The following is a 71,529-nucleotide window of genomic DNA, read 5'->3' on the forward strand; positions in this document are numbered from 1 at the left end:
GCAGTAATAGGCTGGCGGGGTGTAGGGGTGGTGTGCTCAGCCTGGAGACGGCAAGCCCGCTTGGGTAGGTGGGCCCCTACAGCCCCCTCGCCCCCAGCCTGCCCCCTCTCCCGCACTTCCTGGACGCTGCTGCCCTTCCACGTTGAGTGAGGAGCTGGGATGGGGGACACATGTTGCTGAGGACCTTCCAGCCCACTCTGCGCCCTCACCCGCCTTCCACGCGTCTCATGAGTGGGAAGCTGTGGGTCTGGATTCCCACAGAGGCACACAGCAAAGGCCGTCCCGACGATGGCCGGTGGTGTGTGTCTCCTGGTCTATAGGTCGGTCTGTCTTCTCCCACGAAAAAAATTCTCCCTTTGAAACTCTCCGTGAACCCGAATGCTCCCAAGATATAGATCCGCCCTGGATTCTGTCCCCTCTAGAAATTCTGTTTTGCTTTTCCTTTGCTCTGGAGCGCTTTGCCCACATAACAATACCCAGATCTCCCGAAATCTGGGGAAGGCTGTTTGTTTCCTGGCTGATAGATTCCCTGATCCCAAGCTCACTGCAGCTCCGACGACAGTTTATAAACGCAAGGCCACTCTGCTCACTAGAGCAGCGCTTTAGTCTTGGGGCCAAACTAAATCTTTAAATGGTAGAGAGGCATTTAGATTTCTCTTCTGCCCAGCTGACAGTGGGTTTACAGTTTATAATCTGGCCTATGTAAAAGCATTTGTCAGCCTGGATATTTCATTCTAAGCCCGACCACCCATGCAGAGGGACAGGCAGGAAGTGGCCCTTCATTTGTACCAACAGTCAACTTGGAAGTTGGCTGCAGAATCACAGAATCCAGTCGCAAAGGGGGACTTTTTTGGCATTATCTACTTCGCATCTCGGCGGCTAAAGCGGCCCTTGTTTATACGAAGCGATTCCTGAATGCTAAATTTGGAAATTCTACGTATTTCTCTAATCCTCCAGGCCCCAGGCAGGACAGGGCCTCCTCTGAGATGCTTCTCCGCTTCCCCAGCGTCCCTGGGTCTCCAGCCGAACCTCCCAGCATGACAGGGAAGGCCTTGGGCGCGGAGGACGGGGCAGCCGGGGGCCACGCCAGCACCAACCTAAGCACTTCTCCCATCAGCCAAGGAGGCGCTCCGAGGCTGGCCGGCGGTTTTATTTTTAAGTGTCTGTGTACACATGTATATAATACGGCTCCCTCCGGGCCGGCCCAGCCTGAGCTTTGGCAGAATCTCAGGGCTCCGGTCCACGGGAGTGGACCAGGGACCAGGGGGAGGTCTGTGCAAAGAGAGCCTGAACTGATAAGGAATCTCAGTAGCCCAAGCTGGCATGATAGCGGGGAAGGAATGTAATATAATAAGGAACACTCACGTTTTATCTCTGTTGCTTGAAGACATTTTCAAGGGAGGAAATAACACCATTTCGGGCAGCAGATAAAGGAGATGGCATCCGCGATGGTTCATTTACAGAGCACACTTTTCTTCCCCCGTCCTCCGCACCCATCCCCCATCCCCCATCCCCCATCCCCCATCCCCTATCCACCTGAGGGGAAGCGTTGGAATTTTGCTTTGAGCCTTCTTGCTGCCGCTGCAACATCTTATCACATACCAGCCACCTCCCAGAGGCTCCAGCCTCTCTTTAAGCTGCCACCCCTCCTTACTGCTGCCAGACCTTCTCCCACATCATAGCTCACACCTCCTGCGGTCTGAACTCTACACCTTAGCACCTTCAGAGAATCAAGGACAAGCTGGTGACGGGGGCACAGATGCACAAAACCAAGGCAGAGCTCCAAGGAGCTTGCTGAGCTTCACATGATGCCTTGCCCTGGAGCTGGGGCTACTTTTCTGCCACCCAAAGCTGGGCACATCCCAGGCCCCGGGACCTGCCCAGGGACAGAAGGAAGAAATCACTCCTGTGTTTGGAGCGTGGGCTTTATGCCAGCAACTTACTTACGTCGGGTCACTTTATCCCGTCTCAGGGTGGGTGTCTCCCAGGCAGAGCCTGAGACAAGGATTCTCACTCAAGTGGATGAGCTGAGGGCAACCTCAGGAATACCAGCAGGGGAGGGAGGGAGGGAGGGAGGGAGGGAGACAAGGAAGGGAAGGCACCAGTGCAGTGTGCCTTGTCAAGCCAGTAACTCCGTGTCAGGCCACCGGAGCACAGCCCCTCTGGCGAGCTCCCTGGAAGAGTGTGGACACGCACGCCAGAGTTATCCCCCCCGCAGGGGACAGCAAGCTGGGGTGTCACCCACTAACTCACTCCCATCCATCGTTAGACGAGAGCTACTCCCACGTGGCATTATTCCCTAAGGCTGCTGGCCTCCAGTGAGCGTGGGCACAGCCCGTCCTTATAGCCAGGCAGAGGCCTCAGGCAAAGCAGCACAGGGGCAGGCAGTTAAAAGCCAGACTGGCATTTGCCAGAACAGCAAGAGTGAGGGATATGAATGGGCACAGAGAGCCTCAGCTCACTCACCTGGAGAGGAACAGAGATGTGGAGCCGGGCTTGTTCAGCATAGAGCCCTCTCCCCAAACCAGGCTTGGTTTCTGTTCATGCCTTATCAGTTCACATGACTGTCTGTGAAAGCTTCCTGGTTTCTCACCGGGAACATATATTTTATTTGGATGGATTTTTCACATGCTGCGTTGCAAATACTCCAAAGGTTAATGTTACCCTTTAAGTAGCCATAACCAAATTCTGTTGGGACTACTAAGCTATAACCAGATTCAACAGAAGTTTATGGCAAAACATATTTTCTCCTCTAATAAATAAAATTACAACTCTAATATATAGGAGAGCTGTGGAGACTAGTTTTTACTGAATGACTATGTAGATACTGGTTTGGGCCGAGCACTTACTCAGGTACACGTGTGTGGGATAGCTCCTGGTCTCCTAGAACACTGACGACCTAATGCAACTGCTTCTCTAAGAACAGACAACCCAAACTAGAATAGAGGTAAAATCTCCTAGTGTCACTAGTAACAATATTACAAACCTGGGGGCAAAGGTACTTGTAGAGGGGTGGATATAAAAGTGGTGCAGACTCATTTATCCAGTGGAATAGCATGGCGTTACACTACTATTTGTTTTTACAGATATTTACAGATTATTTTCCACTTTAAGAGGCATAACATTCCTCTTAATCTGAGAATCAGTTTAACTCACCGATCTTGCTGAATGTCACGTAGAGCTGGCATCTAATCTGGAGATAGCTATATAGTGGTTTCTCAAATTTTTCATGTAACGGCAATTATTCCTATGAAGTCTTATGTAGCACTTCAAGATGTGAAACAGAGAAACATGAAGCTGTTTTGCTAGAAATCGGGTGAAGGGTTCTAGCTGAAACCTCTGTTTCCCACCCGACCACCCATGGTGCTTGCTCATATACCTCTACGCACCCCAAGGACTGAAAAAAACAGCATGAAAAACACTAATTAAGGCCAGTCCTACAACTGGAGTATGAGAAAAGTAAAGATAAGCAATGTTAAGTCATTTGGGTAATATAACAGAGCAAGTCTGAAGGCAGACCCAAATCAGAATTCAGCTCTCTTAACTCTGGGCTGCCCTCTAGAGCCATAGATAAACCAGGATACTCAGTAGAGATTCCAGAAGGGTCCTGCCTTAGCAGTCAGGCTACAGGGACCCTAGAGTAAAGGCTAACAAAGATTAAAAACAAGCCTCAAAAGGATCAAGCTGGTTTTCAAGTAACTTAACCTCCTGCCAAAACAAATTTCAACCCTCTTTAGAGGAAGACAACCAAATCCAACAACTCAATAAATAACAAGTATTTGTAATGTTTGGCATCCAATCAAAAATGACTGGACACATGACAAGCAGTAAAATGTGACCTATAACCAGGATAAAAATCAGTCCAAATAAACAGAGCCAAAAGTGACAGTAATGTTAGAATTAGCATGGAAGAACTTGGAACAGCTTTTATAGACATGCTCAAGGATTTAAAGAAAAACATAAACATAATGGAAAGAGAATTGGAAGATATGAAAAAGAACCAAATGGGATGTTATGAGCTGAAAATACTACATCTAAAATGAAATTTTCACTGGGTGGACTTTACAGAAGATTAATCATTGCAGGAGAAGAGATCAGTGAACTTGTAGGCATACCAATGTAAGCCATAGAAACCAAAACACGGTTGCATGGGGCAACATCAAACAGTCTAACATGCATGTAATTGGAGTCCCAGAAGGAGGAGGTAAAGAAAGAGAAAGCAGTGGAAAACTAATGAAGAGATAATGGCCAAAAGTTTTCCAAATCGGATGAAAACTATAACCTATTGATCCAAGATCATTGAAACTCAAGCAGGATAAACACAAAGAAAACTACACCGAGGCTCATCATGATGCAACTGCTGGCGAACAGTGATAAAGAGTAAAATTTAAAGGCCAGAGGAAAAAAAACACATTGAGTTCGAGGAACAAACATAAGAATCCTCGTGGGACTTCCCCAGCGGTCCAGTGGTAAAGAATCCACCTTCCAATGCAGGGGACGATCCCTAGTTGGGGAACTAAGATTCCCACATGCCGTGAGGCAACTAAGCCCACGTGCACCACAACTACTGAGCTCGTGGACCTCAACGATAGAGCCCGGGTGCCGGAAACTACGGAGCCCACGCACCCCAGAGCCTGCGCGCCACAACTAGAGAGAGAAAACCCACATGCCACAACTAGAGAGAAGCCCACGCTGCAACGAAGAGCCCACACACCACAATGAAAAATATCCCGCATGCCTCAACACAGATTCCGCGTGCCGCCACTAAGACCCGACGCGGCCGAGAAAGAAAAAAAAAGAATCCTCGTAAGTGTCTCATCCGGAAAGGTGGCCATCGTGACTGAGGAAGCTGATGAAAAAGGAGCCAGCTGAGTTAGGAAACTTCCATCGAGCTTCCGGCTGGAAAGGCATTCATTCCACCCTGGGATGATCTATGCCGGCCCAGTGTGTGCCCGACATGCCACCTCTCTACTCACCAGAATCAGCCCCCGTGGCAGACAGAGTCGTAGCTCAACAAATATTCACTCCTTCCCCAACACAAACCTCCATGGAAAGAATGTATTTCTCCACTGCTTGACTTTAAGCTCCGCGCTGGGGCTTGCTTGGGCTGAGATATTAGCAGATATCACACTAGCAGAGTCTCGGCGTGAGTTTGCACAGTTGGGTTTCCCCCCTTGCACTCCCATCTTGGACCATGAGAAGAATGTACCCTGGGCCGGCTCTGAGCCTAGCACAGCAGAGCCTGCCCTAGCTCAGACAGACCTCAGCCAGTCTCAGCCAAACCTCTTGCATGCCATTGTATGGCCTCCTTTTCTTTATAACTCATTCTGAAATATGTCTGAGTACTCACTCTGTTGTCCAGGTATGTAACCTCAAGCAAACCACTTCCCCACTCTAAGTCTCAGTTTTCCTCTTCTGTAAAATTTTTCCACTCAAAGTACATTCGGCAAAGTTCTCTTTTACATGAAGAAACTTTGTTCAATTAAAATAGACTAATACAAATAAGAAAATCAAATAAAGGCATATGTAATTAAGAGTGAAATGGGTACAAAGATGTGAAATATTATCCCATTGGGGGATACTTCATTTGCACAGGCAAAAAAATCACAAGGAAGGGTACAGTGTCCATGGGTCTTGTAAAATAATGAAATGAGCCCCAGGACCCTTCAAGACCACCTCCCAGGGATCTGTGTTGGGGATTCTCTCAGACATTTACATCTACAACTTCCACTCCACTTAACGGTGTTTGCAGAGAGGCGCTCTTGGCAGGAAGATCTTTCTACGACCATGTGTCTTCATCACCTTTTTCTGGATCAGGGCTCCCCTGACATGTTCACCATTCTCCACACTCAGGACGATCTGCTAGTCTATGAATTTGTATCTTCTTTGTTGTCATTAGTTTGTTTTTCACATTTTGACTGCCAGCTTTTCCCTGTCCTTTACTCTCGGAGTTCTCCTGATTCTCATTTCTCTGCCCAATATTTGATCCACTGCCCCCATATCACAGCTGTCTCAGTGTGGGTCCCCCTGAAGGCAGACCCTGAGACTTGAGGGCCCCTAGTTTCTCTGGGAGGTGACCCTGGCAGCACAAGCGAGCAAGCAGGGAAGTGAGTCAGGGCAGGGCGACGTCAGTGGGAGGGCTACCGTTGGACGTAACAGGGGTTCAGTGCCTCGGGGTCTTCTCTGATGAACCACGTAGAATGCACTTCAAAGTTGTCCCACTGACGGATGGGGGCTCTGGATATTTATCCACCAAATCCCACCCTTCCTTGATTGAGGATTGCCCCGGAGGCATTAAATCTCGGCATCCCCAGGCTGCCCTGCACGTGACCTGATAAAGCTCCCACAGTGCTGGAGAAAGCTGTCAGGTAGAGGAGAGGGGAGACGCAGAGGCTCGGGGTGCCCGGGAACCGGCCAGCACAGCTGGAGGTGGACTTCACGGTGAGCTGCGGACGGTGCCTCAGCAACACCTGCCGCCAGGTGATAATCCCCACCAGGTATGGACACTGCTGGAGACTGAGCCACGCTCTTTATGGGCATCATGTTACTGGCCTTCTCGCTAATTCTATACGACAGGTTTTACTGTTGCTCCCATTTCACAGATGAAGAAGATAAGGCTTAGAGATGTTGTGTATCTTGCGCAGAGTCCCCGAGCTTGTGACTGACACAGCCAGGATTTGGACCCCGACCTGGTGGGCACTGGGCTACTCCTCCTTCCACGTGGCCATGACTCCAGGGGCTCCGGGAGACCTCTCACCTCCTGCACACCTCAGTCCCACGGTCCACCCTCGGCCCTCTTGGCTCATGAGGGGATGGACGCCCACCACCCTCATCTCGGAGCGCTGGAGAATTCCATAAGGCTGCCCCCACCGGGCCCTGCAGTGAAGGACGGATCCCGGACTGCCATGGCTCACCATGGCCTTGCAGATGCACGCGGTTAGAGGGCAGACGAGGGCAGCATCGGAAAGCACAGCTCTGCAAAGGATGCCACAAGGGCTTTGTTGAGAATACCAGCCTCATGTGACCAGTGCCTGGGCAGCGGGGAGTCAACCACCATGGCTCCTGGGACAAGGCTCACTCTTCCTCTGACCGCGTTTAGGAAGAGGCTTGCAGGAGGAACAAAGAGCTAGCGGGCTGGGCGACCAGCGTAATGCTGGCCCGGCTGGTTAGGGTAATTCCAGGACAGACAGTGATTAAACTGCTTATGGTTTTGGCTTTGAACCCACAGAGCTCAAGGCAAAAGAAGAATGATCTAAGAGCCAGGCCCATGCAGAACCTTCAAAAAGGGCTCCAGATGCTGTGGCGAAGGCTGCCCATCCCCCGGGCCTTCTGTCCTCGCTGCCCCGGGAGCAGCCTCGTGGCTGAGTGACGCCGTGGGTGACAGGAGGACGCAGGAGGCTGCAGGACCCGGTTCACAGCCGTGTCCCGTCATTAAGTAATTGATCTCCCGGGGCTTCCACGACAGAGCACCCCGAACTGCATGGCTTGAAAGCACAGAAAGCTATTCTGTCACGGTTCTGGAGTCCACAAGTCCAAAGTCAAGGTGTGGGCAGAGCCACGCCCCCCCGAAGGCTCTCGGGGACGATCCTTCCTGCGTCTTCCCCGCTTCCAGTGTTGCAGCCTTCCTTGGTGTCCTTGGCTTGAGCTGCATCACTCTAACCTCTGCCTCCGTCCTCACGTGCCATCTTGCCTCTGTGTCCAAATTTCCCTCCTCTTATAAGGACACCGGTCATTGGATTAGGGCCACCCTAGCCCAGTATGACCTCATCTTAACTGCATCTGCTAACACTCTATTTCCAAATAAAATCATATTTCAAAGGTACCGGGGTTAGGACTTGTACATGTCTTTTGGGGACATGGCTCAGCCCACAAGAGCCACTTAGCATAGGTCTCCTACCTTCCCTAGCAAAGGCTACTCAGAGTGCGTTCAGAGGACCAATGCTGGTCTGCTCAGAAACTTTCACAGCAATCTGACATGACTGTGACATCCAGTGTTCCCAAACTATCTTTGGTGAAGCACTAGATGTTTCTTATTTCCAATTTTTCATGGCTGGAACCATAGCCCTACTGGGCCGGCACTTGCTGTTCAAGGAGATGTGTCTGCTGAATGGGTTGGCATGGAGCTCTGTGTGTCACTCACTCACACACACACACACACACACACACACACACACAGTGTCTCCCCCATGAGACTGACCCTGGTGATCTTTACACCGAGCCCCCTCCCTTGGATAGGCAGACCTTTGCCTCCTCAACTGGCAATAACTCTTCAGAGCTCTGCATCCTAGGCACCATCCATCCTGTGGAAAATAATTCAATCTCGTCAGGGATCTTCACAGTCAAGAAACTTCGGTTTCAGAAACAGCTTAGAAAAATCTACAAATAGGGCTCTGTGACTAGGTCTTACGATAGATTTTCTGGCCCAAATTTGACATCAAGAAGCACCCCACTGGTAAATAGAAGTGAAACGGCTCTCCGAGGAGAATGCGGCTTCCCGAGACATCATCCCATTGCTAATTATGCAACAGCTCAGGCCTGCAAAAAAAGTGCAGATAATAATTTAACACATGTTCATGTGACGGTCGGGGAAGAACCCCAACCCCGTGGAAGGTGGTGAGGGCACCAGGCCTCCGGTGAAGATGACCCAGCGGGCGGAAGGCTGGCCGGCCACTGCCCCAGGTGCGGAAATAGGTGAGATTCAAGGGGCCAGCGCGAGACGGTGCATCGCTCACAGCACAGCAAACAGGAGTGTCAGCGTGGCCACGGGGCTCCCCTGAGCCCAAGTCCCTCGGGTGATGTGAGGAGCCCAGATGGTGGCCACGCGTGCAGTGTGTTGTACCCCAACTGAGGTTCCCAGAACCGAGGGCTCGGCACCCTTTACAACAAGCAGGAAACAGGTGCGGTCACCTTGACCTTCCTAACTGTGTACATGACCAGCCACAGAAACGGCTTGGCGTTGGAGGACGGCTGGGCCTGCCTTTTGGCCCAACACTCCACGGGGACGTGCAGTGAGACTGGGGGCCCGTGGTGGACAGGTTCTGCCAACAGAGCCCACCCTCAGCTTAAGAAATAAAATTGACAGACACAACTGCAGCTCCCCAGGTGGGCTTCTCTCTTGAATTGTCCTGAATAGGCTCACGCATGGCTTCCTACGTCTACTACACAGACTTGTTTCTAATAATAATGTATAGCTGAGTTTGACCTGTTTCTCAACTTCATATAAATAGAATCGTCCTGGCGTCTCCATCTTGTCTTACTCTCTTCAATGTCACCTTAAGGAAATTCACCCACGTTGATGTGTGTAGCTAAAATTCATTCACGTTTCACTGCTGTGCAATAGTCTATTACGTGAGCAGACGACAGTTTATTTTTTTTCTGTTGCGGGGCACTGAGGTTGTGACCATTTGTTTCCTAGGACCAACTGTCCTACTATCACCGTCCTTGAAGACCAGCTTCCTTGCACACATTTAGGGAATGTTCTCCAGGAAGTGGTCCTCAAAGTGAGGTCCTCAAACCAGCACCACCGCCACCTGGGAACTTATCAGAAATGCAGATTCCTGGGTCCCACCCCAGACCCGCGGAATCACTGCAGGTGTGGATGGCAGTGAGTGAAGGGTGGGTGAGTAGATGACCCACCAAAAATCCACCTCAGCCCCAAAAGATCTCCAAAGCTAGCAGGGGGAAAAGACATAAACAGAAGGTCACAAAGACGAACAACCCAATTAAAAATGGGCAAATGATCTGAATAGACGTTTCTCCAGAGAAGATATATGAATGCCAAAAAGCACGTGAAATGATGCTCAACATCGTTAGTCATTAGGGAAATGCAAATCAGAACCACGATGAAGTAACACTTGACACCCACTAGAATGGCTCGAATCAAAAAGATAATGTGTTGGAGAAGATGGGGGGATCTTGGAGCCCTCATACACTTCTGGTGGGAATGCAAAATGGTGCATTTGGAAAACAGTCCGGCACCTCCTCAAAAAGTTAAACATTGAGTTACCATATGCCCTGGCAATTCCACTCTTAAGTATGTATGCCCAAGAGAAACAAAAACATACGTTCACAAAAAAAATTGTCGACAGATGTTCGTAGCAGCATTATTTAGAACCGCCAAAAGTGGAAACAACCCAAATGTCCATCAGCTGATGAAATGGATAAGACAAACGTGAGATAGCCACACAATGGAATATTACTCAGTCATAAAAAGGAATGAAGTTCTGATTCATGATACAATGTAGATGAACCTTGGAATCATTATGTTGAGTGAAAGAATCCCAACACAAAAGACCACATACTGTATGATTCCATTTACATGAAATATCCAGAACAGTAAATCCATAGAGACAGAAAGTAGATCAGTGGTTACCCAGGAGTGGGAGGAGGGAGCAACGGGGCGTGACTGCTAATGAGTATGGAGTTTCTTTTTGAGGTGATGAAAATATCCTAAAACTAATAGGAGTGATGGTTGCAGAACTCTGTGAATATACTAAAAACCCTTGAATTATACACTTTAAATAAATGAATTATATGGTATGTGAATTATACCTTAATAAAGATGTTCACACACAACGATCACATCAGAAATGTCTGTGAACCGCTCTCTATTTTGGGGGCAGACCGGAGAACAGGAGAATTTTGAGACAAGTACAGGACACAGTCCCTGAGTTGGACACACTTGGATCCTAATCCTCTCCACCATGTAGGAGTCCCATCATCCCAGATGAGTGCCCTTGCTTCTCTACTCTTCACTTTGCCTCCTTTGCAAAATAGGTGCTAACAGGACCTAGCTCCAATGGCTGCTGTGAGAGTCAAATGTGATCATGCGTAGGCACTGGCCACAGGGCCTTGGCACGTGCTGGGGCTGCCTCAGTGTCACCATGCAACTTCTGCTGTTGCCAGCCACAGGCCGAGGACCACTCAGGACCCAGAGAGAGCCGTACCCCAGGGGTTACAGCCTGGAAAATCCCGAGTTGGAACGGAGTGGGTGGCAAACCCTGGCCATGAAGCATTTGGGATCAGTTGAAAGAAGCCCCGGACCCTATTAACATGTTTGTTCCTGACGCAGAGGTTGACCTCACACCCCAAATCAGAGAGGGTGAGAGAGATCCTTCTAAGCTTAGGGACAACCACGGAGAAAAATGACAAAAGACGGGCCATTTCCCTCCAACTTCAAAAAACCACATCTGAGCAGGGCCTGGTGCTACCAGGGTCTCCTATTCAACCCCTACCTCTGCTTGGAGAAAAAAAAAATCCCTGGACGGGATCCATCTTTAACTCACTTGCTGTGTCTGAGGCCCAGACACACACTGTTTAGACAGCCTGTTTCGGTGGGTGGTCAGGCCGGGAGACCCGCATGCAGAGTTTACAGAAGGTCCTGGCACAAATGAACTGTTGACGACCAATTGGAAGGGCTCAGTGAAATCACAACATGTAAAATATGAAAAGGGGGTGGGGGGCAGGGAGAAAAAAAGGAAAGAAAGGCCCATTTGGAAGGGATTCAAAGAGCCACAATAAGGCAAGGCACAGAAGTCTGGCCATCAGACACATGTGCCCTCTGCAAGAACCGGCCCCCCTTCCCTCCCCGCCAACACACACCACTTTTTTAAAAAAAAAATTCATAGATTTAAATAGTTTTTCTGCATCAGATACAAGAAACAGACCGACATTTTCTCATCCCCTGTTATGTGGCAGGCTAATATTTGGCCATTTACGCTCCATTGGAGACCATTTCTGGGAGAACGCAGCCCTTTCCAGGTTGGTGGCCGCCCACCCGGCCGCCCGTACCCACCTTGACGGCCGGCGCTGGGCCGAGGTCTGAGCAAGGGGGCCGCCCCTCCGGCTGGTTTGGGGCACAAAGAGCCGGAGGGGGGCTCGTCTTCCGGCCCGTCAAATGGGTACACACCCAGCGGCCCTGACATTGGCGGAAGATGTGGGAAGGTCCTCTTTGTGGACATGAGTGCCAAGCAGCAGTCAGGATGGAGGGTCGGTCCGAGTGTAAATTCTAGAATTTGCCCACAGTAGCTTCAGGCTCCTCTTAAGAGCTAGAACGTTGCAGGGGATCTGGAGACCACAGCGCTCCCTCCCCTGTGCCCTTCCTCCCCCGAAGTCTCGCTAACGCCATTGCCTGCAGTTCTGTGGGTGTTTGCTTTTTGCCCTTTACTCTTAGTTTCACACGGGTCCAAAAACAACCTGTAGCTTTGTTTTGCACTTTTAAAAAGCTTTTAAAAGCATCATTATTGACATTTCCTTCTGAAACTTTTCAATGTTGCACTACATCCGTTTTCAAAGTCTGTGGATGTGGATACAAAGTATCCCTCGGAGGTAGTGTTCTGTCTTCCCTGCTGGGAACAGGGCACAGGCAGCCGGTTCTGCTGTTACAAAGGTGGTTGCAGTTTTGACTGTCAGTGCTGCTGGGACTGTTCTCCCACCCACACCCATGCATATAGACAGGCGTCTGCAAGAATTTCTCCAGAAAATGGGATCCGTGCATCCAGGGGCTACTTATCTCCGATTTTACCGGTGATTGCCAAACGCCGTCCAGCGCGTGTGCTCTGAGCTGCGTTCTGACCACAGCAGAGGCTCTTTCCGCTGCTCTGCTCTGATGAGGTCTGGGGTTGACACCCCTCTGAGTTTTGTCAACGCAACCAGACTGAAAAGTTATCTCGTTGTTGTTTACGTTAGCATTTTCCCAGCTGCTGGTGAGAATACGCACCTTTACAGTGATACATGAATGTTTTGTTTCATCTTCTGTGAATCACCTGTTCCCATCCTTACACACTTTTCTCTTAGGTTGTCTTTTACTATTTATAGATTTGTTTTAAAATAGTTTACAAATTGGATAATTACAACACTGACAAACCCTGGTGCCCACCATGCATGAAGTGCTGTTCTAAGCAGACTAGAGATGTCATCTTTTATAACCCGTAACGATTTATAGATGAGGAAGCGGGGCGGGGTGGGGGGGGGGGGGAGGGAAGACTGGTGACAGGGAGACTTACATGCAAGCTGGGAGGTAACGAGGCCGGAGTGGCCCGTGCAGTGGGAAATATCTGCTTCCAGTCTGTGGCTTTCCCCCTATTTCATTCATGGTGTATTTGTCAAGGACAAGAGAATCCGTGTTTTATTTTTAATATAAGCAGATTTACCAAACTCCTTTAAGGTCTGTGATATTTGTGTGTTGTTTATGAAAGGTGTCCTGTCTCCAAGGCCACAGAGATATTCTCCAATAGTTTCTGCTTCGCGTTTGAACACTTGCCTTCCACGTTTAGCTGTCTTCATAGACAGCTAATCTTATTTATTTTATATTTATTTATTTATATTTAATTAAAAATTTATTTTTAATTTATTTCATTTTTATTTATTACTATTCTACTTTTAATTTTATTTATTTATTTCATATTTTCTTTGTTTTATTTTTATTTTCTTTATTTGATATTATTTTATTTATTTTATATTTTATTTTTAAAATTTTATTTAATTTTTAAATTTTATTTTATTTCATTTCATTTCATTTCATTTTCTTATTTCTTAGATAAACATCTACCCTGACTTTGGGGACCCATTAATCAACTATGGCTTGATAAGCCAGCTGCCTGATAGACTAAGGCTCCACCTAAGGGCTCGGAGGTGGTGTGGGAACGGGGCATACAGTCATTAGAGGGTGTTCTGGTCATAAAAACATTGAGAACCCTTGATCTGCAACCAAAGTTTATTGCCTTTGGGACTATCTGGAGGAGAGAAGGTTACAATCGCGCAAAATTCTTTTAGGCGTCCTTTGGCCCTATTTACAGGCTAATCCTGCACCCACTTGGTGACTGCCGGGCTCTGCAGGACTCCCAGGCTGCAGGCCCACGAGGTCTCCAGCTTAGGACTCGGGCTCCGCGGGCAGGCAGCCCGTGTCGAGAGCTGCTGCGTTACTCCCACTTACCCCTCATCCCCACCTCTGCCGAGACCCTGGGGCTCGGGGCGTGATGAGCCTCTGCCCAGGTCCCCCAGCTGGAATTCAGAGGTGAAGTGGATTCCAAAGCAGGTGCTCCCCCTCTGCCCCAGAACTTCTCAGAGTGAGATGCCCACTCCCGGCGACATGCCAAATGATTCAAGTGGCGCAGAGAGAGCCCCTGATCGTTTCCGTAGTTACGTGTTTATCTTAGCGTGAATTGGGGAAGGTATAACCTGCACGTGAGCTCCTCACGCTGCATAGTTGAAGCTTGCGGGCCGGATGTGGTCGGTCCCATGCACGTGCCTGGAGCTGCCCCCCTGGGTCAAAGCCCAGCGCTGTCCTGGCCGGCTGTGTGGCCTCGGGCTGTGTGCCCTCTCCTTGCCTCCGGGTCCCTGTGTAAAACGGGACCAGTCCTGGCTCTACCTCAGCTGGTTGCTGCAAAGTTTAAATGCCAATATATAAAGAATGTCGGGAACAGCGCCTGGGTACCAAGGAGGCATGCAGTGAGTGTGAAGTATCAGTTAAGATGTTTAAAGTGACTCTACTTAAAGAAAGATATTACTGTTTAAAACACTTTAAATATGACTATTTTAAATATTTTCCATTTAAAGAAAAATGGTACCAACATTTTGTGGATGCGGAAACGGCATCCCCTGCATCCTCCATCACACTCAGTGTTTTCAGGGCGGGATTCTCTGCCTGGCTGTGCTTGAATCGCGGGGGGAGATTTCAAGATGCCCAGCGCCTGGGCCCCTCCTCAGACCACTTGAAGCAGAACCCCCGGGGTGCAGCCTGGGTGCCAGGAAGCTGCAGATGCCCCCTCGACTGCAACACACAGCAAGTTCGAGAACCGCTCTTTCTGAGCATCTGCTCTCCCCCGGGTCAGGAGGACCTGGGGGCCCAGGTAGTCAGGCACAGCGGGTCTCCTAGTGCAGGTGCGGAGGAAGGACTCTGCGTGTGGCGGGAAGAATGTGGACATCTTGTCGGGAGGTGAATATCACTGCAGAATAAGACAGCGGGCTGTCCAGAGCAGCGGGGGCAGAGGGCTGGCACCTCGGGCAGCGGCTGGGGGGCTCTGGGAGCCCAGAGGCCATGGGGGACACTGCACCAGCCTGAGGGATGACCATGAGCCATATTTTTAAATTAAGGTAAAGTTCATATAACCTAAAATTAACCATTTTAAAGTGAACGAGTCAGTGGCCTTTAGTACATTCGTAATGCTGTGTGACCATCCCCTCTGTCTCATTCCAGAGCCTTTTCATCACTCCAAAAGGAAACCTGTACCCATTAGCAACCCACCCCCATTCCTGCCTCCCCCCAGCCCCTGGCAGCCACGAATCTAGTCTCCATGGGTTTATCTACTCTGGATATTTCATATAAATGAAATCATATGATACCTAGCCTTGCGCATCTGGCTTTGTTCACTCAGCATAATGTTTTCAAGGTTCCCACGTAGTAGCGTGTGTCAGTGCTTCATTCCTTTTCATGGCTGAGTCATATTCCACTATGTGGATGGACCACATTTTATCTATCCATTCATCAGTTGATAGACATTTTGGTGGGTTCCACCTTTCGGCTGTTGTGAATGGTGCTTCTGTGAACATTTGTGTACAGGCTTTGTGTGGACCTGTGTTTTCCTTTCTCTTGGGCAGATACTAGGAGTGGAATTGCCAGGTCATGTGGTCACTCTACATTTAACATTTTGAGCCCTGCACACCTCTCCCCAGCTGTCTGGAAGGACGGTGGGTGGACAGTCATGCCCTTGCTTCCTTCTGCTGGGGGTTTCTGGGCAGGAAAGTGGGACCTAGAGGGGGCAGCATCGGAAACTTTTCTCCCAGGAGCATCTTTGGGGAGGAGGGCTGAGCCTCGAGCCTCCAACCCCCTGTGACTAAGAGAACTGGGGAAGCTTCCCCTCCCGCTAGCCGTGCCCCCCCCCCCACCATGGGTTCATTCAGCGGACCTTGGTGAGGCTGCTCCTTTGTACAGATGCAGCACCAGGTACAGGGTGGGACACACACCCTGAGAAGAAGATCCTACCAGTGTATGCAGGGTGTGCAGAACATGAGGGAGTGGGCAGGCACAGCTAGGGTGGCCCCAGGAAGGCTGGAGTACTGGTGGTTGGAGGAGCATCCAGGAAGACTTCCTGGAGGAAGGGGCTTTCCTCTGCCCTCTCCCCTCCCCACTCCCAGCACTAGCCTGGCATCTAGTCTTCCAAACCCCCCTCCCACTCATTTAATTACACACACACGCCAAGGCCTTCCTGTCTGTTTTGCACGGATGGGGTTGGATCACATATGAGTCTCAGCATCTTGCTTCTCTCACTGAAGAGTGCGTGGAAACCCCTCCAGCCAGATACACACCTCACTCGCTCTTTTACAGCAATAATCACAGCTGATGTTTATTTCTGAGGCTATACGACATACCAGGCACTTTTCTAGATGTTTCCTTGCACCATCTCATTTAACCCGCAAGCCGCCCTATGAGGCAGAGAGTATTAGTATTCCCACTTAAGGCCAGAGAGCTTGTGACTTGCCTACAGTCACAGGGCTCGTGAGGGGCAGGGCAGGGAGGGACGCAGCCAGCCTGGGGAGCCCCTCACCTCACCCTTGGCCCTCACTCTGACTTCCTGCTGAGCCCCCATCCACAGAACCAGGGGAGCCATTGACGCGGTGGGAAGAGGTGAGCTTCCGAGGGCCCAGAGCGGACAGGAGAGGGTGGTGAGCAGAGCTGGAGGGAGACAGGAGATGCGGCGCTGGGGATGGAGTTGGAGAGCCACGGGGCTGGAAGACCACCTGGAAACCTGGCACTGGTTATGCTCAGGCAGGGCCTGCAACATGGGGTGGTCGTGAGAATGGAGAAGAGGGGAAGGGGGTGGGCAGCACGCGGACATCCGAGGCGCAGGAGACCAAGGATCAACAGCGTGACGTACCCAGATGGCTCCCAGCGCCTCCACTCCTCCCATCCAAACCCTCTGCGGGGTGGTGACTCTGGGCTCCCGGGAGAATCCACCGCCATCGACGGGAAGCTCCTCCTCCCAGGCCCTCCGGCCAGCCCGGGGGATGGTCACCAGCCGTCCTGTCTACCCTGACCTTGTACGTGAGGAATCAGAGACCAGGAATCCACGGTGGGCATGGGCCTGGGGGACGGCGATGGCGAGAGGCCCGGTAGGGGTGCTGCAGGGGCCTGCCCTGGGGCTCCAGCACAAGCCTGTCCTCTCCAGCGGCCCTGACTGTCACCCTGGGAGACCTGGAGAGAGAAGAGGAGAGAATGCATGAGAGAAGGCACAGCCAGAGCCTGGGAGGGTGGCCACGGAGCATGGCCCGCGAGCAAGGATGCGGACGGGGTCAAGGCACCCGGCGTGGGCACCCTCGGCTGCCTGCCAGGCCCAGGCAAGCCCTCTCAGACCCCAATCTCGTCACCTGTCGTGGGGAGGCTCTCTAAGGACACTGCCAGCTCAGGAGGACGCTGCATGGAAGAGTGCTCAAGTCACCTCCCCCTTGGGCCCTACGGGCGCCGGTTCTGGGGTCCAAGGTCACATCCCGGCTGCACAACTTCCTTCCCCCATGAGTCTCATTTTCCTCATTTGCAAAACGAGGATAAGAAGGCACCCAGCTCCTTCGGTCGGGGTGAGGCTTTTGTGGGTCAGGCACTCACGTGTTCAATTAATGCTGGCTTTTCCCATCGCCATTTGGTCACCAAAGGAACTCTTCGCATCAGCTTGGCCAGGCCTAACCAAATCAAAGTGGAGGAGGAGGAGGAGGAGATGGAGAGGAAGAGGGAGGAGGGGGTGGGGAGGGGCAGGGAGCAGGGGGAGGAGAAGGCGGAGGGGGAGGAAGAAGCTGGTTTGAGCGCAGAGAAGGCCGCCCTAGAATCTCCAGGCTTCATCTCAAATACCGGCTTTAATTACACATAGGGGCCGGCAAAGAAAAATATGAACTCCAAGGGGGTCATGACCTCAGAATATGTCTTTAAATATACAGAGGAAATTCCCCATTTGATTCTGCTGGATGGGCAATGTTTTTATGCTCTCCCCTCACTAAAATCTGGTGCATGACCTTCAGCCAAAAATCAATGCTACCTTGACACTTAGCTTTGAACGTTAAAACGGGTTCCTGGCTGATGTCTGTGGTTGTGGATGAGATGTTCGCCCCTATGAGTGGTCCTGCGGCCCGAAACCCAGGCCCCCGCCTCCCCCCGTCACACCGGCTGCACCTTCTGTTCAGGAGAAGAACTGAAGAGGCGCCTTAGGAAGGAGAGAGGTGGAGCTAAGCACAGCGGCAATCTCCAACTTTAAAATGAGGGTGTCGTGTATTTTTCTTATCAAAAAACACGTGCCAGGTTACGGGTCTAACTCCTTACTCAGTGGAACCTGGGCCGCTAGGCCTGGTGGTTGGTTTCCTTGGCAACAAACCTGTCCGTGACCACACTGCAGCCAAGTGACTTAATCAGGTCCCCACATTGTTTGTGCCGCTTTAATCAACCAAACTTTTTTTTTTTTAATTTCAACCATTTTTATGGAATTTTTTTTTCCAAAACGACTTGCACATTTCTCAGACAGTTTAGTCATATTTTGAATTTCTTCAGATGCCGCAGGGCTGCTGCTGTGAGTCTGGACCACTGGGCTGGCCTTCATTCATTTCACCCATTATGCGCCAGAGCTGCTGCGGGCACTGGGGATTCGCCGGGAGACAAAACAGACGAGCTCCCTGCCCACCGGGAGGGCCAGCAAGAAGCCCAAGTCACATGGTGCTGGTGTTAGGAGGTGCTGAGTGCTGTGGAGACCAGACAGGAGGCGCAGGTGCTGAAAGATGGGCCACATTCCTCAGAGATCCAGGGTATTTGCCTCTGTGCTAAACTGTCCCCGCCCGCTACTCCTTGCATGATCATATTGATTATTTTCTATAATATTTTTCTTTCTCCTACTGTGGTCATCCTTGAATGGGAATTTCTGAGCAACCAGAAGAAATGGCAGGAAGTCCAGTCCATTAAAGCCCTTACACTCCCCCCAGGCCCTCAGCGGTTACAGGCTGTGGACCTACTTTGCTTATCTGGTTGTCACGTCAGTGCCCATTAGAGCTGAAAGGTAAAAGGACTGCCCGAGGTGGGAAAGCAGCCAGCGTTAAAAGGCAGCAGCTGGGCTCTTAACCCATCGTGATGGCTCAGAAGCTTTTAAATTTACTTTCAGATACGTGCCTAAATTCTGAAGAAAAGTTCCTGGCTATGAAGGCTGTTTCTGCTGTGTTCTGACTTAGATGGGTTTTCCTGGATTAACCGGGAACCTTAAAAACTAAATGAACGGTGGTGAGAGAGGAATGCTTTCATGGCAAAAACAACATGGTCCCTGGGAATGTGTTCCGCCCCCAATGAACCGCTGGCTGTCCAGGCCTTGGTCCCACGGGGACAGGGCAGCACTGTGACAACGGGTCCTGAGGCCACACTGTGTGCTGGGCACCGGAGCTGACCATCCTGCTACAACAAGGGGGACCCTCACCCATGCCTAGAGCAGGGTAGCCTGGGTGGGGAGGCCAACAGGTCTGCAGATCTCAGTGTGGACGAGCTACTTAACCTGGCTTTCAACCTCAGTGTTTCCGTCTCTAAAGTGGGGATAAAAGTGCTTCGTCGGAACGCTGAGAGAAGCAAATGGGTTAACCCATGTGAAATACTTAAAACAGTGCCGGAGGGCTTCCCTGGTGGCGCAGTGGTTCAGAATCTTCCTGCCAATGCAGGGGACACGGGTTCGAGCACTGGTCCGGGAAGATCCCACATGCCGCGGAGCAACTAAGCCTGTGCGCAACAACTACTGAGCCCACGTGCTGCAACTGCTGAAGCCCACGCGCCTAGAGCCCGTGCTCCGCAACAAGAGAAGCCACCGCAATGAGAAGCCCACGCAATGCAACAAAGAGTAGCCCCGCTCACCACAACTAGAGAAAGCCCACGAGCAGCAACAAAGACCCAACGCAGCCAAAAATAAATAAATAAAAATTTTTTTTAATTGTAAAAAAAACCAAAACAAAACAAAACAGTGCCGTGATGTAGTAAGTGCCCGATAATTGTTACTTTCATTGCTACTGTTAATACTTAGCTTGGGAGATTTGTGAATTAGGCACTGATGTCAGTTCTGGGGACCTACAGCTGATGACCCCGCACAGTGCCGGGCATATCAAGAAATATCCACAATGAATGAATCTCCAACGGGTGTCACTCTGCCACCCCTCAGGATCACCCGGTGACCTTGAAAACTCCCGATGCCCCAGACAAATAGATACCAGTTCACCGAATCTCAGGGGTGGGATCCGGGCAGCAGGAGACGGCACAGCTCCCAGATTATCTCGACGTGCGGCCCAGCTGGGACCCGCGCTGATCGAAAGCGCAGGTTCTCGGAGCGGGTCCTCAGACCAGCAGCGGCAGCGTCACCTGGGTGCTTGCTAGAAATGCAGGTTCTCGGGCCCCCCCCCAGCCCTCCTGAAGCAGAAATGCTGGGGGTCTTTCACAACATGGGTTACTGATGAGAAGCCAGTGATTCCTTATACCTGGAAGCACCTGAGTCACGGGAATGGCCGAGGGAGCTTCCCGCAGGGCTGTGGGCCTTGCCGGCCCCCGCGGCGGCCGGATCACCGAGGGACAGTGGGCTGTTTGTCCCTCCCCCGCCCAGCTATCTCTTGTTCCTCAGCCCCCAGCTCCCACACACCCTCCCAGCCGACACAACCGCCACTCCCGACCCTGCCGCCTCCTTCACGGCTCACCAGGAAGCAGCCTATCATGGCCATTTTTCTCCTGTCTCGGCTCTGCTGTGTGGGTGATAAAGGCGGCCCTTCCTTGTGGAGGCTCCACGGCTAATTAGATCCAGATGCGGCCTCATTAGGCCGTCGGCAGCAGGGCCTGGGCTGGCGTTGGGGGCGCTTGAGCCCCCGACTGCCCGGGGGCAGGTCTGCACGGGGACAGCGGCCCAGGCGTGGGTGTGCCCCAAGGCCTCCCGGTCCCCCAGGCTGGATGATGGCTGTCGTGTGTGTGTGTGTGTGTGTGTGTGTGTGTGTGTGTGCGCGCGCGCGGAGCCCCAAGGCGAGGAGACAGGAGCACCTGCTGAGGAGGGCACAGGTGTGCCAGGGCCGTCTCAGGGCCGCTGGGGACACCTCCACGGGGAGGGCCCTCTCCCATCAGCCCTTCCTCCGAGCCCGTCAACCCCGCTGTCCCTGCAGCCTCCTCTGGGGGACTGTCCCACAGTTCTCCCAGCCCAGCTGGGTCCCCTGGAAGCCACTAGGCAGCGAGGGTCCTCCACTGGACGTTATGGCCAGGCTCAGTCCTGCGGGGCGTGTTCACATACACACTGCCGGACCCCACCCCAGCATTTCTGATTCAGGAGGTCTGGGCTGGAACCCAAGAGTCTACATTTCTAGCAAGTTCCCCGGTGACGCAGATGCTGAGACTCTCTGACCTGCATTAACACAGGGTCTCCAACTTGGCTGCACACAGAAATCACCTGGGAAGGCTCCGGTGTTTCATGACCTTCCGCTCTCTATCCTGGAAAGTGAGAAAGGGTGGCCTCACCAGTCATTTCTTCCCCTAAGAGGGGAAACAGACAGGCAACACTGAGGACAGAGGGAAACCAGTCGGGACGCTCCTGAGATGCCCCCGGGACCTGCTGGGTGGGCCTTATCAATCCCAGTTCGCAGATGAGGAGACAGGCTCAGAAAGCTCCGGGACTCACTTGGGGTCGCTCCTGGTCAGGCACCGCCTGATGCCACATTGATGCTGTTTCCATGAGGTCCTGTGGCCTCTCTAGGGGCTCTGTGGCCTCGGCTTTGTCCCCACCTTGGTCTTGGGAGAGTGCCTTCCAAGGGAGAGTGCCTGGAGAAGCAAAGCAGTGCTGAGGCTGTAACTGGACAGCCCACATGTGGGCAGGGTCGCTTCCTGTTCTCCGAGTCCAGGGTGAGTGGTCCCACCTGGCCCAGTGGCCGTCGTCCTAACTGTGATCAGAGACCCACGTTCCTTCTGGCTCCTGGCTCTTCGACCACTGGTTTCTGAGGTGGACACATGCATCTGAGCCAGGCTGGCAGGAGGGCACAGAGCGTGGAGGATGCAGGGAGGTTTGGGACCAGGCCGGGGAGTGGTGTCCGTCGCTTCTGCTCAGTCCCATGGATACAGCCTGGCCCACGCAAGGGCCGCTGGGAACGTGGTCCAGCTGGGAGCCCAAGAAGAAGAGGAAACCAGGTGCGAACTGAGAGCAGGTCTCCACCACATCTGAAGACTGAACTTAAAATAACACCAGGTGGATTCCACGCCTAGATATGTTTACCCCAAAGAAATGAAAATCTTTCCACAAAAGACTTGGTCACAAAATGTTCATAACAGCCTTAATCGTAAGAGCCCCAAACTGGACACAGCCCAGTGTCCCTCTGCAGGTGGGAGGGTGACCGCCTGGTGGCTCTCCATGGCGTGGGCACCGCTCAGCAGTCAGTGGACCAAGTGCCGACACACGCACACGTGGGCAAATCCCCGAAACACCACCAAGCGCAAGAAACCAGAAAGGAAGGGGTGCGTTCATGATCCCGCGTGTGAAATTCCACAGCAGGCAAAGCCACTTTCGAGTGACAGAAAGCAGATCATGGCTGCCTGAGGCCAGGATGGGGAGAGGGGTGGATGGCAGAGGGCTGGGGGCCCTTTCTAGGAAGGCAACGCTCTATGTCTTCACAGGGGTGGTTACAGGGGCGTGCAAAATTCATCAGACTGCACGCTTGTTCAGGTTGACCCTCGAACAGCACAGGGGTTGGGGCAATGGCCCTACACACAGTTGGAAATCCAAGTCTAACTTATAGCTATCCCTCCCTATCCATGGTCCCTCTGTATCCAAGGCACCGCATCTGCAGATTCAACCCGCCCGGATGGTACAGGACTGCAGTGTTCACTGCTGAAACAATCCACGTACGGTGGACCCGTGCAGTTTAACATACGCATGTGCAGGCAGCTACCCGGCTTCACGGATGCCATGTCCGTGTTTTCTGCCCCGCACCCTGGGAAGCTCCCTGGGAAACATTTCATCCCTCGTGGCCAATGCCGCACCTCACGTATTGCAGCCTTTGAGTAAGTACCAGCAGTACCCAGATTTTACTGATCAGAAAATGGGGTCCCAAAGAGGCTAAAATTTCCTGGAGGTCAGCAAACCAGTAAATGGCAGGGATGGGATTTGAATCCAGGCAGTCTGGCATCAATGACCCTGATCTTCACAGTCACATGATTCTGCGTCCGGTTAGCCTTCCATCCAGCCGTCTGTCCATCGAGAGTCCTCCCAGCCATCCTCCCAGCCCCCCATCCACCCACCCACCCACCCAACCGTCCAGCCATCTGTCTGCTCAACCGTCCTTCCATCCAAACATCCTTCCACCCAGCTGTCCACCCACTGAGCCATTCAACCAGCTCAACCAACCACCCATCATCCATCAAAACAAACCACACTTATTGGGCGCCAGCTGTGTGCCAGGCCCTGGAGACGTGACAGTGAACAAACCACAGACACTCCTTACACTCCAGGAAGCTGTCGTCCCCAAGAGGAGACTGACGTGACAGTGGACCTCGGCGGGTGAGCGGGCGTGAGCCAGAGTGTACACAGGGACACAGCTGTTGGCCAGGGGAACTGGCCCCACCTGGAGTGAACTGTCCTTGCACATGGAAGCCAGAGCTTGGCCTGGAGGGCCTGAGAATTTGCTGAAAGTCCTGCCCTGCTGGGGCTGACCCAGGAGCGAAATTGTGAAATCATGCAGCTTGTCCACAAACCTCTCTCTCTGTTTGGAAAGTTCCAGCACCCACACCAGGGGCTGTCACGCCATCCTCTCAACGTCAGAGCCTCCCACTGAGACTTCCTGACCTCCAGAAGGCTCTGCCTCTCATAGCTTACTTGTCCCCTGCTCCAGACCTCAAGTCCTTGCCTGTGCTGATGACAGTGGGTGTTGGTGACTTACTCAGATAACCCCCATCCCTGTTAATATGCTAATGAGGGTCACCCCGTTAGACTGGCAGAAGGTTACCACCCAGGAAAAAGGCCCTGTTCCTCAGAAGGTCTTGAAGGGGGTGTGTCACGTGGTGGTGTTTCAGGCACCAGACTGGACAGTCTGCTTCAGGGAGTGGCCTCTCAGTTTCCTTCCGGGAACTATCCCTTCCCCACTCTCACTCCACGAGGAGTGTGAACATGAGGTCTTCTTGCTAAACCTGTAAAGAAAGTGGGCTGCTAAACCCCAGTGCGGCCTGGGCGACAGAAATGGACAAGCCGCCTCTGCCCTGCCTCGCTCCCCAACAAAGATGATCAGAGTTTTCCGATGATAAACTCTTCTGGTATGGAAGGAAGAGTTTTACCTAAATCTACGCTGCAGACGCTGAGCCAGGAGCTCCAAAGCTCTCCACACCCACTCCCATGCAGACATGACTAATTGACCACCACACTCCTCCTGCTGAGCCCAGGCAGAGCTTTGTGGTGCTTCTCAGGAAGCCACCCCGGTGGATCGAGTTGGCATAGGGTGTGAGACCTGTGTCCCTCCCCAGGCCTCAGGGAGAGTGTCAGACTTGGGGAGTAAGTGCTCAGCCAGGGTGAGGCTGGGAGCCCCAGAGCCGAGAGCAAGCAGACCTGTTTTGTGGCTTAGGGCAGAGCCTGCTGCAGAATCGCCTGGAGAGCTTGTGCACAGATGCATACAGTTACTGACTCAACAGGTCTGGGGTGGGGCCTAAGAACCTGCATTTCCTGCAGGTTCCCAGGGGATGTGGACGCTGTTGGTCCAGGACTCCATTTTAAGAATCACTGGATTAGAGCAAGAAGAACCGAGAATTTGTTGCTTAGTGAAGGAGATTGACTAGGGGCCAGTGGTTCTCAACATTAACTGCATTCAGACCAGCTGGGAAGCGACAAAACAATCCGACCTGATTCCTCACCCCACCCTCGAGACTTTGACTTGGTTGATTTTAGGTGGGACCAATGTGGATCTCTTCTTTTTTTTTTTTTTTAATTAATTAATTTATTTATTTTTGGCTGTGGTGGGTCTTCGTTTCTGTGCGAGGGCTTTCTCTAGTTGCAGCAAGCGGGGGCCGCTCTTCATCATGGTGCACGGGCCTCTCACTATCGCAGCCTCTCTTGTTGCGGAGCACAGGCTCCAGACGCACAGGCTCAGTAGTTGTGGCTCACGGGCCTAGTTGCTCCGCGGCATGTGGGATCTTCCCAGACCAGGGTTCGAACCCGTGTCCCCTGCATTGGCAGGCAGATTCTCAACCACTGCGCCACCAGGGAAGCCCTGGATCTCTTTTTAAAACCTCCTCAAGTGATTCAAAAATGCAGCTAGATTTGGAAAACACCACTGTAGACCTTTCTAAAGTATTAGATTTCTATTTCCTTTACCTCTTTCGCCTTATAAGGTCTTTTCCTTTTTACTTGTTTCTCTTTTTGGGGGGGGGGGCGGGTATAAATTATTTATAAGTGTTCATGGCTATAACATCAGCTCCTAAGATGGAGTTTGGTGGTGGACACTTAACAATTACTTGTTGAATGATTCATTCTCTGATGAGTGACACAGAGGTCCTAATATGGATCTAATAGGAACTACTGCATCTAATGGGGACTACTGAGATGACAGCCCTATAAAGTCTGAAGAAGGGATACACAGTCTTGTAAATCCAGAACATGCTGTCTGGTCCACGAACAAGGTGGTTAAATCGGCCATATTGAAAAGCTTGTTATAATGAATGTAATGGAAGGAAGGAAGGAAAGGATGAAGAAAAGAAAGAAGGAAGGGGAAAAGATGGCAGGGAGGAAGGGAGAGGGCAGGAAGGAGGGAGGCATGGTTCTGGACCTCCCGAGTTGTGTTCTAAAGTTGCTGTCCTGCAGCTACCAGCTGACCCCTCAGCTGAAGCGCGCTCCCACTGCCCCACCCCAGTCACTCCAGATCCCATGGCTCGGACCCCAGTCCCATGATAACCACACTCTGCATCTCCCCTGTGTGACCCTCCCCGCTCACTCAGTCTCAGCTTTCAACCACACAGATGAGGAAAACGAAGCTCCTGCAGGTGACACTGGACAAAGCTAGGGTTGGAACCTATTATGGTTTGATTCCAAAGCCCAGTTCTTTCCATGAAACCAAGCCAAAGGGAGCCCAGCCTCCACGTGGAGCCGGAGTCCAGACTCCAGAGCCCAGGTCTGAGGGTGGAGCCTTCCAGAAGGGCCCTGGCCTGGAAGTGTCCACGAGGGAGGGGCAGACTGCACAGGGGCCTGGGCAGCACAGGTGGGGACCTGCCGCTGCTGCGGGCACAGGCAGGCCAGAGGGCACAGGCCAGAGGGCATGGGCTCCACGAGCACCGGGCTTCTCTGTGGGGCTGAGGGGCCGCATGCGGGACCCTGGGCCAGGAGAGATGTCGCCTGTGTCACTCCCCCATTATCCTCGCCCTGCGGGCTACCTGCATTCCAGGATGGCTGGAACGCCATCCAAGGGGGCAGAGGACAGGCCGAGATCCTTCTGGTAGGAGTGTGCCCCGAGGAGGAAGCAGGAGGAGGGGCTGGCAGGTCCCAGAGCCCAGCCCGAGGCCACACGCCATCGCGGGGCTATTTTTAAACCAATACCAATCTCTGCGTTAGGGCCAGGGCCTGGCGGGTCCCTCCTCCCAGGGGCACTGCTGCAGGCAGGGGAGGGGGAGACCGCTCCAGCCCAGTCACAGTTTTGGGGATTGAGTCGTCTTTCTCTAAATAAGTAAATTAGCTCTAATACCCTTATTTGCTATCAACCTTATAAACCTAATGCAAACCAGATGGGCCTCACTTCCCGAGCCCCCCATGCCGTGTGGCCCAGCCTCCTCGGGTCTGCCCATGGCTAACTGGCTTCCTTGGCCCCCGTGCCCCTCCCTCCTCGTTCCCACGTTAACAGCCCCTTGGAAAGGAAAAGGCTTTTGGGTTACTGCCCGCGCAAGAGGCTTCCTGGGGTCCTCCCAGACCCTCCTGGGAAGCAGCCTCAGGAGCCAAACAGAGATGACTCATTTTCAGGGTCAGCCCAGTGGCACCTTCCGTTGCCCTATCTCATACTTTATTATTTTGTAGTAAAAAAGCATTGACGATTTTTCTTCCTTATTGCCAAAGTAATGTTTTCATTTCTGACACTGAAGAAAAATTTGAAAGAGACATAAAAAGAAGAAAAATGCAAAATCGCCTATAATCTCTCTGTAGAGATAGTTAACATTCTGGGAACCAGCCATCCAGACTTTCATCTAGAGCAGAGGTCGGCAAATTTTTTCTGTAAGAGGCCAGATAGTGAATATTCGGGCCTTTGTGGCTCATACCATCTCTGCTGCAACTGCTGAACTGTGCTTGTAGAGTACGAAAACAGCCAAAGGCACTATGCCAAGGAATGGCTGGGCTGTGTACCAATAAAACTTTATTTACAAAAAAATCCCACAGACAAACAAACAAACAGGCTTTGGGCCACATTGAGCCCAGGAGCCATAACTTACTGACCCCTGCTCTAGGTCAGTGCCGTACAACAGAGACAAAGTCTGAGCCACACTGTAACTAATGTTTCCCACGATCCCGTTAGAAAAAGTAAAAAGCAGGTGAAATTAGTACTCATAATAGATTTTACTTAACCCAGTATAGACAAAATACTATTTCAGCATGAAACACAATTTTAAAAACTTATCAATGAGATGTTTTACATTTTTCGGTACCAAGTCTTCAAAATCCAGACCTAGTTTTATGCTTCCAGCACATTTCAATTCAGAATAGTCACATTTCAGATGTTCAGTAGCCACGTGTGGCCAGTGGCCACTGTGATGGGGGGTGTGAGTCTGCACCCCACTTCACCTCCCACTTTGTTTTTTGTTTTTTAATTTTTATTTATTTATTTATTTATTTATGGCTGTGTTGGGTCTTTATTTCTGTGCGAGGGCTTTTTCTAGTTGCAGCAAGTGGGGGCCACTCCTCATCGCGGTGCGCGGGCCTCTCACTATCACGGCCTCTCTTGTTGCGGAGCACAGGCTCCAGACGCGCAGGCTCAGTAGTTGTGGCTCACGGGCCCAGTCGCTCCGCGGCATGTGGGATCCTCCCAGACCAGGGCTCGAACCCGTGTCCCCTGCATTGGCAGGCAGATTCTCAACCACTGCGCCACCAGGGAAGCCCCCTCCAACTTTGTTTTACAAGGCGGCATCCTCCACTCATTACATACCTGGTCACAATCAGCTACTTAACCTGTCTCGGTTCTAGTTCCCTCATCTATCAAGTGAAGGTCGTAAATGCACATATCATAATGTTGGTGTAAGGACTGAAAGAGAAAATGCTTAAAAGGCTAGCCTCGGGTCTGGCGAACGACAGATGTTCGGTAAGTGTAAACTCTTAGGTTAGCTGTTGGCGTGAAAGCAGAGGCAGAGAAAAGCTGGTTCTCGTCGACATTCTCATCATCGCCATCACCAAGACTGCAAGAGCCTATAGCAATCAGCCATCCAGCCCCACTCGCAATGTAGGGAGGGGCCAGCCTGACGTTAAATGACTTATCCGAAGTCGCTCAGCCAGAAAAACCTGGAAGCCATTAGTAATCATGGGTACATAAAGCACTTAAAAATGTAATTTTTTGTTCATCAAAAATTCAATGAACTTGAAAACCAATGAGTATTATTTACTACATTAATAGATTAAACAAGAGAAAGCATATGATAATTTTAGTAGATGCTGAAAAAGCATTTGACAAAATTCAATATCCATTCATGACCAAAAAGCAAACTAGGAGTACAAGGGTACTTTCTTAACCTAATAAAGGGACATAAAACCTACAGAAAACCCACAGTTAACGTCGGACTTAGCAGTGAGAGGCTAAGGTTGGGGACAGGGCAAGGGTGACTTCCCCCACCAGTCCTATTCCCATCATACTGGAGTCCTGGCCAGTGCAGTAAGATCAGAAAAAGAAATAGCATGCAGACTAGAAAGGAAGAAATAAAACTGTCTTTATTTGCAGTTGACATGATTATCTATTCAGAAAATCCCAAAAAATCTTTAAAAATATATATATTTTAGAATAAGTAAATGAGCTTTAGCAAGGTCACAGGATACAAGGTCAAGATATATAAAGAACTCTTAGAACTCAACAATTTGACACGTACCTCACACTTTACCCAAAAAGTAACTCAAAATGGATCACTAACCTAAATGTAGGATGTAAAGCCATAAAGTTCCCGGGAAAAAAAAAACACATAATAAAATCTACATCACCTTGTGTTTGGCACCAAAAGCACAATCTATAAAAGAACAAAATGAACACACTGTCCTGTATCAAAGTTAAAAGCATTTACTTTGTGAAAGACAATGTTAAGAGAACGAAAAGACAAGCAACAGACTTGGAGAAAATATTTGAAATCATATATCTGATAAAAAGGGCTGGTATCCAGAATGTATAAAGAACTCTTAAAACTCAACAATAAGAAAACAAACAAACCGAATAAAAATGGGCAAAAGATCTAAACAGACACAACTTCACCAAAGAAGATATATGGATGGCAAATAAACATGAAAAAAATGTTCAGCATCATGTGTCATTAAGGAAATGCAAATTAAAACCTAAAGAGGCATCATGACCTGCCTCTCAGAATGGCTAAAATCCAAAAACCTGCCGCGAATTCCCATTCCCTGCTGGTGCTGCAAAATGACACAGTCACCTTTGAAGACAGTTTGGCAGTTTCTTACACAGTTAAACATACACTCATTACACAACCTAGCAACTCTACTCCTAGGATTCATGTCATTGCCATGAGGGTCTGTCAATTAAATGCCCGGGCCACGAGGTGGGGATCCCACTGGCAGGTGGTTGGGCGCAGAGAGCCGGAGTTTGAGTTTCCGGAGCCCCCAGCCCACCCGCATGGACGCCGCACACCTCACCCCTGCAGCTCAGTCCTGGTTCTCTTCGTAGAGTCCTCTTTTGTTATCTGTACAGTTTCTCCCGAATTTATAACTTGTAACCAACTCAGCCTATTTCTCCTGACTCTTCTTGTAACTTCCAACCCCAGACACCCCTCTGACGATTGTTATCAGTGCCACACACGGGTTTCAAAGTTTTCTTGACGCTGGGCTTCTCAGAACCTTGCTGCTCTGGACAGCACGTGACCGGCCGGCAGGGAGATGAGGATAAAGCATGCAATTTGTTCAGACTTATCTGACCAGAAACCGGTTTTTTCCCACCGAGCCTTTCATGGGATTTGAAGGTGGTAGTTGAGGGTGCGGGATCCTCACCGAGCCCCCCAGCAGTCCTCCAGATGGGACTTGTTATCAGTCCCATTTTGCAGATAAGAAAGTCGAGACCTGGAGAAGTTAAGAGACTTTGTTTGTTCAAGGCCACAAGTGCGTAAACGGGCCGGATTCTGACCCATGTGGCCAGGCTCCACAGCCCACCCGGGGCCTAGCCCACCTGCCTTCTGGGGTCCCGTCCCAGCCTGCAGGGAGCTTTCGGCCACCCAGGCCCTCTCCCACCTTCAGCTGCCCAGTCACCCCATCGCCGATGCTCTCAGACCCACCGCTGTACGGGGCTCATAGGTGCACCCTCCCGTCCAAGATGCCAGCACCCTGGAGCCTGGAGCTTGGCCTTCTGCCCAGCAGGAGCTGCAACTACCAAGACTTGTCTGGGAGTTCTGAGGGTCCAGATGCTCCAGGAAGCTGACCTGGTGTCAAACTTGGTGGAGGCCTTTTTGGGAAAATGAGTCAGAGCCGTGTCCTCCAGAAGGGCCAGAGGTCCCAAGCCTGGCAGCATTCCTGGGGCTCCAGTCTCCCTGGGTCTGGAGAAAGGCCAAGGGCCGTGGGCAGGCTTGGTGCGGGAGGCCGGCTTCCAGGCTGCAGCCGGGTTTGCGCTTATCGCGTCTGTAGGCACACTGGCCCTCTGTGTTTGCTCCAAGACCTCAGGAAAGCACAAGAGCTGTCCTGTGCTCCTGGCAGCCTCTTGTGTCCTGGTAAGTTGGGCCACCCAAGGCCATGGCCTTATCTGGGACCCAGCACTCCTCCTGGCCCTCGAGCTCCCGGGGAGCCCCTTTGCCCAAACTCGCCAGAACCCTCAACAGTTTCCCTCTCAGAGGCCTCACTTCCCTCCGGGTAAAAAAGACCCCCATCAAATTTATTCTGGAAGCACACCATCCTGTAGGGGAGCCGAGAGAGGGAGTGGGAACTGAGTTCATGACGGAGATGGAATTCTCCAGACAGAGAAAAGGTGGAAGTGAGTAAGTAGTTATCAGTTTCCTTAACTGTAGAACGGGGCTAAGGTGGTTCTTATCTGGGAGGGTAAATCGTGAAGACAGACGAGGCCATAAATACACAGCTCTTAGAGGAAAACAGGGCACAGAGTTACCCTACGCTTGATCATCATAGGAACTGTGACTGCTTTAATAATGACCATTGTAACGATAGCAACACGGTAACCACAACACGCCCACATCACGCATGTGCCACACACGGTGCTGGATCCTCTCCCGCTTCATCCCGCCCCTGCTCTGTGAGGATGAACGTTGCTGGCCGCCCACCCACCCATGCTCCCCCCGCCCCGGCCTTCTGCCTCTCAGACTCTTGCACAATTTTGCCGTGTGGGGGGAGGAAGAGTTCAGGAGAAATCCAGACCTCCCCACGCGGACATCTGTCCACATCCCATGAGAGGCAAGGAGGACGTCTGGTGAACTGACTCAGCTTCCCCGGACTCAGCTCCTGCCCTCGGTGCCGCCCGGCCTTGGGCAGCGGCTCAGATGGCCCCAGACTCAGTTGCCTCCATCGAGATGAGGGCTGTTGTGAGGATTAAGAGTTTGGATAAAGAGCACTGAGCCCATGAAGTGGGCTGATAACCTCTAAAAAGCTATGTCCAACCCCCGGAATCCGTGGATGGGACCTTTTTTGGAAAAAGGTCTTTGAGGGGGTGATTAAGTTAAGGATCGCGAGGTGAGATCATCCTGGAATATCTGCGTGGAGCCTGGATCCAATGACCGGTGTCTTAATAAGAGGAGAGGGAGTTTTGTGACAGGCACACGGGGGAGGCCACGTGAGGACGGAGGCAGAGACTAGAGCTGTGTGGCCACAAGCCAAGGGACACCCGGAGCCCCCAAGAGCTGGAAGACACAGGAAGGACCCTTCCCTAGAGCCTCTGAGGGAGCCGACCCCTTTATTTTCCACCTCTTCCTTCCAGACCTGGGAGAACACATTTGTGGTGTCATAAGCACCCCCGGCCTGGGCCCCGCAGTTCTGTTACAGCAGCTCAGGCCGCTCCCGGCACGTGGCTCACAGTCAGTAAGGGGCAGCTGTTCTTCCATCAGCAGGTGTATCTCCGGTACCCGCGTGCCCCCACCCCCAGCCTGGCACCCGGGACGCAGCGGCCATCACTGTCGGCATCACCATTAGTTAACACCGTACCGTGCATTCTTCTTAGCCATCTCAGTGAACACCCTCACGGCCGAGTCCAAAACACAGCAGTCTTACCCGCACGCCAGCACAGTGGGACCCAAAGCCCAAACCTCCCCGTTCCCTCCATCCAGTTGCCTCAATCCTCAGGGCTCTGCACACTTTGCAGGCTCCTCCAGCCTGGAATTTGAGATGGGCCTTCAGCTCCCAGCGCAAGGGCCCAGGAAGCACGAGACCCGGTTACACACGGCCGCGTAGTCAGAGAATGTGTCAGATCTTGGGTAAGCTGGGGTCCCCCAGGTCCACAGAGAATTCTGGAGTTTCCCACTCCCAGTTAGGGTTCAAGCTGCCCCTTTGGACTGGAGAGCTCAGGAAACCAGAGACCTCCGAGATCACAAGACCTTGAGATCCTTGTCAGCAAGGAGGAAACCACAGAGGTGCCTGGGCTCCCGTCACCCATCTCACTAAAGGCCTGCAGCGCTCACACCCCCAGAAGCCAATTAGAGCCAGGCTGCTGGGGCCAGTGACACTGCCTCCCGGGCCTCAGTTTCCTCGCCTGTAAAATGGGCTTATTAGGAGCGCTTCACCTGCAAAGCACCTGCACATTGGATATTATTATATCATCTGCATTAAATTGTGGAGGTAAACACCAAAGTCTGTTCAAGTCAAGGACACCCTGATTCTAAGAGAAGCATCCACTGGCTTTTTCCTCCCAGAGAAAAACCAAATCAGTCCTCCTGGATGTGAGTCCTGAGATCCCGGGGAAGTGACTTGAGCGGGGGCTGGCCCAGGAGTGACTGAGTCCTCCCGCAGCCGCCCTCCACCAAGCCCGGCGGTGACTTAATCCATCCCACATGGAGCCCTGGTAGGCGCTGACCTTTGCCCATTAACCCCGAGCCCCAGCTGCCCTGGCGGAGAACTACCGTCTGTCCCCGATAACCTCCCCAACATAATTCAACCGGCCTCGCACAGGCTGCAGAGATGGGCCGATAACGCCGCCCCTTCTGGGGTCAAGGTAGCAGGGCACGGCTGCCAGCCCTCTCTGCCTGTAAAAAAAAAAAAAAAAAAAAAAGCCCATGTCGCAGGGCCCCTCGGAACAGATCCTGCCACACTTTTAAACGCCTTCTCTCTGGAAACCTGGAGGAAACAACAGAAGGCGTGCGGGACTGGGAGGAGACGCCATCCTTGCAGCCAGCGGCCAAGAAGTTTCTCGCACACTCCTGAGCCCTGTGATTTGGCCAGGGAGGCACACCGTGGTGCTGGCCTTGCTTGGTTTTTTCAAATGTAAGTTGTAAAAATGGACCCAGGGTAGTAAGGGAGAGGCCCAGAGACTGAGGCCATAGCTGTCTTCCCCAGGGAGCGGTGCAGGGACCTGAAGCTCTCGGCATGAAGACGGGCGCTCGCCACATCGCAGGGGCTCTAGGAACTCAGCTGGGAGGTGGCCTCCTAGGTGGGGAGCAGAGCCCACCCTGGGGCGTCTGGAGCCACCAGGCCTGGGTCCAAGCCCAGCTCCCCACCCCCACCTGAGCAACCTTGGGGAAGTCACATGGCTTCTCTCGGCCTCAGTTTTCTCATCTGTAAAATGGGGATAATGGGTGGGGGTTGGGGATTGACACTCCTAGAAGCTCCTAGCTCAGAAGCTAATGGGGTAATGGTTCAATCAATAGCATCTCCCGCTCCTCCCGGCCTAACGTTGAGTCACCCCGAAGGCAGGAGAGCCAGGACATGACACCGCAAGTCCGGCCAACCCCCTCAGGCCTGGATCCCTGCAGGCGACACTGCAGGAACAAGGTCTTCCCCCAGCCCTGCCTGACTCCCCCATCTGGGCCCCGCTTCTCACCTGTGAATGCGGAGTCATGCCACATGTCCTCTGAGTCTCCTCCACCATGAGCCCCGTCCCCATATGTCCTTTCTGGGGAAACCCAGATCCAGGGAGAAAAGAGCACGTCCACCAGGCGTGATTCAAAGCCCCAAAGCGGCGGTGGATGTGGAGGGGGGCGCCGTCTCAGGGTGAGGGCCGTGCCTGCCCCTGGGAGTCCCGGTGTCCTCACCGCTACCCCAGGCTGGCCACCGGGACTGGTGCCAACACAGCGAGGCTTCACCCGAGACAGTGCACGCTGCCCTTTCCCGCGGGTGGAGGCCGCTCACCCCATGGCCGGGCCCTCAAGGAGCAGAGTCAGGTCTTGGATACCTGGACATGGGAAGCAGGTAAAATAGACCTGAAAATGTGGGCGTGGCTGTGGAACTGGCTAGTGGGTAGAGGCTGGGAGAGCTTTGAGGAGCTTGATGGGAAAAGCAAGATGGCCTTGAACTGACTGTTGACGGAAATGTGAACATTGGGGGCGGCCGACGAGGACTCAGGAGGGAGGGGGGGTATGGGGGAGGCAGCCTGTCTTGTCTGAGAGAAGACCTGCACCCATGAGCAGGTTGTGTGTGCCTTTGGAGCCCAAGCCTGCCCTGCGTCTCGTTCCTCTGGGCCTGAAAAAGCACGAGATGAAGGAAGGAAGGAGGAATGAGGTTGCAGGAGTCCAAACGCCGTGAAGAACCACACCCAGGGCGGTCTTGGCTGCGGAACTGCAGCGACAGGAGCTTCCGGAGGACGCCGTGTTGGGCTCGTTCTGGTTCCAGAATAGAGGGAAGGGGGCCACTTTCTGTGAACCCACTTTGCCAGTCTGGACTGAGCAGTTTAAATTTATTTATTTATTTTTGGCTGTGTTGGGTCCCCGTTTCTGTGCGAGGGCTTTCTCTAGTTGTGGCGAGTGGGGGCCACTCTTCAACGCGGTGCGCAGGCCTTTCACTGTCGCGGCCTCTCTTGTTGCGGAGCACAGGCTCCAGATGCGCAGGCTCAGTAGTTGTGGCTCACGGGCTCAGCTGCTCCGCGGCACGCGGGATCCTCCCAGACCAGGACCCGAACCCGCCTCCCCTGCATTGGCAGGCAGACTCCCAACCACTGCGCCACCAGGGAAGCCCCTGGACTGAGCAGTTTAGAGACTTGCTACTCAGAATGGGGTCCAGCAGCTGCAGCATCACCGGGAAGCTCGCTAGAAATGCAGAGTCTCGGGCCCCACCCCAGACCCTCTGAATCAGAGACTCTGAGAGGGGGCCTGCGACCTGTGTTCTGACAGCCCTCCTTGGGGCGCGGATGCCATAAACCGCTGAGAAGCTGTGCTATAGCGATCGGAACCCCGGGGAAGTTGAGGGGGCCTCGTCCCAGACCTGCTATTGCCGTTGTAACATGTGGGGTTTTCTGTTTCTATGTATGTCTTGAACTTGTTTAGCAACAGCAAAATATACTTGTACTTAGGCGTACGTATATATGAATACATATATAAAATATAAACATATATAGGAATATATATATTTACAAATCCAGTATTCATAAGATTTCTTGATAGAAAGATTCTCTTTTATAGGAATTTAACTCGTGAGTGGTCTTTTCAAAAATGCTGAGCAGCAATGTTATTGTTCAGCAGCTCCATGTTCATTTAGCTTTGATTTTTAGGATGCTTTTTTGAGGTATAAAGTATGTGCAGAAAAGTTCGTTAACCACAAGTGCATGGATGGGTGAATCCTTGTAAAGTGAGCCCATCGTGTACCCAGCCCCCAGGCCAGGAGACAGAAGGTGACCCGTCGACCCCCAAACCCCGCTCGTGGCCCCTCCCAGTCACTGCTGCCCACTGGGACCCGTGATCCTGACTTTAACAGCCTTGTTTTGGCCTCCCACCATTTCTCATCCAAACAAGAAAAGTGTAAGTGAGTACGTCAACGTTCTGATTTCTCCCATATAACTTTTTAGACACTGCTACAACAACATCTATTTAAATTTATTGCAAAAGACAATGTCAGCCCCCGCTTCCCTGGGCACCCCTTCTGTCATTGGAACCTGGGATCCCTGCTCTGGACAGCCGCTCCCTCCCTCCCTCCCTCTGGCCTGTGCTCTGTGTGCCCAGAGCCTCTTCCGTTTGTTCAGGGACCGACATCCTGATGCAGGAGGACACGGGTCGGAGTTCAAATCCCATCTCCACCATTCGGCACGTCACAACTTCTCTGACCCTCAGTCTCCTCGCCTGCAAAAGAGGCATCATAACAGGACCTCCCTCCCAGGTGGCTGTGAAGGTTAACTACATGCGCTGGTGTGGAAGAGCGGGCAGCCCAGCCCCCGCGGAGGGGACGCAGGCACCGGCAGCTGGCCCTGGGAGCAGGGGCATAGTTGCCTGCTTGAACCCCAGCTCCCTCAGCTGCACCGTGGGCCTAATGACAACCACCCACACGGGGTTACAGGGAAGAACGATGTCTGTAAAGCGTCTGGCACGTAGGGAGTGAGTGTTGCTGCCACAATTTGTTATTTATTTATTTTATTTTTGTTATCGTCATCTACCTGGCTGAGGAGGGCCACCTCCTTGAGGCAGGTGGAGGTCACCCACAGGGCAGCTGGGGAGGTCTGGCCCCCGGCCACCCCCCTCCTTCCGGGAGATAAAGTCCATCACGGACCATCTGGGCTGGGACGTGTCAGTCGTAACCTCTAGGAGAGCAGATGTGTCATCAGCCAGAGGCCAGCTCCCTGGGCTGCAGATAACCCAGAGACCCCTCATGGATGGCTCTCACCCACGGAGGGGCCGGGAGGCACCCCCCCGCCTCAGGTATCCCCATGCAGATCCCATCAGCCCTGCCCTCCCCCATTCCCGCCTCCCCGCCTTCAGCTGGCCACCGCCCAGCACCAGGAGATGCTGAAAGACACTTGTTTAATGAGTGAGCCAGAGGGATGCTGGGTCCCCTCGGCCACTTGGCCCATTATAAATCACCACCTTCCCAGTAACCCCATCTTTCCTCTGGCTAGGACGCCAGCCCCAGGGAATTCCACCTGCCTTTTGAGATCAGCTGAGTGTGTGGCCCAGCTACCCAAAGTCTAGCTATGTGTTCTCAGAAACTCTCCAACCAGGAAGCAAAGGTGTATCTGTTGCCCACCTCAAGTTATTTAAGAGACAAAAAAAACCGTCTGGCACAACAGAAGTCTTACAATAATGGCGATGGTGATGATTATCATCTTGCCCATTGTCTCAAGGGGCCAATCTGCCAACAATTGGTTTAAAAATGATACTGATTAGTTGTAAGCCGTCCATTGGAAGCCGTGCAGCAGGGACGTTTGTGTGGCCTGGCCTGCCACACTGCAGACGAGCACCGTTGCTGTTTTGGATGACAAAGCCTCTCCAAAAGCCAGAGGTGACCAGGCGGGTACAGGACGGAGGGCCAGAGAGAGGAGCTGAGGGCAGTCACTGCTGGTATGACTAATGGACCGGCTCACAGGCTCCAGGCCAGATAAACGCATCCCCTGTCCAGGCCATTTTTCCTCCGCTATCTCTTGTTGAGGCCACGCCAACACCCCGCCAGCCCGCCGAGTGATGGATGGCCTCGGGAAGGCCCCAGCACACCCCTCATGCCGACCCTTGCAGGGGCTTTGCAGAGCCTGCCTGCTAATCTTCAAGACTGGTTCTCTTTGGGGTGAAAAGTGAGCACCCCAGACCGGAGCTTCTCACACTCCACAGACACCTATGCGCACGCACACACGTGTGCACACACACATGCACGCACCACTGCGTCCGGTCAGCCAAATTTTAAAGCTTGGAACTCAGCAAGCTCAGCTCCCAGGAACCTGCCTGAGATCACAACACCAGACACTTAGCTTCTTACTGACCCTTTGTGGGTCTTTATAGGGGTCATGCTCAAGTTCCCAAGGGGTCAGGGTGCCAACAGAACGATTTTGGACGAGGAGGCAAGCTGACCACCACCTCCCGGGAAAGGCCCACACCAGCCCACCTTGGTCTGTCCAAATGCCAGATGACTCAGACCCCACTATTTCCTGGGGAAAGCTGGCCAACGGTCCGTGTGCCCCCAAATCCTCAAAGGCGGTCAGAAACAGGAGAGCGATTACAAAGCCTCACGCCAAACACTCCACCTTCAAGCCGTAAACTTCCTGTCGAGCAAAATAGAATGAGCTGCATGGGCTCCAGTTACAAAATGAATGTGGAAGCGTCACGCGGCCACACTGGATAAACAGCGGGCTCCCCATCTGTCCTGACCTCTCCCCGTCTCATCCATGCCCGTCTCAAATCCCACCCCTCGCCCCGGCCGTCTCCGGGGAAATGACAAACACCGGATGGAACCGATGGGACCCCGGAGGCCGGATGCCCACCACCCAGGACTGTTTATGCCTGAGGCCGTCCTGGAAGAAAAATGTGAGAACGCCTTTTCAGAACATGGTGGCCAAGCGAGGTCCGTCCGGGTGCCAGGGAAGCCACACAATAGGGGCAAATGCGTAGCGGAAGGATAGGGCTGGGCACGGCCGCCGCGGGGACGGAGTGGGGCAGACGGGGCCCTTCCCTCCTCTTTCTGTCCAGATGCTGCAAAAGGCTCCCAGGTTCTGTTCCCCAACCTGGTACCCAGGGTTTGACCTCCCTCGACCCAGCAAGTCATGGGAGCCAAATCCAGCTTCCCGCTGACTGGCCGTAAAAACACCGAGGTTTGGGCAATGGACATTCAAGATGGACACACAGTTTCCTTGCTAGAGTTATTGGTACCAGTCCTTTCTAGAAGCAGGCTTTTTATTTTATTTCAGCTCAAACGCTATTGTTCATTCAGAGGTAGGCGAGTTTCTCCAAAAAGAGAGGTTATTTCTGAACTCTGCGGCCATGTCAGCAGCTCAGATAATGCTCCTTGCAGAAGCCTCAACCTTTTAGCTAGGAGGAATCACGAGGCGTGTGGTTTCCCAAGAATCTGCAAGAGAACCAGGCTCCTTGGCAGCCGCCATTACTAGTCTCATATCTTAATAAGAACCAAATTTCTGGGGTTATCAACCCAGAAAAAAAAGCCAGTCAATCAATGAAAGCCCCACCACGTACAAAGTGCTACACGTTAAGACTCATCAATGCCCGAGGGAAAAGTTGGTTTCTTCTGTGAACCAGGAAAACTCATATTGGATTTCCAGAAGACTAGTTTTGGGGGCTCTTCAGATATTGTGTTTCAAGTAAGGGCTCTGCCTTTTTAGTAGCTACGTGACTGCGGCCACGTGATTTTGCCTCTCTGCCTGGATCTTCTCGTCTGGAAAATGGAGAGAGTGATCGTGCCTTCCCCTCTTCAAGGGTCGGTTATGAAAACTGAATGAGAAGATGTGCATAAAACTCATAGCCTTGCTCTCGGCCTCATAAATCTGCACTGGGGAGGGGGGGTCTGGGGGCAAGCTGTGTCTAACAGACCCGAACTAACAAGTCCATTTCTCTCCTTCATAGAAGTCCAAGCTCTGCTCCACAAAGCCCACAGGGGGCAAGGGTCCCTCCATCCTGCTGTTCCCACACCTCGTGTGTCCTCACCCGCTGGGTCCACAGTGGCTCATCCACAGTACAGCCCGAGGGGAGGGATACAGGGACCCTGGGCAGATCCAGAATCACATCGTCACGACCCACTGGCCAGCGCCCATTCACATGACCACACCCAGCTGCAAGAGAGGCTGGGAAGTGAAGTCTTTATTTTGGGCCGTCATTTCCCTTGCTCAAAATTGGGGGGTGTTATTATATAGAGGAAGGGAAGATGGATATTGGGGGCCTACAGGCAGTCTAGTTACTCTATGAGATAAGTATTGTTATCTCCATTTTACAGATGAAAAGGCCAAGGCTCAGAGAGGTGAAGTACATTTCTCTGAAGCACACAGCTTCTTAAAACTTCCAGCCTTACCCACTGGGCTACACCGCCACCTCAGCAATGGCCAGAAGGGGGCATGTTTTCTCCACACGAACTCATGGAATCTCACTGAACAAACAGTGTGGTCGTCTGGGGGCAGAGTGGGCTGCAGGCCGACATCCGCATGTCATCCGGGCCTTCCAGGAAGAGACCACAACGCCCCAGGCCAGGCAGGGCGTCTTCAGGAATGCAGCTGCTCCAAGGTGGGAGCCGCCCAAGGAGGCCCTTTCCACACTGGCCATTTTTTTCCAGCATCTCAAGGGATTAAGATAGCAGAGAGGGGCCTCTCCCGGAGAGCCGAGTCTCCTCCACCCCCCTCGGGCGCTCCAGCTCTCCTCCCCCGGCCTCGCTCGGCAGTGTCCAGTGGGGCGGCGAGGCCCGGCAGGGGCGGACGCTCGAGCCCTGCCCTTCTCCAACGCGCTGACCTGGGCCGGGGGCGGGTCACACGCTGCACACGGTGCCCGACACTCCCCACGCATCATCAGCCCACAAGGAACCGGCAACAGCTCCACGAAGCAGGCACTGCCACCACCCCATCCCCAGCGAGAAAACAAGGCCCAGGTGACTGAGGGGGCCTGGGAGGGGCTTGGAATCCGGGTCGCCGGGCACCTTTACACCAGCGTCGTCCCACTGTCTTCTTCCTCGAGGTAAAGTTCAGTGGAACTGCGGCTCAAGGCGACCTCCCAGTAAAGGCTTTTACACAGGAATTCTGCAGCCACCTCGCGGACAGGTCTCAGAATCCAAGAGATTTAGGTTCAAATGAACACCGTTGCCACGCCGGGTGTTAGGCCTGGACCGCCTGTGTGCAAACCTTGGCTCTGCCCTTCCTGGCTGCACTTCGTCTGCTAGGACACGTCACCCTCTGGACCTCAATCTCCTCATCTGTGACATGGGGAGGAGACCGACTACTGCTTAGGGCTGCTGGGAGAAAGTTGTCTCTTCAGTAGTGGCAGCGGTGGGCATTGGTATCTTTTTTTCTTGACTTTTTCTTTACATTTGAAATGAGATCAAAACTTAAAATAAGTAAATGCATGAAAAAAGAGATGGAGGTCAATCTACAGATTAAAGGCTACCTAGACGAGATCGTAGCCCATCAGAGCGGAAACACGGCATCACCCTTCTGTCTACCTGGTGATCGCAGAGCCCTACAAGTGCGTGGCTGGTGGAAAAGAAATACAGCTAAAGTTTTAAAACTTCTTGAAATTTAAAGCACGGTTCTAGCCCTCAGAGAAGCTGGTCTGGGACACACATAACCCCAACCCAGCGAGAAGGGGCAGGAGGGCGACGCTGAGACCAGCCCTCGAGCCTGGATGGCCCTCGTGTGAGGCCACAGAGGAGGCCTGGTTCCCACACTGTTACCTCCTCAAAACAAAACAGTGCCTGTTGCAGGCGCCTCAGTTCCCCCGTGAGGAGACTGAACCTCAGGGGTGCCAGGGGTACGGGTCGCCCCCTCGTCAGTGGCGGCTGGGATCACACCCCCAGTGCGCTCGGTCCAGAGCCCCCTGTTCCCAGGAGGATCGAGGTGCCAGACGGAGTGCCTGAGGTGCCCGACGACACGTACAGAGACTCACATGGGGGAAGGGGGACTTGCGTCCATCCCAGCGGCCAGGGAGCAGCTCCACCTGTCCCGGGCTCAGGGTAGGAAGCCAGCCGTCCCTCAGGAGGCTTGAGGGCCGAGGGGGAGTAGGCGGGGCTGCCACGCGTGAGCCCACACACCTGCACCTGCATCTGCACCTGCGCTCTCGCTCTTTCCATCCCTCTCCCCTAGCTACAGTTTCCTAAGTCGTAATATCCTTGATAACAAGAGAAGAGCAACAAAAGTCATTGTGAATTTTTTTAAAAACACAAGGAATGTTTGCCCAGAATTTCTCCCCAGAAGAGCTGGCTCACAGTGGGGCGCCTGGACGCAGCTTCCTTCCAACCAGGTCCCGCCCCTGGCCACACTCCCCCACCCTGCTTCCCTGGACACCTGTGGCCCATCGGGTGACACGTCATTATATACTTGAACAACAGTGGTGTCCATCAGCAGCCTGAGGCCACCGCTGCCTGGCTGTGGTGACGCGGTCCTGACAAGGCCCCTTTTAGACAGAAATTCCTCACTCTTGGTGATCAGGGTTGCACTGACCCTCAGGTGGGAGTTTGCCTTTTTCATTTTGGGACATTGAAATTATTATTAAACATCACCCGGGGCAGGGAGTGAGGGGAGAACCCACGATGCAGTGAGTGTCTGGGCTGTGGGGGCGCCTGCAGTCCCACGAGTTCCTTCTCTTCCTGGGCCCCGACTAACCTTGCAATGCCCCACGGCAGTGAGAGTGAGGTGTCAGGCCAACCCAGAGAATTCCAAACCAGCTCCTGGCAGGTCTGGGGAACCATTTGTGTGTTTGCCCCTGACACAGAACCGGAGTCATCCCCTGAGCAGAATAAATAGAGAGCCACTTCCTGGAACTCTGTGCCTCAGGGGACAGAGGCTGAACCTGAAACCCGGCAGGGACTAGCCATGCTGTGTGACCTTGGGCAAGTGACTTAAAGTCTCTGTGCCTTTGGTTCCTCCTCTGAAAAAAAAAATGGCTATAATGATACTTGCTACTAATATAAATAACACCTTATCTTGTAAATGTAATAAAATAATAGGGCAAGGGTAATAACTGGGAGCTGTGGTGGTTGTGGTGGGCACTGGATGAATTTCTATATTTAGAGAACTCAGAACTTTGCTGGGCACAGAGCTAGGGTCTCAAGGTGATTATTATTATCAGTGTCATTGTCATTATGAGGCAGAGTGTTGTGTAGGAGAAAGACTGTAGAGGCTTTGGAGACTGAGAAATCCGTGGGCTCAGCCACTTACTGTGTGTCTTTAGGAGAATCACCTAACCTCTCTGAGCTTAGTTCCCCATCCATAAAATGGATTGTTGTTGGGGCAAATAAGATAATGCAGCGTTTTCAAAAATGTACAGCATAGGTCCTTGGGTGGTAACAGGAGATGATTTTAGGTGATCAATGGGCCGATTTTTATTTTAATGGTAAATGTATTTCTTTTCATGTTTACCAAGGAAAAGAATGCACAATTGTATCCAACCCGTCATTTTTCAGGAATTATTACTCGGACCAAGATTCCTTTTACATATACTTGAATGTCTTCTGTAGTGAATCTATTTATAGAAAAATATTAGTAAAAAGTACAGGGGAAGGACTTCCCTGGTGGCTCAGTGGTTAAGAACCCGCCTGCCAACGCAGGGGACACAGGTTCGAGCCCTGGTCCGGGAGGATCCCGCATGCTGCGGAGCAGCTAAGCCCGTGCGCCACAACTACTGAGCCTGCGCTCTAGAGCCCACAAGCCACAACTACTGAAGCCCGCGTGCCACAACTACTGAAGCCCGTGCACCTAGAGCCCGTGCTCCACAAGAAGAGAAGCCACCGCAATGAGAAGCCCGCGCACCGCAACAAAGAGTAGCCCCCACTCGCCGCAAGTAGAGGAAGCCCACGCGCAGCAACGGAGACCCAACGCACCTCAAAATAAATAAATAAATATGTACAGCTTTAAAAACAATAAACTCGATTTTTATTTTTTATTTTTTATTTATTTATTTATTTTGGGCTGCGTTGGGTCTTCGTTGCTGCACACTGGCTTTCTCTAGTTGCAGTGAGCGGGGGCTACTCTCCGTGTGGTGCGTGGGCTTCTCATTGCGGTGGCTTCTCATGGCGGAGCACGGGCTCTAGGCATGCGGGCTTCAGTAGTTGTGGCACACGGGCTCGGTAGTTGTGGCTCACGGGCTCTAGAGCGCAGCCTTCAGTAGTTGTGGCGCACGGGCTTGGTTGCTCCGTGGCATGTGGGATCTTCCCGGACCAGGGCTCGAACCCGTGTCCCCTGCATTGGCAGGTGGATTCTTAACCACTGCGCTATCAGGGAAGCCCAAAAAAATAAACTCAATTTATTTAAAAAAAAAAAAAAAAAGTACAGGGGAACCAACACATGGCAGGAATGGGGGAGGCGGTACTTGGATGAAGTTAGGTTTGTGCCCTGCGTAGCCCTGGGGGCACTGGCATCGCCGCAGCTGTGTCCGCGTCTCTCTGCTTCTCACCTGTGCCAGGGAATTGTGCCACACTGCAGAGGGAAGCCTGGGAGTGGCAGAAACCTTCCCACAGTGAGCGACGGGCGCTGGGGATGAATGCATCGCTTCCCATCTAGCCCCTCGGGGCACCTGTATGGTCCCTCGGAGGGTCCCCGGTGGGGCTGAGCCCCAGTTGCCTGCGCACGTACTAATGAACTTCTTCAGCGTTCCTGGGCTCATGGCCCCTTCTCTGTCTTCAAAGTCAGCAGGGTAACATGTTCAAGTCTCTCTTCCATCTTTCAAGGATCCTCATGATTACACTGGGCTTACTCAGATAATCTAAGCCTCTCTATTCTCTTCTCTTGTTTTTTCCTTTTTTTTTAAATTTTTATTGAAGTATAGTTGATTTACAGTGTTGTGTTAATTTCTGCTGCACAGCAAAGTGACTCAGTTATACATATATATTCTTTTCCATATTCTTTTCCATTCTGGTTTTTCACAGGATATTGAATATAGTTGCCTGTGCTCTACAGTAGGACCTTGTTGTTTACCCATCCTGTATGCAAAGGCATATCTGCTCACCCCAACCTCCCACAGTCCCCTCCCCCTTGGCAACCACAAGTCTGTTCTCTATGTCCTTTATTCTGTTTCTGCTTCATAGATAGGTTCATTTATGTCTTTCTTTAGATTCCACATGTAAGTGATATCATATGGTAGTTGTCTTTCTCTTTCTGACTGACTTCGCTTAGTATGATAATCTCTAGGTCCGTCCATGTTGCTGTGAATGGCATTATTTCATTCTTTTTTATGGCTGAGTAATATTCCATGCTATATTATGTATATATATATATATATACCATACCTTCTTTATCCATTCATCTGTTGATGGATATTTCGGTTGTTTCCATGCTTTGGCTATTGTAAATAGTGCTGCTATGAACATAGGTGTACATGTATATTTTCAAATTATAGTTTTGTCTGGGTATATTCCCAGGAGTGGGATTGCTAGATCATATGGCAACTCTATTTTTAGTTTTTTGAGAAACCTCAATACTGTTCTCCATAGTGGCTGCACCAATTTACGTTCCCACCGACAGCGTAGGAGGGTTCCCTTTTCTCCACACCCTCTCCAGCGTTTGTGGTTTGCAGACTTTTTAATGATAGCCATTCTGACTGGTGTGAGGTAGTACCTCTTTGTAGTTTTGATTTCTCTAATAATTAGCAATGATGAGCATCTTTTCATGTGCCTCTTGGCCATCTGTATGTCTTCTTTGGAATCTCCCTATTTTAAAATGTTTAACTCAATTATACCTGCAAAGTCCCTTTTGCTGTGTAACGTCACATATTCACAGGTTCCAGGGATTAGGATGTGGACGTCTTTGGGGGCCATTATCCTGTCGACCACTGGCTTCCTGGATCACACTCCCCGAAAAGCTACCCGTACCCAAATCCTTATCTCAGGCTCTGCTTCTGGGGGACCCAACCCCCGCCCCGAGATAAAGCACACCACCACTCGGCCTCAAGGGTCCCTCATCCTGTGCTCTTGGGAGTCCGTGTGAGACTTCTGTGTATGCAATTGGACTTCACACTGCTGTGAATCCCACTCAGGTGCAGACACACCCACCAGCAGCCATGTTCCCGGCTGCTCTTGAGTTTCAGCTGCAGGAATATCAAGTTTTATCTCAAAGTTACCCTAACGACCTGTTCACCTAAAAGAAAGACCCCGAATAAGACAATATTGGCTGCTTTCCCCAAACTCCTCAGAGCCCCTCTGTCTCCAGTAGCTGGGATCCCCAAGCCACTGGCAGTCAGGCACATACTGGGGACAGAACAGACACCCTGCTTGGCTGAGGTGGGGAGGCAGCAGGAAATGGGGTCCTTGTTGTGAGAGGGGAAGATTTTTCCCCAAGCTCCTGGACTTGGGAGTGGAGCCCTGGCTTTGAACCCAGCTCTTCCACTTCCTAGCTAAGTGAAACTTCATTCCCCCAAGCCTCCACTTACCCATCTGTGAAATGGGATAACAACATTCACCCACCTCCAAGGGGTGATAGTCAAAATATCTAGCAGCTCGCACGGAACAGGCATCAAACATTCTGAGCAGGGCCAGGCATAAACAACCAACACGGTGGATCCAGCACTGCGAGCTGAGCGCCAGCTTTGGCCGCCCCCAGGGCCGTCGTGAGGGTGTGATGAGAACGCAGGAAAAGCAGTGTGTCCTCCAGCAGCGGGGCCGTGATGAGCTGCCCTTATCCTACCAAGGCCATCAGATCATATCACTGTGCTGAGGACGAGTACCTCAGCTGGATGCAAACTGAGCCTTTCGAAAAGCAAGTCCAAAGAATTGCACGGAAGACAGGCCTTGCTGATTCCATGCCTGGACGAGGCAGCAGAGGCCGCTACGCTCGAGGAAAAGGCAGGATCGGGACTGGTCCCAGCTCCACCACGTCTGGACTTTATCTTGAAAATCAGGACACGTCTCACTTTTTGCCCCAAATTGCTCAACGAGAGCATCAGATCTTGGCATCGATCGTCTGGACAGAGGGCCATGTGGAGCTGAGTCTCTGAAGCCAGGGTCCTGGAGGGGGCAGGCGGGCACTGGTACAGGGCAGCTGCCCCCCTGCTCTGGGGAGGGAGGCAGAGGGCAGGAGAGGGTGGCTGGCCAGGCTCCGAAGCTCGGGAAGACTCAGGGACAGTGTGACCTGGAGCCCGGAGAGGCCAACATCTGCAGATTCCGTCTGAGCCGAAGCCAGAGCCCAGCCGTCCTGTTACCTATTAGGGGACACGAACCCTGCAGAGGCCCAGCCTGGCTTTGGAAACCAAATGTGGGTGATTCCTACGCCCTGAGTCACGCCTGGGAAAGAGCGTTGGTGGGCCACGTTGCACGGGGTGGATTCCTGTTTCCCATTTTGTTCCTCCACATTTGCATCCTGTCCTGGGCCTGCAGGAAGGTGGGGTGGGTTCTGGAAGGAGGGCAGGCCCTCACTTCGGGGATCCTGGCGGAGAAACAGAACAGAGGAAAACGATGGATGGGACACAGCGCCACCTCTGCTGGCCTCACGGAAGCAGTCTACCAGAGAGGACCTTCCCTGCGGGCAGCCTGGGAGGAGGGGCGGGAGTTCAGAGCCAACCCTGCAGCTCTGTCCCTCAGCAACTCAGAGAACTCAACCACCGGCTCACACACAACCACCAAACAAAAAAGTGGCACCATTTATGCACAGAACACTTTACATATGTTATCACATATACGATCTCATTCAATCTTCACAGTAACCCTACAATAGAAACCGAGGCCCAGAGGGGTTAAGTAACTTGCCCAAGGACACACAGCCAGTGAGTAGTGGAGCCTGGACTCGCCATCTGGTCCATGAGATGCTAAAACCCCTTCAACACGCAGAGGGGGTAGAGCTGTAGATGCACAGTGTGTCTTCTAGACATGCCTCCAGTGAAGCCCCATGGATGGCATTAACCAGAGGGAACAAAGAATGTGGTCATTCAGAGGAGGAGTTGTTTGCTCAGAAGCAAGGACCTTTTTGAGCAGATGAGATCCTGATACCGGGACATCCTGACACCAGGGCCAAGCCCTCTGACCGCTGAGCCCCCAGCTGAAAGCCGGTGCTTTGGTTCCCGGTCTGAGTGAACGCCGGCCGGGACCATCCCTTTCAGTGCTAGAAAATTCCAACTGCCAGGGCCAGCATCTCCACGCCTGGAAGCTGCATGAAGTGTGCCCTCAAAATGCTTGTCCAGGGCTTCCCTGGTGGCGCAGTGGTTGAGAATCTGCCTGCTAATGCAGGGGACACGGGTTCGAGCCCTGGTCTGGGAAGATCCCACATGCCAAGGAGCAACTGGGCCCGTGAGCCACAACTACTGAGCCTGCGCATCTGGAGCTTGTGCTCCGCAACAAGAGAGGCCGCGATAGTGAGAGGCCCGCGCACCGCCTTGAAGAGTGGCCCCCACTTGCCGCAACTAGAGAAAGCCCTTGCACAGAAACGAAGACCCAACACAGCCAAAAATAAATAAGTAAATAAATAAATAATAAAAATAAAGGAATTCCTTTAAAAAAAAAAGTCTTTAAAAAAAAAAAAAAGATTTATGTCTTATTTAAAAAAAAAAAAAAAAATGCTTGTCCATCCAGAACCTGTGAATGGGACCTTATTTGGAAATTGGATCTTTGCTGAGGTGATTAATTAAAATGAGGTTATAGTGGACTAGCGCGGGCGCTAAACGCATCAACTGCTGTCCGAGAGGAAGGCCACACGAGGAGGGAGGCAGAGATTGGAGTGATGCAGCCACTGCCAAGTATCACCAAGGGTGGCCAGAACCACCCAAAGCTAGGCGCAAGGCCAGGAAGGACTCTTCCCTAGAGCCATCAGAGTGTGGCCCTGCGACACACTGATTTCAGGCTTCTGGCCTCCAAAAGTACGAGAGAGTAAATTTCCGTTGTTTTAAGACACACAATTTGTGACAGCAGCCCTAGACATCTGGAAACAGCCGTTCTACCTGAGCACAGGTAAACTGGAGGTGCTGGGTATTAACACCCCTCAGAGCAGCCCTCAGCCAGTGACAGACGAGAGCCGATGACTAGACACTTGGCCCCTCACCCCTTGGCTGGGACGGTCCACTTCCTAAAGCCTTGGTGGGAAGCAGCAACCATCTTCACCACTCGCTCCTATTGATGAGAACCAGTCACGTGACCACCTGGATGCAAAGAAGTCTGGGAAATGTAGTCCCTGGCCAGGCAGCCACAACTAAAGAGAGTTCTATAGAAAGGGGAGCAGTTTTTGGAGGACAACTAGCCATGAATGCATAATAAATATTTGTTCGACTCATTAATGTATTAACTAATGAATGAGCAAACAAACCACTTGGAAAGGCTATTTCATAAATAAATGGTGGTTGGATGCTGAGCTTACTCGGGGACCCTCAGATTGAACAGATCAGGATACGGATCTGGAAGAGAGTCGGCCATGTGCCCCCCTCAGTCCCCTGCCTACTTCCCTCCCTACACATCCACCAGGTACATCACCCACCTAGGGGCCTTAGAGGGGTCTTAGAGGCCAGCTCGCCAGCCTCTGCCTTTCCCACGCAGAGAAACAGGCCCAGGGTGGCATGGGGACAGGACAGGGTCACACGGCAAGTTTGTCAGTGAGGAGCCGGGCCCCTGGCCGCTTGACCCCAGGCCAGTGCCTGAGCCACTCAGTAGCTGCTGGACCCTCATTGTTCAGCTAATTACTGCAAGTCCAGGCCTGTGCAGCATCTGCGTGGGGACGCTGTATAAACATTTCCTCTTTGGCAGAGCAGGAAATGAAGGGATGATGAGGTCAAGTGACTTTGCTGGGCTCCTGCTGCCCTGCCTATCATCCAGGCCCCACCCGAGCTGCCTGCGGCCCTTCCCAAGGCTCCTGAGTCAGGTCAGAGGGACGGCCACGGGCCTGGGCCCTCCATCGCCTTCTGCGCCTGGGCCAGGGAGGCCTGGGGTTGAACCCTGCTCTGCACTGCCTGGCTGGGTGCTCTTGAGAAAGTTGCTCAACCTCTCTGAGCTTCCATCTCCTCCTCTGCCAAGTCCCTTCGTCCCTCGTGGAGTGGTGAGGATCAAAGAACACCATGTGGGCAAAGCATTTGGCACAGACCCTGACAGACAGTGCTCACCACTGTTTTCCTAATTTTTAAGCTCTTCTGAAAAGATTAGTCACTGAACTGTACACTTTAAAATAGATAATTGTGTGTTATGTGAATTCCACCCCAATTAAAAAAGGATTAGGTATTAGATGTTTTTCCCCACTGTCGCCCCATCACATACACACTCATACACATATGCACATCCACAACTCCCACATCCACATACTCTCACACACTAATACAGTCACACACACAAACACACACATATATACTCTCGTTTGTTATCACACTGAAAACTCACAACAGCCCCGCAAAGGTACACCCTGATCCCAGCCTGCAGATGGGTAAACTGAGGCTCAGAGAAACAAGCCACTGGAGGTCATCCAACCAGTTAGTGGCAGGGCCAAGAATCAGCCTCAGTTCCACTCCAAAGCTGGAGGTAAACACCGACTGCAGATCCATCCAGGTCCGCCCCTGAGTCCCACACAGTCCGCCAGCATTTATGAAGTACCTCCAAGGCCTGCTCTATCCCAGGCACTGGGCTAGGAGCCCTCCCCTCCCCATGGACTTTTGTGCTCAAAGAAACTTCAAGATGAGTTGATCCAATCTGGCACCCCATTTAAAGAAAAGTAAACAGACCAGAGAGGTTAAGTGACTTGCCCAAGGTCACACAGCTAATTAGTACCAGACCAGACACACAGCCGAGGCTTCCTGTTCCCCCGCCCCCTCCCTGGCCAGGGCGGCCCCTGGACTTGCCGCAGACATCTCCTGGGGAATTCTGCTCCAAAGACAGAGATCTGTGACTGTGACGCCAGCAGGCAGGCCGGCAGTGATGGGCTGTGGCAGATCCGATGGACTTTTAAAAGTCTTTAGATAACAAGCTCCATTCCCGAGCTAATCAAAATCTAAGACCCATGCCACAGGTCTCTCTGTGTCCTGAACAAAGAAAAGTCACTTTGAAACTTAGGAGGAAACAATTTCCCAAGTGCCTGTGTATTAGATCAAGTTATCTTCCCCCCTCGTGTGGACTGTGGGAGTTTTGAAAAAAATATTTCCCATTAAACTTCAAAAATAAGTTCAAAGAGGAAAAAAAGAAATGAGCCCTTCTGAGCATGGCAAGATTTCCAAGCTGTCAGGAACTGGTTGCCCTCTGCTGGACAAAAGGGGCACGGCCACTTTATAATCAGAACCCTTTCACTCCCCCAGTTATCCTGGATCCAACATGATAGTAGCTGTGCTTTTCACAAGTGGGTTTGCATTTTCTCCGTAACTGACGGCTACTCAGAAATCAGAAACGCGTTCAACGCGTGATCTGTGTTGTTCACTCACTCACTCACTCATCCATCCATTCACCCTGCCTCACATCTTTATGGAGTGGCTACTGTCTGGTGAGCAATGTCCCGGGATGTTCTGCATAGCCAACACATTCCAGAGGAGACCACAGACAATAAGCAACTTAAAAATTAACAGACAAAGCAAATTAACCAAAAAAAAGCCAGGTGACTGTAAATGCTGTGAGAATAAATCACAGAGGCAGGGAAGGGGCAGTGGGGGTGAGGTGGGCAGGGAGGCCACACGGAGCACAGACGGAATGCAGGGAGGGATGGAGTCGCGTGGGCATGGGGGGGGGGGGACAGTGCTCCTGGCAGAGGGAACAGCCAGGGCAAAGGCGGGGCCGATGGGGTGCGTTTGCCTGGTCGGAGGAGAGAAAGGGGGCCAGCTGGCTGGGGCTCGGGGATGAGGGAGAAGCAGGAGGACACACCGTGGATGGGGCCGTCCCCGCCGCCCTGCAGGGAATTGGAGCTGTGTCCGGCAAACACGCGAGAGAACCGGACCATGGACAGAGGGAGCGGGGGCTCTTTGCACTGAGGGACCCCCGAGGGCTGGACCTCAGAGGAGTGAGGGGTGAAAGCAGGACTGCACACGCCACCTCCGGCGGGGAGTCCCAGAGCCTCCCGGGAAAGAGAGGAAACACACGGCCTGAGACGCAGCCTCTCCCTCTGTCAGAGGGAAGTCGTGGCAGCGCTCACGGTTTGGGAGAACTAACTAGATTCTAAACCTTAGTAAGGGATCGGGGGCCAGTTTCGCTGTCGACGGCTTCCCACTGGTCACCCGCCTGGAGGTGGTCCGTGTGGGAAGCTAGAGCATCCAGAGGCTGCCGAGCCCTGGAGGGAGGGTGGGCTTCGCTGGAGGACACGGTGCAGCAGCCCTGCCCACCCCCCATTGACCCCACTGCCCCCAGGCTGCAGGCTGGGCCCGCCGTGCCCAGCCCAGGCCTCCGTGTCCCACACCCGGTTTCCTCTCGGGAAGGGGCCTTGCCTCCCTCCAGCTCAGGCCATGATGACGAATGGAGGACAGCTGACCCCTGGCCCCAGAGTCAGGCTCCCATGTGCACCCAAGGCCAGGCAGCACCCGAGGGGCCCAGGCTGGAGCGCCACAGGCAGGCACTTGGTCCCTGTGAGGGGTGAGGGTAGGGCAGGGTTCCATCCCATCCCTGGGCCCCCCCGGAGCTGCCTTCCCTTACCACGAAGGAAAGAGTGGCCCCGGCTGGAGGCATGTGCATTGCCAGGGAGCTGAGAGAAATGCAGAGTCTCAGGCCCACCCACCCCCCGAATATGCCCACCTCACCGGGTCCTGATGCACCGGGCAGGTGAGACCAGCCTGAACCCAGCCAGCTGCTCCCAGCTTCTGGCATCTTCCGAAGTGAGGGCTCACTTTCTCTCTCCACCAAGGCCACTCCACGCAGGACACGAGAGCCAGCTCTAGGCTAGTGCCGGTGCCCACCCCGGGACAGCTCCGGGCCAGCCCTCTGCCCACCGTGCCGAGGCCACAAAACTCAAGTGCCAGCGTCCTCCTCCTGCCCTCCCACCACCAACCTGCACCCTGGCCTTCCGGGCAGCTCCCCAAATGCCCCCGACCTGCCCTCCCGCCAGGCGGCAGCGGGGCCACAACTAGCTCACACCCATCAGCACTTTCCAGCAGGCCCCGAGAGGAAAGCACTCCTCAAACGCTGACATCTGAGTGTCTGGAAGGGAGAGGTGCCTCCACTGCCCCGGGGTCCAGGGCAGCTCCTGGGACAGCCGGGCACGAGGGGACCCACCAGGCGGCAGCAGGGTTGTGGGAACGAGGCCGGAGCCCCCGAGGTGCAGCCCGGGACCGCAGGGCAGGAGGCGGGCAGCCCAGCCAGCTGGGCCAGGCCTGTGGTCAGCCAGGGGCTCAGGTGGAGACGGCTCCCACTGGCTGAGCCCTCAGCACGTGCAGACACTTGCCATGGGGGTTTTCTGCCCTCAAGAGAGTATTTAAAAGTTCATTATGGAATTTTTCAAATTGAGAAAATCAGTAATAAAAGCAAATGGTTCCCATATATCCACGACTTAGACTCAACAATTATGATCTTTCTGCCGAATTTTCTGCTCAGCAGAAAGGCGGATAGACGTGGCTGAACCATTTTAAAGTATCTCACAGACAGCAGGACACTTTCACCCTAAATATTGCAGCAGGCGTCTCCAAAACCAGAAAGGCATCCTTCTACGCGCTCACAATGCTATCAGCTCACCTAGCAAAATTAGCAATACTTTCCTGGTATCGTCTGATACCCGGTCCACATCCAGGTTTCTCCCGGTTGTCCCCAGCATGTCCCTCACGGCTAGCCTTTTAACCAGGACGCAGGCAAGGACTGCACGCGGCACTTGGCAGTCACGACGTCTTGTCGCTCTGGAGCGGTGTCCCCGCTCCTCCCGGTTTCTCTGCGGCCGCCCGCCCCGCTGCCGTGGGCTGTTGAGGAGGCCAGGCTGTGGCAGCAGAGTGGCCCGTCTTCATCTTCAGGATGGTGGGCCCAGCGCTCACAGCCGGGCCTGTCCTTCCTGGCAACAAGGGGCCCTGTGACGCCCTCAGTGCGGCACCCACAGCACAGGCTGGCCAACCAGCACCAGCCTGGACAGAGCTGCAGCCCTGCAGGGACAAAGGACCCCGAGGGATACTGGCCGGAGCTGCCCAGACCCCTCCAACCGCAGCTCCCAATTGTGGGGGGCCCAGGGGTGGGCTGCACAGGTGGCCCCCCGGGGGTCTCGGCTGGGCAGAGCTGGAGGGAGATAGAGGCCGGGAGGCCCGGGCGCTGACGGGGCCGGAGGAAGGTGGGCCAACAACACGCTGGACCCGGGCCTGTCCTCTCACTCGCTCCGCCTGGGCATTTGCGGGCTCCCCGAAGGGCACGCTCCACACCTTCTCCATCAGTGCTGACTTCAGCTCGCCTGCATCACCTCCTCCGGACCCCACCCTGTCCCCGCACCGTGAACTCCCCAGGGAGGGGCTTCTTGCCCCCTCCGCCCCACCCCCACGGCTTCTGCGGAGCCGAGCCCAGCTCCGCACTTGAAGATGCTCAGAAATGTTGAGACTGGGACGTGAGTGAACAAGAAAAGGAACGGCAGCAGTGACGGCTCACCCGCTCACCCCGCTGGGCCAGACTCTGATCTGAGCACATCGCCGACCCGCTTTACAAGAGAGGAAGCTGAGCCCTGAGAGGGGAGGGACTGCCCCAGGTTCCTCAGCCAGTAGGCGACGTAAGGTGGTTCACCTGCGCTCCGGGCGGCTCGCACGCCCAGACCGGGAGCAGGAGGAAGGTGGGCAGAATCCGGTGGTGCTGGGGGCTGCGGAGACTCGCCCCTCCCCCCGACCCAGGGGAGCTGACACCCAAAGGGAAACGTGAAAGGGGGCAGGTGACAGCCCAGGGCAGACAGGTGAGCAGTCGGCTCTGGAGGGACTTGAACAGACAAGAGAGTGCAGGCGCCTGCGGGGAGAGTCTCAGCTCCGGGATGCCATGTGCAGACCCATTAAGTTTTTTGGGTTTTTTTTTAAATTTTTTTGTTTTTTTTAATTTTTTATTTATTTATTTTTGGGTGTGTTGGGTCTTCGTTTCTGTGCGAGGGCTTTCTCCAGTTCCGGCGAGCGGGGGCCACTCTTCATCGCGGTGCGCGGGCCTCTCACTATCGCGGCCTCTCTTGTTGCGGAGCACAGGCTCCAGGCGCGCAGGCTCAGTAGTCGTGGCTCACGGGCCTAGTTGCTCCGCGGCATGTGGGATCTTCCCAGACCAGGGCTCGAACCCGTGTCCCCTGCATTGGCAGGCAGATTCTTAACCACTGCGCCACCAGGGAAGCGCCTAAGTTTTGTTTGCTTGTTGTTTTTTAAACTCCCGCAAGGTAAGGAATTCCTGGCTTCGGGGGATGGCAGAGATTGGTGGGAGAGCTGAGATTCAATTCATATGCACTCAGGAAGGTCCACAGCAAGGGAAGTGGAAACAGATGAGCCTGAGAGGTAGGCAGGGGCCAGATCACACCCTCAGGAACTCGGTAGAGAACTTGGGTGGGGCGGGCACAGGAGGGTGTTGTGCCTGTAGGTCTCCCTGCAGGGTCAAGGCCCACTGTGAGGGCTGGAGGCCTCAGGGTCTCCAGCAACAGGGGCCCAACCCTTGTCTGCAAGCCTGCGGGAACCTGGGTCCCTACCTGGAGTCACCATGGCATGCACTTGGGTGGGGTCTAACCCCCTAGAACGTGAGCCCCATGAGAAAACAGGCTGCCCCAGGGGTCACCGCTGGACCCCCAGCAAGTGGCCCAGTGCCTACCCACAGCAGGAGCTCAAAAATATGTGATGACTTGGCCAGAAGCTCGACATGGGACAAAGGGAACTTGGCAACCACCCAGATGACAAAGAACCGGGCCCCGTGTGAGACTTTGCACTAGGAACGTGGAGGCCACCCTGCTGTTCAGGGGCGCTGGCCCCTCCCCCTGCTGGGTCTCCTAGCACCCACCTCTCTCCCCCTCCCCACCTCTCCTCTCCCCTCCCCTCCGTCTTCCTCACCCCCTTCCCTCTCTCTGTCTTCACTCCTCTCACCCTCTGGGACAGGCTGAGGCCGCACGTGTCCAGGACACCTGTTCCGTGGCACATGGCCGAGGCCGGAGCCGTCTGCAAACGCGCAAGGAGGGTCAAGCTGAGGGCAGGCGCATAGGCAATGTTAATGAGAGTGGGAAGGGAGTGACAGAGGTGCAGCAGGAAGAAAGGAGGGAGACGTTGGAAATCGCGTGCATCTCAGTGGATGGGGAACGGAGGATCAAGGGAGAAACTTGCCCAGATTCACCAGCAAATTGAAGCAAAGTGCGCCCTGAATCCCAGCGGCTCCGTGTAGGTCACACTAGTCCCAGCCCCAATGTTCCAGCAGTAGCGGTCAACCTACAAACAGGCAGCAGATACCGCTGGTGCCCCAGCCGGGTGATGCCCCACGACTTTTACAGTTTTGGTGTGTTCTTCCCCCAGCTTCTCTGTGTTTCTGCTTCTCCAGGCTTTCACCTGGGACTCTCTTCCAAAAACTGTCCAAGGGCTTCTGGAACCGCCTGACACAGTCCTCAGGGCAGACCTTAGCCACCGGCTTACCGTATGGGACTAGGAAACCAGCTCTGCAGTGTGACTCACTCTCCAGAGCCCCCCACGGGATCAGGCTGAGGCTGGGTCTTTGCCTTGAAATCGCTGGTGGCCTGGCATCTTTTTTTCTTCTGTTTGCTTCACCCCTTCCTGGTTTCTCCCAGAGTCTATCTCTAGGGAACCCAATATATGACAGTCAGTTGATTACCTTCCCAATTAGCCTGTTTAGAAATCTGATAAATCAATGCAGCTGCTCGTCAGGGAGAAATAATTCATATCTACGTCAATTTGCATACAGTTCTGGATCCCCAGAAGTCTACCCGCACCTGCCTTCAAGACCCTGAGCCGCAGGTTATGATCTGCTGCCGTAGTGTGTCTGTCCAGTGGAGGGTGAGGGGCAAGAGAGGGGCCTGCATTTGGATACCAGTCACCCAACGGCAGTTTGAGTGATCTGGGGCAATTTTTCCCCCTCTCTCAGCTCAGTTTCCTCGCTGCAAAGTGGGTATAACAATACCACAATCGCAGATTCTCATGGCAACTGGTTATACTAATCTATATAAAGCACTTAGCACAGTGCCTGGCACCTGGCAAGCATAGTATAAGTGCTGACACTATTATCGTTGTTATTTTACTGTAAGCTTCTGAAATCCTTACTGACTTGCTTGTTATTGGAATAATTAAATATGCCAAACCACTTAGAGGCCATTTGGAAGGTCTGATTCACTTAAAGGATCCAGATATTCAACATCATATGTAGTAGCTACTTTCTACATACAATCTCAGTTAAATCTGTAGATAGGTCCCGCGAGGGGTGATGTTACCAGCCAAGGACACCCAGGTGCAGAGCCGGGGCTGAGGTCACCTGCCCCAGGTCACACAGCTAGCAGGGGTGACGTGGGCTGCCTTGGGACCTGCCATGACATGGGAGACTCCCAGGTGCCACATACAGTGTTTGCCGCTTTTCTGGAAAGACTTCTTGAGGACCGGAAATCTGGATCTGTTGTCTTAACTGCCACGTCTTCTGCTGTTCATCAACCTTGGAAAGCAGCTGCTAAAATATCGTTTCCGCCTCGTGGGTTCCCATGCAAATCACTCCCAGAGCTGGGGAAAGTGCAGTGCTGTCAATAGTTCACAGCCTTCGCCCTTTCCTCTCCTTTCCAATTCAGGAACTGAGTCTAGTTCCTTTCTCCACAATGCGGGCAAGAGAGGAAGCAGTTTCTGCCCACCGCAGCCTGTGCAGGCAGAGACTTGGGTGGGCTGCTCGTTTCCTGCCTGCCCTTTGCCCCCTGACACCCCCTGCCCATCCTCCACTAACGAATGGGTGGCCTCCAGACACAAGTTCCTGCTGCTTCTGCCAGGCAGCCCACCTGGATTTCACCCACTCACCAGACAAGAACAGGCAAGGGTGGCCAGGGTTGGCAGAGGGATCTCCTTTGAAACAAAATGATGAGCTTCACTCGCCAATGACACAACCATCTGTCCCTCTCCTCAAGGCAGCCACCAACCACACTGGGGTCCCCAGAGCTCACAGGTAGCACATTTTTACATGGCCTTTCTATTGCACCACTAATGTCTGCTCAGTGGAGAAACACCTAGCAGAACAGAGGAAATAAATCACCCACAATGATATCAATAAAATAAGAACGATAACCAGTAACTGTGAAGGACTTACTGGACCAGGCACTGTGTGATAGACTCTCTCTTTGTGTCCATCCACTGGCTAGATTCTAGTCTAACTCCTTGCCTGGTCCAATGCTTGAGTCAAGAAGCTGTCATCTGGAACTTCCCTGGAGGTCCAGTGATTAAGACTCCACACTTCCAATGCAGGGGCATGGGTTCTATCCCTGGTTGGGGAACTAAGATCCCACGTGCCAGTGCAGCACGGCCAAAAAAAAAAAAAAAAAAGCTGTCATCCGGCTTGTATGCCTCCAGGAGTGGGGAGCTCATTCCTTTCCAGGGCTGGAAAGTTCTTCCATGTGATGAGATGAAACTGGCCTCCTGCCCCTTTCTCCATGGGACCTTTGGAGCCAACCCCACAAAGCAAGCCTGGTTACGGCCCGTGAGACACCTGAACATAGCTGGCCTTCCGCCTTCAGTTCCTTCGCCCTTTCTCTGGCTTCGTCCCCATTGGACCACCTCCCCCTGGACATAGAAGCCAACACTGACTGAAGGCGTCCTTTATGCCAGGAGCTGGACCGTCCTCTGAGTCTGCACAACAGCATGGTCACGTGGGCACTGTTCTCATCCCTGTGTCACAGGTGAGGACACCTGAGTGTCACAGAGGTAAGCGATGCACCCCCCAAGGTGCACGGCCGGAGCCCAAAGGCCCTCTCAACCCTTGGCCCTCAGGCCAGAAGTACTTTCCATAAACCCGGAAGTGCGTTTCTGCAAAGCTGAGGCGTGCGTCTGTGAACCCAGAAGTACTTTTCAAAGCCTGGGTGTTTCCATGGACCCCATGGTAGGAAGACTTCGGGATCTTCCAGAGCACCTATTAAAGGGCTGTGAGCCTGAAAAGACAGAGGGAGTGTCTTAGGAACTGATGCGGAATGTTCTCCGTGATGTCCGTGTGTGTGTCTTTGTGTGTGTGTGTGTGTGTGTGTGTGTGTGTGTGTGTGTGTCTGCGCCTGTGCGTGTCTGCCTGCAGACCGTTACAACGCATCTCCCGGGAGGGCACAGGGGGACCAGGAGGCAAGGAGGGAGGGGAGAGCTCCTTTTCACCCTCTGTCCTTTTTCACTGTTTGAAATTAGTTTTACCCTATGTAATTATTGCCTCTTTGAAATGTTTTTTAAAATGGAAAGATATGAACTCCTGGAGGGGAGGGACCATGGAATAGTCCTCTATCCCCGCCACCGGAGAGGGAGGCGGGGCGTAATATCTGTTTGAAAGGAGAGGGGTGGAGGGGACGTGGGGAGGGGAAGGAGAATAGCCTTTTGGAAAATTGTAGCCAAATTTGATCACATAGCAGGCATCACGTGTTGTGTAGGGAGAGCACTGGTACGAGCTAGAAAAGGGCCAGAGACCTGTTTTTGTAGCTTCTTTCCTGGTGTGGCCAGCCCTGCAGCGATACAGTGGACACATGACTTACCAAAATCATTACCTTTCTTGCTGACCGTGGCAACCGTTTCTCAGACACCAGCAGGAAAAGATGAGGAAACTTTCTAATTTGGGGTGTACTCTGGCCCTTGGCCACCAGCTCCACCCCCAGCCCCAGGCGAGGTCCCTGGGCAGTGCCCCAGCTAGCGCTGCTTCGGGAATGACCTGGGCCAGAGGTGTTTGCTCGGGAGGGTGGTTCCGGGCCTGGCCTGCCTCCCAGTCCTTCCAGGCAAAGGGCCTCCCACCAGCAGGCCTCCCTGAGCGCCAGATGGAGAAAAACGCTCCTGGCAGCTCAAACATTTCTCCCGGCAGGTGCCAGGTCCCTCCCCCGCACACCTCCACTCACACGCCCCCTAGAAGAGCAGATTCTGCAGGTTTTCGTCAGTTCTTGTCTCTGATAGAACTAAGGTGGGAAGCCAACAGGAAAAAGGCTGGCTGGCTCCTGGAATTCGTCCTCAAGGGCCTCTCACACACTGATGAAGGAAATCCAGATCCCTACAATGATGGGGTCCTGGGATGCAGCGGTAATACTCATCAACAGCCTTAACAATGTCCCTATCTTCGACCCAGCCGCCTCCACTGCTCGGAATTCAACCAGGGAAGCCATTTGACGAGCAAAGAGACGTAACTCTGGGGATGTTTAGCCCAGCATGGTTTTGAGAGCAAACAATGGGAAACAGCCTAAATGTCCCACAGGCAGGGCCGGGTGATATAAGTGAGGATATAGTCATAGGAGGCAATTCTGCCACTCCCATTAAAATGCAGGTATAGGAATGCTTTTGTGGATGCGGAAATACGTTTTCAAGACGCTGTTAAATGGAAAAAGGAAGTACAAAATAGTAAATGTAACATGACTCTGATTTTGTAAAACACTACGTATACATGACCTATGTACAAAGAAAATGTCTGCAATGTCATTGGGGCTATAGGCCAAAATACTTACACGATTATTTCCAAATGGTAGGATTACAGGTGATGTGTTTTGTTTTGTTTTTTAATTTCAGTTAATCTGTGCATTCTAATTTTTTGCGAAATGATAACTATTCTTGAACTTTTTAAAGGTAGAATTTGTGTACAATGAAAAGCACTCATTTTAAGTGTATGTTTCAACAAATTTCGAAAAATTCATGCCATCCATGTAAATACCACCCCAAACAAGATATAGAACATCCTATCATCACCCAAAAAAATTTCCCTTGAGCCCCTCTTCAGGCAATCCTTGCCCCCTCCCCCAATCCTGGCTCCAAACAACCATTGATCTGCTTTCTGTTGCTAAATTAGATTTGTCTTTTCTAGAGTTTCATATAAGGGGAATCATACTGTATGTTCTCTTCTGTGTATGCCTTCTTTCACTCAGCGTAATGTTTTTGAGATTCACCCACATGTATCATTCGGGGTTTTTTTCCCTTTTAAAGCTGAGTTGTATTCCACGGTATGGATTTGCCATACTTTATTTATCCATTTACCTCTTCATGGGCATGTAGATTGTTTCCAGTTTGGGGTTACAATTACAAAGTGATTGTGAACATTGTTGTTCAAGTATTTCTGTGGTCCTGTGTTTCCATTTCTCCTGGGGAAATGCATAGGAGTGGAATTACTGGGTCACATGGTAAATGTAAGCTTGGTTCTATAAGAAATTATGAAACTGTTTTCCACAGTTACTATATAATTGCACACGCCCATCAGCAAAAGAAGTTCTAGTTGTTCCAATCTTTGCCAACAGTTGGTATTATTAGCTATCTTAATGGGTGTGTATCTCATTGTGGTTTTAATTTGTATTTCCCTGATAACTAGTGAGGTTGAACATCTTTATTGTGTTTATTGATCATTCATATATCGTTTTGTGTGCCAATACTTTCACACACCTCTAATAATTCTTCCATTTTTTCATGGTGTTGTTGGCTTATTATTCAGTGTAACAGGTTTTTGGTTTGGGTTTCGTTTTTTTTTTTTTAATATTACTGGATACAAGTCCTTCATTAAATATATACATTGTGAATATTTTCTCCCAGTCAGTGACTGGCATAGGCTTTTTTGTTTTCTGAAGAACGTAAGTTTAAAATTTTGATTAAGTTCACTTACCAGTGTTTTTCTTTTATGGTTTATGCTTTCTGTGCCTTATCTAAGAAATCTTTGACTGTCCCAAGGTTATAAAGATATTCTCCTGTGTTTTCTTCTTGAAGTTTTATAGTTTTGGCTTTTATACGTAGGTCGATGATCCATTTCAACTTAATTTTATAAATGGTATGAGGCAATGTTCAAGGTACATTTTTGTCCATAGTCTGCATTGTACAGAATGGTAGCCACTGGCCACAGGTAGCTCTTGTGCCCTGAAGATGTGGCTAGTCTGGATTGAGATGTGTTGTAAGCATAAAACATACCAGATTTCGAAGACTTGGGACCAAAAAAAAATGTAAAGTGTCAATGTTGAAATGACACTGTTTTGGATATATTGGGTTAAGTTATATATATGTGTGTGTGTGTGTATGTGTGTGTGTATATATATATATATATATATTTTTTTTTTAGTAGATCTTTATTGGAGTAAAATTGCTTCACAATACTGTGTTAGTTTCTGTTGCACAACAAAACGAATCAGCCATATGAATACACATGTCCCCATATCCCCTCCCTCTTGAGCCTCCCTCCCATCCTCCCTATCCCACCCCTCTAGGTCATTGCAAAGCACTGAGCTGATCTCCCTGTGCTATGCTGCTGCTTTCCACCAGCCAACTATTTCACATGCGGTAGTGTATATATGTCAATGCTACTCTCACTTCGCCCCAGCTTTGCCCTCCCACACCATGTCCTCAAGTCCATTCTCTATGTCTGCCTCTTTATTCCTGCCCTGCAACTAGGTTCATCAGTACCTTTTTTTTTTTTCTTTAGATTCTATATATATACGTTAGCATACGGTATTTGTTTTTCTCTTTCTGACTTACTTCACTCTGTATGACAGACTCTAGGTCCATCCACTTCACTACAAATAACTCAATTTCGTTTCTTTTTATGGCTGAGTAATATTCCATCGTATATATGTGCCACATCTTCTTTATCCTTTCGTCTGTCGATGGGCATTTAGGTTGCTTCCATGTCCTGACTATTGTAAATAGAGCTGCAATGAACATTGGGGTACATGACTCTTTTTGAATTATGGTTTTCTCAGGGTATATGCCCAATAGTGGGATTGCTGGGTCATATGGTAGTTCTATTTTTAGTTTTTTAAGGAACCTCCATACTGTTTTCCATAGTGGTTGTATCAATTTACATTCTCACCAACAGTGCAGGAGGGTTCCCTTTCACCACACCCTTTCCAGCATTTATTGTTTCTAGATTTTTTGATAAAGTCCATACTGACCAGCATGAGGTGATACCTCACTGTAGTTTTGATTTGCATTTCTCTAATAATTAGTGATGTTGAGCATCTTTTCATGTGCCTCTTGGCCATCTGTATGTCTTCCTTGGTGAAATGTCTATTTAGGTCTTCTGCCCATTTTTTAACTGGATTGTTTTTTTTTGATATTGAACTCCATGAGCTGTTTGTATAATTTGGAGATTAATCCTTTGTCTCTTGTTTCATTTGTAAATATTTTCTCCTGTTCTGAGGGTTGTCTTTTTGTCTTGTTTATGGTTTCCTTTGCTGTGCAAAAGCTTTTAATTAAGTCCCATTTGTTTATTTTTGGTTTTATTTCCATTACTCTAGGAGGTGGGTCAAAAAAGATCTTGCTGTGGTTTATGTCAAAGAGTATTTTTCGTTTGTTTTCCTCTAAGAGTTTTATAGTGTCTGGTCTTATATTTAAGCCTTTAGTCCATATTTATTTTTGTGTATGGTGTTAGGGAGTGTTCCAATTTCATTCTTTTACATGTAGCTGTCCAGTTTTCCCAGCACCACTTATTGAAGAGGCTATCTTTTCTCCATCGTATGTTCTTGCCTCCTTTGTCATAAATTAGGTGCCCATATGTGTGTGGGTTTATCTCTGGGCATTCTATCCTGTACCATTGATCTATATTTCTGTTTTTGAGCCAGTACCATACAGTCTTGATTACTGTAGCTTTGTGGTATAGTTTGAAGTCAGGGAGCCTGATTCCTCCAACTCTGTTTTTCTTTCTCAAGATTGCTTTGGCTATTCAAGGTCTTTTGTGTTTCCATACGAATTGTAAAATTTTTTGTTCTAATTCTGTGAAGAATGCCATTGGTAGTTTGATAGGGATTGCATTGAATCTGTAGATTGCTTTGGGTAGTATAGACATTTTCACAATATTGATTCTTCCAATCCAAGAAGATGGCATATTTCTCCATCTGTTTATGTCATCTTTGATTTCTTTCATCAGTGTTTTATAGTTTTCTGAGTACAAGTCTTTCACCTCCTTAGGCAGGTTTATTCCTAGGTATTTTATTCTTTTTGTTGCAATGGTAAATGGGAGTGTTTCCTTAATTTCTCTTTCTGATTTTTCATTGTTGGTGTATAGGAATGCCAGAGATTTCTGTGCATTAATTTTGTATCTTGCAACCTTACCAAATTAATTGATTAGTTCTAGTAGTTTTCTGGTGGCATCTTTAGGATTTTCTATGTGTAGTATCATGTCATTGGCAAACAGTGACAGTTTTACTTCTTCTTTTCCAATTTGTATTCCTTTTATTTCTTTTTCTCCTATGATTGCCGTGGCTAAGACGTCCAAAACTATGTTGAATAATAGTGGTGAGAGTAGACATCCTTGTCTTGTTCCTGGTCTTAGACGAAATGCTTTCAGTTTTTCACCATTGAGAATGATGTTTGCTGTGGGTTTGTCATATATGGGCTTTATTGTGTTGAGGTTGGTTCCCTCTATGCCCACTTTCTGGAGAGTTTTTATCATAAATGGGTGTTGAATTTTGTCAAAAGCTTTTTCTGCATCTATTGAGATGATCATATTATTTTTAGTCTTCACTTTGTTAACATGGTGTATCACATTGATTGATTTGTGTATATTGAAGAACCCTTGCATCCCTGGGATAAATCCCACTTGATCATGGTGTATGATCCTTTTCATGTGTTGTTGGATTCTGTTTGCTAGTATTTTGTTGAGGATTTTTGCATCTCAATATTCATCAGTGATATTGGTTGGTAATTATCTTTTTTTGTAGTATCTCTGTCTGGTTTTGGTATCAGGGTGTTGGTGGCCTCGTAGAATGAGTTTGGGAGTGTTACTTCCTCTGCAATTTTTTGGAAGAGTTTGAGAAGGATGGGTGTTAGTTCGTCTCTAAATGTTTGATAGAATTCACCTGTGAAGCCATCTGGTCCTGGACTTTTGTTTGTTGGAAGACTTTTAATCACAGTTTCAATTTCATTACTTGTGATTGGTCTGTTCATATTTTTCGTTTCTTCCTGTTCAGTCTTGGAAGGTTTTACCTGAATTCCAAGAATTGTCCATTTCTTCCAGGTTGTCCATTTTATTGGCATAGAGTTGCTTGTAGTAGTCTCTCAGGATGCTTTGTATTTCTGCGGTGTCTGTTGTAACTTCTCCTTTTTCATTTCTGACTTTATTGATTTGAGTCCTCTCCCTCTTTTTCTTGATGCATCTGGCTAAAGGTTTATCAATTTTGTTTATCTTCTCAAAGAACCAACTTTTAGTTTTATTGATCTTTGCTATTGTTTTCTTTGTTTCTGTTTCATTTATTTCTGCTCTGATCTTTATGATTTCTTTCCTTCTACTAACTTTGGGTTTTGTTTGTTCTTCTTTCTCTAGTTCCTTTAGGTGTAACGTTAGATTGTTTATTTGAGATTTTTCTTGTTTCTTGAGGTAGGATTGTATTGTTATAAACTTCCCTCTTAGAACTGCTTTTGCTGCATCCCATAGGTTTTGGATCGTCGTGTTTTCATCGTCAATTGTCTCTAGGTATTTTTTGATTTCCTCTTTGATTTCTTCAGTGATCTCTTGGTTATTTAGTAACATATTGTGTAGCCTCCATGTGTTTGTGTTTTTTACGTTTTTTTTCCCGTAATTGATTTATAATCTCGTAGCGTTGTGGTTGGAAAAGATGCTTGATGTGATTTCAGTTTTCTTAAATTTACCGAGGCTTGATTTGTGACCCAGGATGTGATCTATCCTGGAGAATGTTCCATGAACACTTGAGAAGAAAGTGTAATCTGCTGTTTTCAGGTGGAATGTCCTATAAATATCAATTAAATCTATCTGGTCTGTTGTGTCATTTAAAGCTTCTGTTTCCTTATTTCTTTTCATTTTGGATGATCTGTCCACCGGTGTAAGTGAGGTGTTAAAGTCCCCCACTATTATTGTGTTACTGTTGATTTCCTCTTTTATAGCTGTTAGCAGTTGCCTTATATCTTGAGGTGCTCCTATGTTGGGTGCATATATATTTATAATTGTTATATCTTCTTCTTGGATTGACCCCTTGATCATTATGTAGTGTCCTTCCTTGTCTCTTGTAACATTCTTTATTTTAAAGTCTATTTTATCTGATATGAGTATTGCTACTCCAGCTTTCTTTTGATTTCCATTTGCATGGAAAATCTTTTTCCATCCCCTCACTTTCAGTCTGTATTTGTCCCTAGGTCTGAAATGGGTCTCTTGTAGACAGCATATATATGGGTCTTGTTTTTGTGTCCATTCAGCCAGTCTGTGTCTTTTGGTTGGGGCATTTAATCCATTTACATTCAAGGTTATTATCGATATCTATGTTCCTATTACCATTTTCTTAATTGTTTTGGGTTTGTTTTTGTAGGTCTTTTTCTTCTCTTGTGTTTCCCACTTAGAGAAGTTCCTTTAGCATTTGTTGTAAAGCTGGTTTGGTGGTGCTGAATTCTCTTAGCTTTTGCTTGTCTGAAAAGCTTTTGACTTCTCCATCAAATCTGAATGAGATCCTTGCTGGGTAGAGTAATCTTGGTTGTAGGTTTTTCTCTTTCATCACTTTAAGTATATCCTGCCACTCCCTTCTGGTCTGCAGAGTTTCCACTGAAAAATCAGCTGATAACCTTATGGGGATTCCTTTGTACATTATTTTTTGTTTTTCCCTTGCTGCTTTTAATATTTTTTCTTTGAACTTAATTTTTGTTAGTTTGATTAATATGTGTCTTGGTGTGTTTTTCCTAGGGTTTATCCTGTATGGGGCTCCCTGTGTTTCCTGGACTTGGGTGACTCTTTCCTTTCCCATATTAAGGAAGTTTTCAACTATAATCTCTTCAAATAGTTTCTCAGACCCTTTCTTTTTCTCTTTTTCTTCTGGGACCCCTATAATTCGAATGTTGGTGCATTTAGTGTTGTCCCAGATGTCTCCGAGATTGTCTTCAATTCTTTTCACTCTTTTTTCTTTATTCTGCTCCTTGGCAGTTATTTCCACCATTTTGTCTTCCAGCTCACTTATTCGTTCTTTTGTCTCAGTTATTCTGTTATTGATTCCTTCTAGTGTATTTTTCATTTCAGTTATTGTGTTGTTCATCTCTGTTTGTTTGTTCTTTAGTTCTTCTAGATCTTTGTTAAACATTTCTTGTATTTTCTCAATCCATGCCTCCATTCTATTTCCGAGATTCTGGATCATCTTTACTATCATTACTCTGAATTCTTTTTCAGGTAGATTGCCTGTTTCCTCTTTATTTATTTGGTCTTGTAGGTTTTTACCTTGCTCCTTCATCAGTGACATATTTTTTTACCATCTCTTTTTTTTTTTTTTTTTTATGAGTGGGATTGTGTTTCTGTCTTACTGGTTGTTTGGCCTGAGGCTTCCAACACTGGAGTTTGTAGGCTATTGGGTAGGGATGGATCTTGGTGCTGAGATGAGGACCTCCATGTGACCTCACTCTGATGAGTATTCCCTGGGGTCTGAGGTTCTCTGTTAGTCCAGTGGTTCCGACACAGAGCTCCCACTGCAGGAGCTTTGGCCCGACCCCGGGCTCATGAACCAAGATCCCGCAAGCTGCATGGGGCAGCAAAAAAAAAAACAAAAGAAGAATAACAAAGTAAAAAATAAAATTAGACTAGGAAACTAACAGATATGTTAGGAAGAATATAAAAATAAAAATATAGATGAATCAACAACCAGAAGGTACATCAGTACCACAGTAGTAAAGAAGAGTAGGAGGGAAAAGAAAAAAAAAAGGGGGGGGGGGAAGGCCTTGGCTGTGGAGGACAGGGCCTAAGCAAGGACGAGGTTTGGGCGGTGGGTGAGGCCTATGCTCAGGACCCACAGGACTGGAAAAGGCCCTGCGGGCTGTGGGAGGTGGGGCTTAGGCTCAAGGAACAGACGGGGTCCAGGGGTGCCCCCCACCCCTGGTCTCAGAGGGCAGAGCACCTCACCTGGGAGCCCAGCAGGCTTCCTGGGCTCGAGTGGGCGGGGCAAATGCCCTCCTCTCCCTCCTGCTCCTCTGGTCTGGGAGGGCCCCTCCCGCCTGCCTCTCCTGATCTCCCTGGCCTCAGGGGTGCCGATCCTGTCTGGCCTCCACTTCTCCTCCCCCCTCAGTCCCCCCACGTCCTACTGGTTCACTTTGGAGTTCGTCCTGTCTCCTTGGGCGTCAGAGTCCCCCGCAGCGGTGGCAGGAGCCCTGTTTGTGGGGAGATGCTGACTCCGAGTCTTCCCACACCGCCGTCTGGACTCCGCCTCTAAGATATATTATTAACATTAATTTCCCTTGTTTCCTTTTACTTTTTTAACGTAACCACCAGGAACTTTAAATTACCACCTCAGCACTGGTCCATATGGATATCCATTCCAGCACAGTTTGTTGAAAAAAACCATCTTTCCTTGATTTTCGTTGGCACCGTTGTCGAGAATCAACTGACCACATGGATGCGGATCAGTGAGTGGGCTCTATTCTGTTCCATTGATCTGTAAGCGTCCTTGTGCCAATACCACACTGTCCCAAGTACTGTAGCTTTTATATATATATATATAAATTTATTTATTTATTTATTTTTGGCTGCATTGGGTCTTCATTGCTGCGCACGGGCTTTCTCTAGTTGCGGTGAGCGGGGGCTACTCTTCGTTGCGGTGCGCGGGCTTCAGTAGTTGTGGCACAAGGGCTCTAGGCGTGCAGGCTCAGTAGTTGTGGCGCATGGGCTTAGTTGCTCCGCGGTATGTGGGATCTTCCCGGACCAGGGCTCAAACGCGTGTCCCCTGCGTTGGCAGGCGGATTCTTAACCACTGCACCACCAGGGAAGTCCCACTGTAGCTTTATAGTAAGGTTTGAAATCAGGTCATCTACTCTCTCCGATTTTATCCTTGTTTTCCAAAATTGTTTTTCTTATCTTAAGCTCTTTCCATTTCTGTGTAAGTTTTAGAGTTGGCTTGTCAATTTCTTTCTTTATGTCTTTCTTTCTTTCTTTCTTTCTTTTTTTAGCCTGTTGGGATTTTATTAAGATTGCAATAAATCTATAGATCCATTTGGGGAAAATTGTCTTCTAAATACAGTGACTCTTTTGGTCCACAAACATGGCATATCACTCCATTTATGTAGGTCTTCCTTAATTTCTCTTGGCAATACTTTATGGTGTAATTTATTCTTAAATATGTTATGGTTTTGATATTATTTTAAATGGTACTTTAAATTTTTTATCTTCCAATTATCAATTGCTACTATGTAGAAACACAACTAAATTTATTTTGGTAAATCGACCTAGTATATTGCTAGCTTACTGCATTCACTTAATACTTCAAGTAGTTTTTTGTAGACGCCTTACAATTTTGTGTGTATACAGTGATGCCATCTGTGAAGACAGTCATTTTCCTTCCTTGTTTCCAGTCAACCTTTCTTCTGTTGCCTTCTCATATTAGCCAGAATCCCCAGGACAAAGTGCAATATACATGGTCAGAGTGGGTATCTTTTCCTTACTCCTGGCCTCAGGGGGAATGTGTTCAGTCTTTACTATTAAGTATGATGTCAACTGTAGGTTTTTCATGTCATAATGAACCTTTATCAGGCTGAGGAAGATTTCCTCTATCCCTAGTTTGCTGAGAGCTTTTATTATGAATTGGTTGTGAATTTTTGAAGTGTTTTTTTCTGGATATATCAAGTTAGCCATATGGTTTTTCTCCCTTATTCTGTTAATGTGGTTATTTTCATATGTTTAACCAACCTTGCATTCCTGGAATAAACTACTTGATCATAGTATCATAGATCAGAGATGTGCTGGGCCCATTGCAGACACTGGACACTCTTCTGTGGGCTGATTAAGGCTGGATCCCGGCCCTGGTCCTTTCACCTTAGAGCCCAGGAGCTTGGGCGTCAGTGAAGGGCAGGACTCCACGAGCCAGGGCAGAGCTGGGATTGCTCTCTGCGCATCTCTCCACAGAGGCCTTCTGCACTCTAGGCTGGCAACACTCCCAGTGCTATCAGAGCCACATTGTGGGGAGAAGGACTGAGCACCTACGCTTCTGAGAACCTCAGTGGGGCAGCCCTGTCCAGACATCACTGGGATCAAAATGGTTCGGCTGTCCCCATTGCTTTACCCTCAGTTTCCGCCATTAGTTCAAAGGGGGCTTCATGGGACACTCACACCCTCTATACAAGTGGGTGGTCCAATGCCGATTTGCCAAAACCCTCATGCAGTAGGGTATCTGGTCAATTATGCTTCGAGGTAATTCAGAGGCAGAGAGGCACCTTGATGCTTCAAGCCACTTCCAAGGCCAACCTCCCGGCATCCTACGCAGCCCTGCAGAGAAAGGCGCCTTTGTAGGGCCGAGACCATGAGGTCCCACCAGCCCAGCCTGACCACAGGAGCTCCAGCCCTGTGCCTGTCATCAGGTTCACTTAATCCCCAGAAAACATCACAATCTGAAGCATCGTCGGCGGGACCGAGGACATAAAGCGTGATTTATTGCCGTGGAAGCGCGTCCTTGTGTATTTCCAAACCGCCTTAGGGAGCAATTCCTCACAATGTCAGCAGCTGGCTCAGGAGAGGTGGGAAGGGGAGAGCATGAGGAAGGGAGACGTGAGACAGCGCATGTGCGCCCTTGTCTGGGCACCCTCCCCAGGACTGCTGCTGACCACCTCGGCTCAGGAAGACATCTGGCCTCAAAGTCCTTGGGAGGGGGCTCCGAGGACCCTGGTGTGACCGGGCCCATGGGCTCAGGGGAGCAGCCCCGGCTCTTCTGTACTTCCTGCCCTCCTGGCCCAGCTGCCCCGGTTTTATTAGAACCAGTTGCAGATGAGTTTCCTAGAAACAAAGGGGCTGATCTCATCGGCCTCCCCCTGCGCAGAGGAAATGCAAGCACAAGCGCCTTGGCCGTGGGCTCAGAGCCTTTCCAGCACCACCTCCTGGGTCCTCACAGCCACCCAGGAAGTCACTGGGGGGTCGCCATTGTCCCTGTACAGTAGGGAAAACCGAGGCACAGAGAGGCTGGGTGCCCGGCCCAAGGTCCCAGAGCTGGATCTGAACTGGTGCCCTTCGGGCCCTCCGTGGCGTTGCCATTGGCATCAGCAAGCCCAGCCTGCCCCCGAGATCTGGAAGCTTGGTTTTCTGTCCCACGTTCTGCCCAGAGGGAAGAAGAACCCCACAGATACTACAGACCTGTCACCCGTGCTCCTCTGGCCCTGGGATTCCTCTATGAGGGGCCAGTGACAAGTAAGAGCCTTCACCTCATGCCGATTCCTCACCTTTCCAGGTGGGGCAGATCCCCCTCGGGAACAGTCACCGAACATCAGCATTCGCTCAGGACTCACTCCCGGCCGGGCGCTGTGCCGCCAGCTTCCCGGGCTTTATCTCATCTGGTCCTAAGAGCTCTTATCAGCAGACGGGGGACAGGGACCCGAAAGGTCGGGGGACCTGAGCTGCAGTAGGCACAGCCAGGACTGAGGCTGGTCGTCCTGGCTGGCATGGAGGCCCTGGCCCCCCACGAGGAGTGTGGACGCCTCCCCCAGAATGGCACATGGTACCAAGAAATGGTCAGTGACGTCTTGGTAAGGCCTCAGCGTAGCCAGATTCTCCCATGGTGCTGAAGGCTCCAGAGCAAGCGTCCCAAGAAAAACTGGCAAGAGCCGCACGGCCTTTTCCAACCCAGACCCCGCGTCACCCAGCGTCACTTCCACTGTGCTCTTTTCTCCGAGGCAGCCAATAGCCAGCCCAGGTTCAAGGGAAGGAGACAGATTCACCTCCACATGGGAGGAGGGTCAAAGAATGTGTGGACATGTTTTAAATCCACTACAGCTGAACACTACTAACATCTCCATTCTACAGATGAGATAACTGAGGCACAGAGAAGTTGAGTGAGCGGCCCAGGGTCACACAGCTGGTTAGTGGAGAAGTTAGGAGTTGAACCCAAGAGAGTCTGTGCTCTTGACCACCTCACTGTGCTACAGTGTTAGGGGGTTCATGTTTTCCTGACATT

General features: G+C 51.1%; 1 long non-coding RNA gene across 2 annotated transcripts; it reads right to left on the minus strand.

The window, feature by feature from the left end:
- Window positions 1–16,366: 16,366 nt before the first annotated feature.
- Window positions 16,367–52,556, minus strand: LOC103015260 (uncharacterized). Of its 2 annotated transcripts, XR_003622456.2 has the most exons (4): window positions 52,334–52,556; window positions 17,600–17,673; window positions 16,875–17,191; window positions 16,367–16,772 (listed from the first exon to the last, which is right to left on the minus strand). It is a non-coding gene; the product is annotated as an uncharacterized LOC103015260 (long non-coding RNA). The 2 variants fall into 2 exon arrangements; XR_450198.2 differs by having other exon boundaries at window positions 16,367–17,191.
- Window positions 52,557–71,529: the final 18,973 nt, after the last annotated feature.

This window comes from Balaenoptera acutorostrata, chromosome 19 (genome assembly GCF_949987535.1).
Source record: "Balaenoptera acutorostrata chromosome 19, mBalAcu1.1, whole genome shotgun sequence".
In the NCBI taxonomy this organism is placed as follows: domain Eukaryota; kingdom Metazoa; phylum Chordata; class Mammalia; order Artiodactyla; family Balaenopteridae; genus Balaenoptera; species Balaenoptera acutorostrata.